This window comes from Humulus lupulus, chromosome 3 (assembly GCF_963169125.1).
Source record: "Humulus lupulus chromosome 3, drHumLupu1.1, whole genome shotgun sequence".
NCBI classification, from domain to species: Eukaryota; Viridiplantae; Streptophyta; class Magnoliopsida; order Rosales; family Cannabaceae; genus Humulus; species Humulus lupulus.
In genome coordinates, this window is record NC_084795.1 from 283,568,123 (window position 1) to 283,640,211 (window position 72,089).

Sequence of the window (72,089 nt, forward strand, 5' to 3'; positions counted from 1 at the left end):
TTGCATCATTCAAGTACCAACTACTAGATTCAACCTTTCCAATATTAAATCTAGCTTAATAACCTGCCATTAATTTCCAAACAACAACAGTAAATAAACATGAAGCTCACTTGAATGAACAATGACAATTTAGCTTAAGTAATGCATTCAAATTTAAAATACATGACAAAAGGGGTTTTTAACCATTCAAGTCTCAAAAGTTTAGCTCATAATTAAAGTAGCAAACATAAACCAAAACAGAAAATTAATATCCATGAGTGCTAGAATAGCTATGCAAAATAAGAAAATACAAAATAGAGAACAAAGGAAGAAATGAGAACAAAGCCTAGATTGATGGTGTTGTAGGTTGGATCTTCTTGTCCTTATCTTCCTCATTCAATTCCTTGTGTTTCCTTCTTTTTCTTCTTCTTCTTCATGCTCTTTTTTTTCTGCAACTTTTCTCCCATGTTAATGGCAGCTCCTCTTTTTTTTTTTAATCAATGTGATGATGGCTGGTACTTAGTTGCCTCCTCTCTAGGGTACAATTTTCATTTTACCCTAATTAAAAAGCCCATTTTCTTCTCTTTGATCCACTAGTCCAATCCACATCAGCCAACTGACCTAACTTTTAAGTGACTGTCACATAAGCGCTGAGTTAGATGAAGAAAAGCATGCTGGTATTTTGTCCACGTCATTTCCCAGTACCCAGAAATGCTATAGCATTTCTCCAGCAATTCAGCAACATTTCCAGCTTAGTGTTCTCTTTAGCCTCGGATTCCTTTCTTTCCCTTAGCGATTCAAAAATTCCTTTCCTAAACAACAAAACAAACAGAATTAATTAATTAATTACATTTAATACTAACAACTTAAAAGACTCCTAAATTAGTACACTAACTAGAAAAGAAAGATAAAAACTAATCAAACTTACAAACAACATCACATTCATTACTCTTTTCACTAAAAATCAAGTTCAAAGTTAATAAAAATAACTCTATACCATAGAGTTATCACTACTATCGCCAAATTTTCGAGGTCATTGAGAAGAAAAGAAGGATTCTCCGAGAAGCTCTTTATCCAAAGACTGACTCTGGGCCTAGACCGATCCCCCTCGACCCTAAACTCAGAGTGACAGTTGCCTTCAAGCCAGGTGACCTGCAATTTTCACTAATGGGGGAGCCCTCTACTTCAAAGCCAAGGAGGGAGTTTTTTAAGGCTGAGCACTATTGGAGTTCGGTTACCTCGCTAGGTCAGATAAACGATATCCTGGCCTTCCACGGTATAAGATTATCAGGCTCGCTTAGGTGTCGAGCCCCTACCTCCCACGAGCGAAGCTGCCATGCTCCAGGAGATGGGAATCCTAACAACAAGCTGAGATATGCGACTTGGAGCCAGGAGCACATGAAGGCAGGAGCAATACTGCCTCTGAAGTCTTTCTTCAAGGACTTTACAGACCTCGTTGAGCTGGCTCTGTTCCAGCTCAACACTAATTCCTACAGGGTTCTGTCTGCCCTGAAGTTGCTGTACCATGAATTGAAGTGGGAAGGACCGTCGCCAGAGGAGATCCTGTATCTTTTCTGCTTAAAAAGCAATCCCTCCCAAGTTCGAGGAGGAGACGACTTCTACTACCTTTCGAGCTACCCCAAGGAGAAAAAGATGTTCGAGGATCTCCCCAACCATCCTCCTGACTTTAAGAAGGTCTTCTTCTGGACAGATGGCCCGGCTCCATCTCAACACTACTCGTTCAGACGGATTCGTAAGTACCCAACCCCTCTTTATCTCTGTGCTCGAACTTTTGTCTATAGGCTCGTACTTAGTTGAAATGTGTTTTATTTTCCAGCCAACTATCATCGTCCCACCCCTTCTGACGAGATGAAGGAGCATAGGGAGGCTCTGCTCCAACTCCCCTATGGCAGAAGGTCCCTCTCATACCTTTTGCATGAAGGTAAGCTTCGAGCTTGCGGGCTCTTGGGAGATGGCCAATCCACCTCAGATTGGTCCAACAAAAAATATGATCGCTGGGAGCTCGTGCCTTTGCCAACAGGCATCCTCCCCCCTAGGAGAAAGGTGAGGCCCCCGCCTCCAGTTCACCGAAGGAGCCCGCGGTCTAGGAACGAGGCCAATGATGAAGCCTCGAGCTCGGACTCGGATGATCAAGGTACATTTATCCTAAGCTCGAAAATGTGGTCCCCCACCCTATTAAAGCACAAAACCGATAGGCTAGTTCTGTGCGAAGACGATAGAAACCACTTCTATGTGTGGACTTGGGTAGATGAACGGGTTCATAGGTTCAATAGCTGGCTCGGGCAATACGATACTATATATAGCCTGAACGAAGTATGGAACGGAATAGCCGTCCAATACGGGGCCAATGACTATAGGGACCTTTTGAGGTTGACGTCCACATATAGGGAAGGTACTCCCCCTACCTCTTCTGAAGATGGGGGAATTTCATGGTCTCCGAGCTCAAGCTCGAAGGAGAGTCCCAGTTAGGTTTCTCTCCACTCGCCCTTTCATCACTTTGCATACTTGTGTGATGTTGAGTTACTTTATATATATATGTCTTTCTTTTTTGGTAACTCATACTGTGGTGTGACTGTGTAGGTGAGATAGACTTCGATCTCGACAGTATTCTCGAGAGTGGCGGGGCCAAGAGGAGCAAGCACCCCAGGGGGTCGCGAAAAATAGACCGCCCTGCCAAGGTCCTTAAGAGGACCGAAAAGACACCACCTCCCCCACCAGCTCCACCTGCCACGAGCTCCGTTGTGGATCCGACTCCGCAGGCCGGGGCATCTACTATGGTCGAGACCCAACCTCCCGTCCTTGTTCACTCAACGCTCAATCCACCTCCCAAAAAACCCTCTGCTTCCCGAACCCACAAGTTGTCAGTTTCTACTCATGTTGAGGAGTATGTAGTTGACAACGCTGCTGGGTCCCATGGGGCTACACTGGGCTCGGATGTTTTGTTCCGAGTGGGCCAGAGCTTTAGCGGTTTTGATGCTTCTCACTGGAAATTTATGACCGAGGCCCGAGACTGCAACACACTCTACAAGAAGAGTGTCGAGCTTATCGCCGCGGTAACTTTTCTTTTCTCACTACTGGCTTTATTTATAGATGGTCTGTATGCTAATGTTGATTTCTTTGTATGTCAGGCTCTTGCTGTCTCTGCTCAGCTCAACTATAAGTTGAATAACGAGGTCCATTCGAGCAGATCCTACGCTCAGGAGGCCAAGGATCATCAGCTCAAACTGAGTGATGAACTGAAGGCGACAAAGGCAAAAGTTGAGGCAAGAGTTGAGGAGCTTAAGGCCAAGACATCTGAGCTTGAGAAGCAGAACGCTAAGCTCGCGGAGCTTGAGAAGGAGAACGCTCGACTCAAGGAGGCTGATAAAAAGCTCGAAGAAGACAAGGCCGCCACTTTTGATATAATCGAGAGTGAAAAGGCTCGCCTCCTTGCCGAGTACAAAGAGAAGAAGGACCAGGCGGTTGATTTGGCCATGTACAGAATGTGGGCCAATAATGAAGACCTCGATACCGGCTTTTTAGGTCCTCTTGAGGCGAAGCTCCTTGATAAGTGGAATGCTCGGCTTGAGGCGGAGGAGGCTGCTCGGGAGGCCGCTAAGGTGGCTGCTCAGAAGGATAGCCATGTTATATATCCTGGGGAGTCTAGCGTTGCTGGTGCCGAGAAGGCTAAGGAGATTGCACCTTCTTGAATCCCACCTCGGGGCTGTGTCCCCTTATTTTTGTAATTGTTTTAATTTATGCCCGTAGGGCTAATACAATTTCTTTCTCTTTTCTTTTAATATACATGCGTTACATTTCTTGATTTGAAATATTTTGCACACTTTATATTAAAGAATCGCATATGCTTGTTTATTCGCACAATCACAGTTTGGATTTAGGCTCGAAGTTCAATGCATTCATGCACAGTTTGCTCGAATTATCCACTTCCGATCTCATTATTTGTCAAGGTCGGATATTACATTAACCATGAACTCGAAAGTACTTATATGGTGTGTAATGCAAACGGTTTAGTTATATCTTATTTGTTTTAGTTACTTTTTCTCGTTCTCGGTTATTTCTCCAAGATTATGAGTTTGAAACTACCGTTTTATAAGATATTCCAGCCTCAATCTCGACTCAACTCAAAGTAGATTTGTGTTCCAACTTATCGCCGATTAATTTTAGCTGGTTTGTTCCAAACCTGTTAAGGTCGTGTTAGGTTTGTATTCCACACCCTTATATTTTTAGTATAATTCACATATTTGGGTATATCCAAACATTTTAATATTTTGATAATTTGGTTACATCCAAACTATCTAAGCTTGCGTATCTTGTTATATCCAAACACTTTTACGTTTTTGATAATCGGTTATATCCAAATTATCTTGTCTGGCGCATTTGGTTATCTCCAAACACGTATATGTAACTTTATTTTTCAAGCTGATGGTATTTATATATACCACTGATGCCCCCTTAATATCCTATGAATGTGACCATAGGTTATTAGATTAAGAGAGATTGCAAAAATAAAGCATATTAGACGAAATAAATCTTTATTTGATCAAATTCAAAAGTAGGCAAAACCGTACAAAATAGACTAGCATGGTTACAAGCAACATCCTTCCTATACTATTGATAGTAAGGTCTAAGGTGTTCGTCATTCCATGCTCGCGGTATTAGACTCCCATCCAATCTAGCTAGCTTGTAGACACTGGGTCGGATGACTGACTCTATCTGGTATGGTCCTTCCCAATTTGGCCCGAGCACACCAACTGTTGGAACTCGCGTTGCCAAAAATACACGCCTCAGCACCAGATCTCCCACACCGAACTTTCGATCTCAAACCCTCCTATTGAAGTACCTAGTAGCTCGCTGCTGGTAGGCAACGTTCCTCAACTGAGCTTCGTTTCTTCTTTCTTCGATCAGGTCTAGGGTTTCTTCGAGCTGAGCGTGGTTCGAGTTTTGGTCATAAGCGTGAGTTCGAATTGTAGGAATCTCGACCTCGATAGGCAACATAGCCTCGCAACCGTATGCCAAAGAAAATGGGGTGTGTCCTGTTGATGTTCGAGCTGTAGTCCTATATCCCCATAGGACTTGGGGTAATTCTTCGGGCCATCGTCCTTTTGCTTCTTCCAACTTTTTCTGTAGCGAACTTTTGAGAGTTTTGTTTACAGCCTCGACCTGACCATTTGCCTGGGGATGAGCTACTGACAAAAAACTCTTTATTATTCCATTCTTCTCGCAAAAGTTGGTGAACAAATCGCTATCGAACTGAGTTCCGTTGTTGAATACAATTTTCCTCGGCATCCCATATCGGCATACGATGTTCTTTACCACGAAGTCAAGGACTTGCTTGGAAGTTGTTGTTGCTAACGGTTCAGCCTCTGTCCACTTTGTGAAGTAATCTACGGCAACTACAACATACTTCACTCTGCCCTTGCCAGTTGGGAGAGAGCCTATGAGGTCGATTCCCCATACCACAAATGGCCATGGGGAAGTCATCATGGTCAGCTCGGATGGTGGAGCTCGAGGAATCGTGGCGAACCGCTGGCACTTATCGCATTTCTTTACGTACTCGAAAGAGTCCGATTTGATGGTAGGCCAGAAATGGCCTTGGCGTATGATTTTCTTGGACAGGCTATGCCCCCCCAGTACGGTGTCCACATAACCCTTCATGAATTTCTTCAATGATCTTCTTGGCTTCGGGTGGAGTTACATACTGAAGTAATGGCATGGAATATCCCCTTCTATACATCTTTCCATCCAAAATGGTGTAACGGGGAAGTTGATACATTAACTTTCGAGCCTGGTTCTGATCTGTTGGAAGGACGCCGGTCTCGAGATATTCGACTATTGGGGTCATCTAGGTAGGCTCGGAATCAATCATACACACGTCTCCTGCTCCGGCTCATTAATGCTAGGCGCCGAGAGATGTTCTATTGGCACAACACTTAGCTCGTCATTCTCGGTGGAAGTAGCGAGTCGATCTAAGGCATCTGCATTTCAGTTTTGCTCTCGGGGAACTTGTTTGATCGCATAAAACTCGAAATGTTCCAATGCGGACTTGGCCTTTTCGAAGTAAGCTGCCATTTTCGTGCCACAAGCCTGGTATTCTCCCAAAATTTGGTTCACCACAAGCTGGGAGTCGCTGTAGCAATGTATGGCCTTAGTTTTGAGCTCTTTGGCTATACGGAGTTCCGCCAGTAGAGCCTCATATTATGTAATATTCGTTTTCCCGGAAGGGCAATTTCGTAATTTTCCCGCTGTGTGCATCCTTGTCATTTTTTTTTCTTTTCTTTTCCTTTGATGGATTATTGGATATGTATGACTTCCAATGGAAATAAAATTCATGGTTTCTCATGTTTGAGTTTTTGTGGAATCACAACATGAGAATAATGTCAAGTGAATAAATAATGGCTCGGATTAAGTTATTTATTTATTTAAAAATTATTATTATTATTATGAGCATAATAGTAATAATAATATGCTTGAAATTATTTTATCATATTATGTGTAATTTTTGGGTTGCCATAATATTAAATTTTTTAATTTTGCGAAAAGACCATAATACCCTCAAGTTTGAGATTGGTTCAAGGGGCATTTTAGAGACTTTATATCTTCTATTTTAACATGATTAAATATTCATAAAATTGGTTATATTTTTCAAAATTTAACTGATAATATCAGTTGTGGAACTTAGTCGTTTTATTTTATTTTTTTTAAAAAAAATAAGGAATTCCTTGAAAAGAGGATTTTACCACTTCAAACGCTAACTTATTTTCTAAACCTATTCTAAAACATGTTACCATGATAATCTGAAGGAGAAATCGTGGAAATATTGAGGGATATTTCCGTCGCCGTCGCCGGAGAAGAAGACAAAACCGGCGATATTTCCGGCGAACCCGATTTGGGTGTTTACTGAGGTGTTTTTTTTTGTTTTTTAATCTTAAAGATTATTACATTAATTTTAGAGCATTTTCCAACTGGTTTCATATTTTTCTGATTTTTCTTTGAATTATTATGATTTATTGAAGTTTAAATAACGATTAATTATGAAAAATATTTTTATTGTTCAGAAAAATATGATTTTATGTTTCAATGATATCTGTATGTTTTAGAATGGCTTTGTATGTTTAGATTTAAGTTTTGATCGTATTTGATAATTTTCTTCAATTATTTACTTTTGAATGTGTGATTTAAGAAAATAAATGTGGAAAATTATTTAAAGTATTCTAAAACTTCTGATAATTTTTTATATGTTTAAAATGAGATTCTAAGGCTCTCTGTAATTTTATTTCAAATTTGTATCATTTATGTAATTTTCATGATTTATTTGGCTTATTTTATATTTTAAATATAAAAAAATATTAATGCTACAGTTCTGAACCCTAGGTAATTTTTACGTGTTACTGTAGGGTGTAGAAACTTATCTGTATAGTTAGATTCTATTTTTAATCAGTTATAGATTTTTCTTCAATTAATTAGTTTTTCTATAAAATTAATTAAGAAAAATAGTTATTTTCCCATAAAATTATAAAATAATTTTTATAAGTTTATTTTGGATTTTGAAACAGTTCTGTATGTTAGTTTGATTTTTTGGGCTTGGTTGTGTATTTATTTATATTATTTGGGTTTTATTTGAGAAATTGAGGACAAATAATTTATAAATGTTAAAAATTATTTTTCTGGTCTTATATGAGAATTTGCTGATTAGTAGGGTTTTGGAAAAGTTATTTATTAAATTTTGTTGTCATATGATAATTTTTATAAAATTATTGAGTCTTTAATGTAATTATGATATTAAAGGGTATTTTGGTAATTTTCACATAAAAAGTAGTTATATGAATTCATGCGATATGTTAGAAACATCATTGTTTGTGTATGTGACATGATGGTTTGAACCTTTTGTGGAAAATTGTTTTAATTTACGTGTCATGCATGTTAAAATGACATAGTTAAATTATTTCGATAATTAAGGTTTCGAAATAAAACCTTAACGCCTATTTTATTTTTCCTAAATTTTTGTTGTGTAATTGGACGTCTAGGAGCTAGCGGTCATCGAGGTGTCGCAGTGAGTGGTTCGAGACACATCAGCGGAAAACGCACTTTTAAGGTAAGAAGAGTGGACATCTGCGCACGTACGTTATGCGTGCAACCTTGTTTTCTTATTTGTTAGTTATGTAATTATATTTGTGACCTGAATTGTTGCATTAGGTTGACTAGCATGAGGATAGTGCTAGGGATTTTAGTTAGTAGACATGCTTAGATGATAGAGTAGGCGTGCTACTAGAGTTTAGCTGCTTGTGTGAGTATAGCACTTGCAGGAATTATCTTGGGTGTGTATAACTCAGGATAATAGGATGCCACCACGGAACTGCCGAGTGTGAGTACAGCGCAGGCAGGGCAACGATGTCTCGAGGGAACGGCCGAGTGTGAGTACAGCGCAGGCTAGACTAGGTGCCACCGTGGAAATGCCGAGAGTGAGTACAGCGCAGGCAAGGCAGATTACATTTCATGTCCGATCAACATGACTTGTTAGTATTTATGTGTGTGAGTGTAACTCACATTATGTTAGTGCGATATGGTGTTTATATATCACACGATGATTATTGTGCTTATGATGTTTATTTATGTTTAGTTGAAAGTTTATGTTTTCTGGTTTGGGGAGTTATGTCCTACATAGCTCTTCTTACTGGGCGTTAGCTCACGGGTACTCTATGTGCAGGTAAAGGCAAAGCAAAGTAGTGAGTAGTGCGGGCTCGAGGCATGGACCGAACATGTTAGAGGCTGGGCTCCAGTTATTTTATGTTTTTAGAAATAAATGTTATGTTTTTAAATTTCAGACTTGAATGGTTATTTTCCTTATGTTTTTGTTATTAAACCTAGCATCCAACATTTTTATTTTTAAATAATGAGATCTCATTGTCTGTTTAAATTTTAAATAAATATTTTCTCTTAGTGTCTTAAAGTATTTATTGTTTATTATTTTTAAATGGACTCCCTAAGTAACGTTTCGGGAAATCGGGGTGTTACATATTAGGCCTCGTTATTCGATGCGTTGAAGTCGAATCTTAATGCATAATGAAATCTACTTCCTGCGCAACTTCTAAGTTAAACCTCGTAAGGTAACTTTTTAATGCCTTGCCTGGCTGCTACCGAACATTAGTCAGAGTTGATGCCTCAGTTCTGACCCCATCATGGCTCTGAACTGCTTCTTGAAGTCCCTAGACAGCTGATCCCAAGAAGTGATTGAGTGCCTTCTATATTTTTTGAACCAGCTCTTGGCTGGTCCCGTTAGCGATGCCGGAAATAACATACATCTGAGCTCGTAACCCACGTTACTTGCTCTCATTATGGTATTGAATGTACTCAGATGGCTGTACGGGTCGGACTTTCCCTCAAACGTTGGGACGTGAGGGATCCGAAATCCTTGAGGAAATGGGGTATTGGAAATATGGGGAGCGAACGGTTCGAGCTCCTCATCAAAGTCGTCATGTCGACCTTGGCCTTGCTCATTTTGCAAAAGTCTGAAGGCATTCTCCAACTAGTCAATTCTTTACTGGACCGGGTCCGTGAGGGGTCTTGCCTGAAATTGGCTGTCATTAATCACAATTCCAAGCTCGCGCCTCTGCAGGGGATCTTTTCGCCCATTTAGGTGATCCCTCAGGTCCGGGTTTGTCGGGATAACATTACCCCGATTCTGATTCAAGTGTTCCCGCAGGTCGGAGCGATTCCTGCGGCTTCTAATATTCTTTCAACCTCGGTCATACATATTGATCGATCTAGTATCTCCCGAGTCGTCACTGGAAATACTCGTCACATGATTATTTCGAGAGGGGTCTCTTTCATGCTGCCTGGTTTCTGTAGTGCGAGACCGACACATTTGACTTCTTGTAGACTGAGCGCCTCTTTGCTCCCTGAAGGCTTCTCTGTTCCCCTGCCTCCTTCCTGCACGTCTTTCCTCGTCATCTCGATCTGGTTGAGCATTCTTGCGAGGTGGAGAAGGATATCTTATAGGTGATGGCGGGAAGCGTACGGGTGAAGGTGGTGGCCGCCCATTTCGAGGCCTAGATGGCCCGGAGTTTGCCCAAGACGGGTTGGTTGCCTTCTGCGTGTTGCCAGGGATTTGAGTCCGAGCCTCTGCAGGGGTTCGGTTATTCCCAGCTCCCACTGGTACCTCCGCAGTTGAAGTAACCGAAGCCCTAGCTCGGGTGCTCTTCTGGGGTCTCGAGGGAGCGGATGGCTCCGCTGGTGCCCGAGGCTGCTCTGGCCTTCTCGTGGCAGCATTCTTTCGTGGACGCCCACGAGGCTTGCGGGGAGGAACATGCACGTCCCTCGGAGGAGAGGCTTGGTTTTCCCGCAGAGGTGGGGGCTGAGCCGCCTGAGCCTCTGCGGCTATCCTAGCCAACTCCTCATTCTGCTTGTTGGCTTCGGCCAATTGCTGTTTCAGCTGCCGGTTTTCAAGTTCCACAATGGGAATGTACTACTCAGGGTTGTAGTACATATCCTCATCCCTTGGAGGTGCTGGTGGTCCCCGAGAATCGGAGGACTCGCTTCTCTCTTCATTATCCGGGTTTGCCATTGGCTACTTCCCAGGGCGCCTCAGATAGTTTTCTTCAAGGATGTATTGATCGTTTGCGGCCATAACTTGTTCATGGACAAATGCTTAAGGCTCTCAATGAAAGCACCAAATTGTTGATGCCGTTTTTCGTCAACAGTAAACGTAGAGCACGTAAACAACAAATAGTTATGGCCAGAAAAATGCAATAACATAAATAGGATTTTTTACGTGGTTCAGCAGTTAATTCTGCCTAGTCCACGAGTCTTTGTTATTTAGAACTTAAGATGATTTCTGGAAATTCTTCAAGAATGAATCCTCCAGAGTTTCTTCCAAGATCACAAAATTCCGGTCCCTTACACAGGTATATGACTTCTCTATTTATAGAGGAAGTCTCAGAATACTGACCCACACGTTTCTGGGAAGTTATTCCATACATTAATAAATTTAATGGCTTTAAAGCTTGTAACTCCTATATACAAGGAAACATCCCCTGAAGACCAGGGGGCGCATAATTGACAAAGGAATATCCCTTTATTGTAGGGAAGTTACAACAATAAATGTAGACTACGTCTCTTTAAGAGGCTCATTAAGCTGTTTGAAATCAGCAATCAGTGTCATGCCAGTCTAAGTTTCTGAGTGGCTCACGAGTTATATTATTTCCTCCAAGACCACATTGTTTCGAGCTCACATTCGTGTCAGGCTCGGGCCTCTTGGTCCGAGGTCATCTAAAAATGGACGCCTTCCGATGTCTATCTTTCGAGCTCATAAAGACTTCGAGGTCACCCATCTTCGAGGTTGCCACCAACTATACAGATTCGGCGCCTGGGTTGCGAACACGAACTCTAAATATTGCGAGCCCACACCTAACGACTCCAGCTTTCGAGATCACAATTCTCAAGGCTCGAAATCTGGGTGTAACAGAGACCTATCTATAACTAGTTACCTTCATGATCAATTTAGTTTATTATTTACATATCAGTTTTTTTTTCTTCCAAATCTTACTAAGTAACTAGTTATAATTTAGTTGATATTTTGATAATGATACATTACTAAAAAAATCAAAATTATTTTTATAGCTATAACTAGTTACTACAACACCACTTAAAAATAAAACTGATTTTTTTTTAGATCTAGCTATAATAGGTTACAATAACGATTAATTTAGATTTGTTTGTTTAGATATGATTGTGTTTTCACACCTGACTAAGTAACCAGGTACCATGGCGATTGGTTTTTTTTTTTTTAATATGATTATGTAACCAGTTACAATTATGACAAGTTTAACTTTTTTTGTTTGTGATCCTATTTGTTTCCAGGTCTGGCTAAGTAACCGATTACCATCGCAACTTATTTTTTTTTCATATCTATTTTGTTTTTCGAGACCAATTTGTAACCAGCTACCTTCACGATCAATTTAGTTTATTTTTTACATTTTAGTTTTTTTTTCCAAATCTTACTAAGTAACTAGTTACAATTCAGCTGATATTTTGATAACAGTACATTACTAAAAAATCAAAATTATTTTTATAGTTGTAACTAGTTACTACAACACCACTTAAAAATAAAACTGATTTTTATCGTTATAACCAGCTACCACACATTACTAAAAAAATTGATAGTGGCATAGGATTACTATCACAAAAAAAATCAAAATTGTTTTGGTAGTGGTAACCAGTTACAGCAGATAAAAATGTTGATTGAGGAAGATAAAAAATGGAAGAAAAGAAGAAGAAATGGGAATAAAATATATGGTGATTAAGGTCTCAGATTTTTTTTCTTCAAAGAATTATGTAAAAAAATAATACAAATAGATTAAAATTATAAAAATAATCTCAAAACATATCAAAACTAACTACAAAAAATGTATAAAATATAAAATATGGTATCAAAATAAAATTTTATAAATATATGGGAAAAAACTCCAATAATAATGTAAACAAAAAAAAATATGCCATAAAAAACTTAAGGAAAAAAAATTGCCATATTTTTCAAAGTTTAAGAATAAATCTCATATATGGAGTAATTTCCTCATTTCATATTTGATCTTGTTGAGTTTTTTGTTTTTTAATTTGTTAAATAATATTTTCATATGTTTTTTAAACCCCCTTCCCCTTCAATGACTGTAACACAATCCTAATCTCATAAGCCCTGATTCTCCAAGATGAATCCTCAAGCTAAGCTTCAAAATTCAAGCCAAGAAGAAGGAGAAGAGATGACCGAGAGAGATAGGAAAAGAGCCCTGTTTTTGCTGTCTAATTACTTCTACAGCCATCCACTTAAATCATTCCTATGGTCAAAAGACTAAAATGCCCCTAAGCCCAATTAAAACCTATACAGCCACCCAAGGTCAAAACAATCATTTCTCACTTAACCAGCTAATCATGATTAACGTCCTTCAATAACCGTTATTCTCAATATTCTCAAATAATAATTAAATCATTATCCACTACCCATTCATTCTTAGTAATATACTAAGCATCAAATTACCCCCAGACTTACTCTGAGCCTGAAAATTAATCTAGCTGTAACCAGTTACAATAACGATTAATCTAGATTTGTTTGTTTAGATCTGATTTTGTTTTCACACGTGACTAGGTAACCAGGTACCATAGCGATTGCTTCTTTTTTTTTAATCGAAATCTGTAACCAATTACGATTATGACAAGTTTAACTTTTTTGTTTGTGATCTTATTTGTTTCCAGGTTTGGCTAAGTAACAAATTACCATCGCAACTGGTTCTTTTTTTTTCATATCTATTTTGTTTTTCGAGACCTATCTGTAACCAGTTACCTTCATGATCAATTTAGTTTATTTTTTACATATCAGTTTTTTTTCTTCCAAATCTTACTAAGTAACTACTTACAATTCAATTGATATTTTGATAACGGTATATTACTAAAAAAATCAAAATTATTTTTATAGCTGTAACTAGTTACTACAACACCACTTTAAAATAAAATTGATTTTTATTGTTATACCCAGTTACCACACATTACTAAAAAAATTGATAGTGGCATAGGATTACTATCACAAAAAAAAATCAAAATAGTTTTGATAGTGGTAACCAGTTACAGTAGATAAAAATGTTGATTGAGGAAGATAAAAAATGGAAGAAAATAAGAAGAAATGGGAATCAAATATATGGTGATTAAGGTCTCATATTTTTTTTCTTCAAAGAATTATGTAAAAAAAATGTTTTATAAAATATGAATGATAAAAAATAATACAAATAGATTAAAATTATAAAAATAATCTCAAAACATATCAAAACTAACTACTAAAAATGTATAAAAGATAAAATATGGTATTCAAATAAAATTTTATAAATATATGGGGGAAAACTCCAATAATAATGTAAATAAAAAAAATATGCCATAAAAAACTGAAGGAAAAAAAATTGCCATATTTTTCAAAGTTTAAGAATAAATCTCATATATGGAGTAATTTCCTCATTTCATATTTGAACTTGTTGAGTTTTTTGTTTTTAAATTTGTGATAACTCTACAAAATATAGTTATTTGACCACTTTTTATGTGCTAATTGTTGCTTAATTCTTGAGTTTTTAATTGATTTATTAAGTTTTTAAGTAATTTTGAATTTAGTAATCCTATCATGATTTTATATAATTTTGTGTGTTTTTATAAGTATTTTGTTGTAAAATGTTGTAGTTAATTATTTGAATTATTATTGTTAAGTTAGTGGTAAAAAAATATTGTTTTATTGAAACTAAATGTTAAATATAAAATAAATTATAATTAATATTGTCACAAAAATAAAATTGATTTATTTTATAGTTGAAAATATTTTATTATAATTTAGTTTATGTTTATTTTATAGGGAAGTTAATGCAATTTTTAGCTTTGAAAAGTAAGGAAAAGAATGAAGAAAAGTGGTATTTTTGAAATAAAAACAGCTACCAGCTCCAAGGCCCAAACCGCCTGCTACAGTACCCTTCGGCCCAACAATGAAGACTCCCAGCAACTCCTGCCTCCCACGCCTCTTCCCAGCTTGCTGCTCCTCAGCCAACGCCAGCTGTCGCCTCCAGCCTGCTCTCACCAATTTTCCTTCAGCACCTCACGCCTGAATCCCACGCCTGCCTCCTAAAGCTTCAGCAGCCATTTGGATATATTGCTCCAAGCCCATCGTGGGCCTGCACCAACCGCACGGCCCAACCCGAGCCAGCATATAATAGGGCAGTTTACACATTTATACTTATAAGAATAAATAATAACAATTTTGTTAGAGATAAAATAATATAACCAAAATATATTAATTATTGTTGTATATAACTGATTTCATTTTGATTTAACAAAATATTGCATTTCCTTAATTTACTCACAAACTTAACAACTTTCCTAAAATAGCTTAATTAATCAATTTGTTGACTTATTACTAATTTATTTTATATAAGATTTGACTACTAAAAAATCATTATTATTATTTGAACAATGAATGTGAAGCTACAACCAACTTGAAGATCATACCAATATTAAGGTGGCATGGATTATTGAGAAAATTAAGTATTTTGGGTACCGATTGGTAGTTATTTATTATTAATTTTATTTTTCTTCTTATGTTTCATTCAAATCTAATACAAAATTTAAACTTTTACCCAACTTCTGTATTGGATGCATCTGATTTTAATAAAAGTTTATTATAGCACACTTGTGATTTATATATTTTATGTCCATTTTATATATGTTCTCTTTCATACTTTGACGTTTATTATGGCTAATTTCTTTTAGGACATTTATATTTATTATAGGATATGACATACAATTTATTTCGTTTTAATTTTTATACTGCTTCCATATTCAGTTTATATGTAAGAAAACTAAATGTGGTTTTTATTTTATTTAATATTACCAAAAATTATATAATTATATAAAAAATACCATTAATTATATAATTAAATAAATGATGATTTTTTATGTATAACATAATAATTAGTGGTAGTTTTTTTTTTTTTTTAAACTTTGATGTTGATAATGTTATTTTCATTGGATACTAAAAAGTATATTTTTTTCAATTATTTATATCATCAAGGTTATGCTTTTATTGTATGTAGGATACCAAAAGGTATTAAAAATAAGAAAAGAAAAAAGTATTTATAAAAAAAAAATATTGATGGATACGAATTAGTATTTTTCTAGTTGTTAAATTGATCATTTTTATACTATATATGTTTGCAAGTATGTTAACAATGTATATTTTTTTATGTAATATACTCATAAGTATGTATTTATATATAATGTTTGGAAAGAGTATTCAAATTAATAAACAAATACATTTAGCTACCCATAAGTACCACTGTTGTTAGATTGAAATTGCTATAGTGTTTTCTTTGTTGTTCTTGGCTGCATTTCACTTGATTGCAGTGGAATCTTGTTGTTGAAATCTAACAAATATCATAATTACATTTGAGATGGGATGAATTCCAATTAATTGGGATTGATATATGAGAGTATCAATAAACTGCCCGTAAGTAAAAATTGCCAAATATTGATACGGGAACTTTCAAGAGCAACATGTTACATTTAGTTACCATCATATAAAAGTATCAAAATCAAGGAAAATATTTAACTAATTATGGTTATGACAAAATGGGTCTTTCAAAAACAAAAATATATGTAACAGTTACATAATAATTTGATACAAATAAGTATTTAAAATTTGTCATAGATTTAGATACTATTGAGTATTTAGCTATGATTTTGATAAATATAAGTACCCAAAGTAGCATTTACCTACTAATTTTATAATGGTAGACATTAAATTACTATGTTAGTAAATACAAGTGTTTAAAATAACTACAAAATTCAAAACAAAAACTAGTTAATAACGCAAAAGGCGTTATAAATTATTTTGTACATATAAACAAAAATCACAAGAAATTTCATAATAGACATATAAACTAAAAAAAGAGTAAAATTTTAAACTAATACAAAAGTTATATTGAATTCATAAGTCATTATTATGTAGACCACAAAATATATACCCATAGATATAGGTAAAGGTAAAGCAAATATTGTAACAATGCATTTTTTTTTAAGAAATAAAGTGATTCAGTAATAAAAGGGCCAAGAAAACAAGGAAATAAAATGATGTATCAAAATGGTAAGTAACAAACACCTTATTAAATTAAAAAAATAAGAGGTACAATAAAATGGTAAATAAATTTGGAATATATGCTATTTAGGTTAATTAATATTATAATGTAGGTATATTAAAATATGCATAACAAATTAGTAATTAATTACAATATAATGTATGTGAGTGTAAATCTTCCTCTCCAAGACCCCTTCAGCCAAATGCCTCCCATCAGCTTCAATAGCCCAAACGGCCCAAGTCAACCCAGCTGCCAACACAGCCACCAAAAGCCAAAAAGTCACATTTTTCTTCTCAATATTTTCTTCTTTTCACTCAAATATCAATTCACTTTTCCCTATTTTTCTTACCTAAATAAACATTCCTAATTTATTTTTTTTTACCCTAGCTTTTCACTAATCTTTTACCCAACCAAACATTTCATCTTTCCAATACCCTTACACTTACTCTATTTATCCTACCACTTCCCAACACAATTAAATTAATCAATTTATTTATTTTAATTTGATTAATAAATAGAGCCTTGTAAGACCATTTGGGGGGCTCTTCTTCATATTTTCAACATCTTCTACACATATTTTTCTCTCTTCTTTTCACTATTTTCTCTCTACCATTTTCATCTTTTGAAGAGCATGTCAAGTATGTTATTTTGTAATTTTTATCTAGTTATGAGCTTCTAATCTTTTTCAAAGATTATTAAGATAATGATGAAACAAAATGTAACTAGATAGTATTTTTTGTTGTATGTTGATTTCCCATTTGTACAACATTGTTTATGGATTTTTCTATCAAAGATATGCATTTTTCATCTAGTGTTGATTGTTAAAGCATATTACACTTAGTTCTTCATTATGCAAAAATATGATATTCTTTGATTAAATGTTTTTCATTAAATTGTTCACATCTAATTCTTAGAGTATAAGTATCATATTTTGCCTAAATATAATCTCTTTGATTTTTTGTAGTTTCATTAGGTTGTAACACAACTAATGCTTAGAAATTATATCTTATATAAGTGAAGAAAAATCTTACATTTTTTAAAGTAACTTGTGCTTAAATAGAAAATGTATTTTGAAAAAAAATATAGTGTGATTTATTTCAACTATATCTAAACTTGGGAATCAATATACTTATAAATACTATTGAACTTGCATTTTGTGGATTCTAATATCTTAATAATTGTTGCGAATTTTTACTACTGCGCAAGTATACGCAATCGAATAAACAAGTAATAGTAGTGGAAATATATTATCGTTCCGTCAGGGAATTGATCTAATAATTACCAATAGCAAACTTTTATTTCTATTTGACTAATGAAATTTTAATGACAATTAACAATGAACAATAAACTAAGAAACACAATTTAATTAACAAAATTTAATTTAAGCGAAAGATTAGAGTATTCTAATTTCATCAACCTTCAATTCTATTCAATCAATAATACAACTAATATGTTTCTTTGATCTATGGTTATAGCAAGTTTACTAATGACAATTCTATTCTTTCTCAAGATATAAAATATTCAGTTTACCTGTGAATTTTCTACATGTCTGTGATAAATTCTACACATAAACCGCATTAAGAACAAAAACCTAATTGCTACACAAACCAATTTGATACTTTCGTTCTAAATTAAAATCTATGTCTATTGTCTAAAGCTATTCCAATTCTCACTTTTCAGATATTGAATTAAAACCAATAATCATGCAACAGATGGCCAATCAATTACAAGCATTAAACATAAGAACAATAGATAACCATAAATTCAAAGATTCATAGAAATTGCATTAAAGACGAATAGAATATCCAGTGACTACATTAAAATACTCTAAATAAGAATTTAGTTCATAATATTAAACTTCATCATCCAATCTAAAATTCAAAAACATAAAAATAAACACAAACGAAATAAATGTGGATTCTTCTCTGTTTCTTTTCCTTTGCCGTCAGAATGCTTCCCCTCTCTGTCCCTCTCTATCTTCTTTTTATTCTTCTTACCAAAATCCCCAAAAACCTACGAATTTCCATAATACTTTCCAAAAATACCCTCGTGCCGATATATCGCATATATGAGGCGATATATCGCCTGGTGAATTTTCTCGATAAAAACGCGAGTTTCTGATGTCGTTTCTGCAAAGCCAAAATTTGGAATTCCTTCTTATGCCGATATATCGCCCAAGACAGGCGATATATCGCCCATACCATATTTCCAAAGATTAGCCAATTTTCGGCTACTAAAACAAACAGTTAACCAAATTCTCGAACAAATCAGAATTATAACAACAAACTGCACAAGTTCACCAAACAGGTTAAATAGAAACTTTCTCTTGAGAAAAACAACCAAATCAATCTGAAAATGTTATAAATAAACGTACATTTTGTACGCTTATCAATAATCTTATTTTACTTATCTCATTTGAAAACTATTTTTCTATCTAATCTTAAACCTTTTTATTACTTGTCTTTTATTTTTCTAAAACAAAATCTCATCAAATATTTGGAACTAGGTTAGAATCTTCTTACTTTGTTTGAAATAGTTTATATTGATGTTAGTCAACTCCCATGAGTTCGACCTCGTACTTACATGAGCATTATATTCCGAAACGATTCGTGCACTTGCGAGTATAAATATTAAAACACCATCTTTTGGATTCAACAATTTGTTAAATAATATTTTCATATATTAGTATTTTTTTATTAGTAATAATACTTTCACATGTATATTTAGTATTTGAAATGAGTATAAAAATCAATTTGAGTTTCAACAGGTACAATTAGACATGGAACATGTATAATATATGCTAACTCAATTTAATTAAAAGAAATTTTTGAAAATGACCTCTCTTTTTTAAGTGATTTTGTACTTTGACCTACATTTGACAATTTTTTGCAAAATGATATATATCTAAAATTCGACTAGTTGTCTAAATTTTTTGACCAACTATCTAAATTTTCAACCAACTATCTAAATTTTTTACTAGCTGTCTAAATTATAAGATGTCATTTTGCAAAATATTATTAAAACTAGGCTAGAGTACAAATGACTTAAAAAAAATATGATATGAGCTTTATGAAAGGCATTCACATCAGCAGCAAAATAAGTCCACCAAACATATATGTTACACATATATTGTACAATTTTCAAGTTTTAATTTAAAGATAGATATATTATATTATTGTATGGTAGGGGCTTCAAAAAGATCCCACCGCTGGGGATCTTTTATATTTCCGACTTGTGAATAATTTTCAGCGCGATTTTTTTTATGATCGTGTCTATTGTAGTTATTTAGAGCAACCTGCAAATTTTTAGAAAATTCTGAATAATTTACAGTGTCGAAAACTAGGTTCAAACATGTTATTTTCCACGCACATAAAAAATTAGTCACGCGTGCAACAACTTGTTTTTAAACTAGTTTTCAGTACTGTAAATTATTCCGAATTTTCTGAAAATTTGTGTTCTAAATAACTACAATATACACGGTCATAAAAAAAAATTGCACCGAAAATGTTGAGAACACAAAACAGCCCACAAATATGGCTCTTTTTGAATCCCCTACCACATAAATTTCCTATACTCTTTTTTATAATTTTTAATTTTGTTTATCTGAAAAATATCAAAGGCATCCCATCCACTTGTATCCTATCTTCACAGCTAAGTGTCAGCTTGAAACAGGAAGATCTTACATTGGAAAAACATGATAAAAATCCATTTATTTATCCCAAGTTGTGTGGATAAATAACTAAGCCAATATCTCAATCAATTGCCCCAATTCTAAACATGAAGATCTTACATTGGATTTTACTTGTCGGCCATAAAATATAAAATAATAATCCTACATTTGAAAAACATGATAAAAATCCATTTATTTATCCCAAGTTGTGTGGATAAATAACTAAGCCAATATCTCAATCAATTGCCTCAATTCTAAACACACCCAAAAGAAACAATGACTGATTGGCAATGGAAAATAGTTACTTTAGTGCTCTTTCTAGTTGGTTTTGGTTATGCTCTAAGGAAGAAAACCAAGGAGAAGAAGAATCTTCCTCCTGGCCCAAAAGGGTATCCATTTCTTGGAAGCTTGAACCTATTAGGCAAACACCCTCATCGAGATTTGCAAAAATTGTCCCAAAAATATGGTCCAATCATGCATATCAAACTTGGTCTAATTCCCACCATTGTTGTCTCCTCTCCTAAGGCTGCTGAGCTTTTTCTCAAAACCCATGATCTTGTTTTCGCCTCTAGACCACCTCATGAGGCCTCCAAGCACATTTCTTGGGAGCAAAGGAACTTGGTATTTGCTCCATATGGCTCTTATTGGCGCAACATGAGAAAAATGTGCACACTTGAGCTTCTGAGTAGTCTCAAGATCAACTCTTTTAGAGATATGAGGAGAAAAGAGATCGACCTTTTTATTGAGTTTGCAAAAAATGCTGCTTCTAATCGTGCTGCGGTCGACCTTAGCGCCAAGATCACAACAACCAATGCCAACATGAGTTGTGAGATGGTGTTGGGGAAGAAGTACTCTGATGATGAGTTTGATCAAAGAGGTTTCAAGGCAGTTGTCCAAGAGTTTATGCACTTGACAGCCACTCCTAACTTGGGAGATTACATTCCTTTCCTTGCTCCACTTGATTTGCAGGGCTTGACAAAGCGCATGAAGGCTGTTAGAAAGGTGTTTGATGAATTCTTGGATAGGATCATTGATGAGCATATTCAATCCAAAGATAAAGATGATCATGAAGCCAAGGATTTTGTTGATGTCATGTTGAAAATTATGGGGTCAGAAGAGTCTGAATACAACATTGAACGACCGAATATTAAAGCTATAATCCTGGTACTACTTACTTTCTCATTAAATATGCTTCATATGTTGATAAAAGATTATATGAAATTGTGCAATAATGATTTAAAACCAAGGAATTTTTTTGACTATTTTTAAGATACCAAACACATGTTGAATATATGAACATACATTAAAAATATATTTATACATTATATATACCAAAAACTATATATATAATCTATATTTTTTTAACAAAATCATTAAAAAAAAAATCATAATAAAAAAATGAACTAGGTAAATATCTCTAACTTCAATATCAACTAACTTGGGTTGTGCAAGTCTCTGTATGCTTTTATTTTCTTTCAAATTGTTAATTCAAAGAAATGCAATCTCTCTACTTGATAACAAATATACATTGAATATATATCTATATTAACAACATACTGAATATATATATATATATATATCAAATACAAACTCTGCATATAACAAAAATGGTATATATATAAAAACAATACTCAACCAAGTTAAATTTGGTTATGCAGGACATGCTTCTAGCCTCTTTGGATACATCATCAACAGTAATAGAATGGGTAATGTCAGAACTCATCAAGCACCCAACACCAATGAAAAAGCTCCAAGAAGAGCTCAAAACCATGGTGGGCATGGAAAGAATGGTGGAAGAATCAGACTTAGAAAAGTTGCCCTACTTAGACATGGTGATAAAGGAAAGCATGAGGCTTCATCCAGTGGCACCATTGTTGATTCCCCATGCAGCCATTGAAGATTGCACAGTAGATGGTTTCCACATACCCCAGAACTCACGTGTGATCATAGACATTTGGACAATTGGGAGAGATCCCAAGTGTTGGAATGAGCCAGAAAAGTTTTTCCCGGAAAGGTTTTTGGGGAGTGACATAGATTTGAAAGGTAGAGACTTTGAGCTCATTCCATTTGGATCTGGAAGAAGAGGTTGCCCTGGAATACAGCTTGGGTTGACTGTGGTGAGGTCAATGGTGGCTCAGCTTGTTCACTGCTTTAATTGGGAACTCCCTGATGGCATGGTGGCTTCTGAGTTGGATATGAGTGAAGAGTTTGGTTTGACTACTCCTAGGGCTAAACATCTTGTGGCTATTCCTAGTTACCGGCTTAAGATGTAGAAAATGTAAGCTTTTTTTTAGCTCTGAAGTAAGATGTAGAACATGGATTTTCTCTTGGGAAAGATGAGAATGTTATCTAGTAAACTCTTGGTGGTATTGAAAAGTTTCTAGTTTGATATATTATATATAATGACTCTTGTGTTGAGTGCATGATGATTATGAAGAAAAAAATCAATGTTTTTTCTAGTTTTCATATGAAGTTGATTGGTCTGTAAAATTTGATCCATATATGCTCACAAATTGTACAATCTTCATCTACTATGGTCTTGGTTGGCTGAGACTTTGAAAGCTGCTTTTGGGCATCTGAAGCTCGAAAAACATCTCTACTACTGATTGGGTAATCATTGAGTTTCAACTTTTACCTTTAAAAAATTCTTTCAACAAAAGACAGCTTTAGCAGCTTTCTTAAGAAGAACTTCCTAAAAAGCTAAAAGCACAAGCAGAAGCTCAGCCAAACAAGACATATGCTATGATGGGAGAAATCTTTGAAGTTACTATAATTTTAATATCAATTTACAAAAAAAAAATGTATTAGATATAGAATTGCGAGACATTATTAAGATACACTAGGAATTAATCAACCTAACCCCAACCCAAAACTATTTTAATTCCCATGTATGGAACACAAAGATTTCTCCATACCCGAGATTGGAAAAACTTTGAATTATAAGAAAAATGGTTTAAAATGTCCCCTTTCAAAAATAAAAAAGCTCAAGTTCGTTGATTATAAAGCAAAATTATTGAAACCAATCAAAAAAATTACTACTTCTTTCCATAGCCAAATACTCACAAGTTAGCTAGATTAATAGGGGTTCTTCACTTTGGCAAAAAGAAGAAGATTTAGATTTTTTTTTAAGTTTTAATTATTTATTACTTATTAAATATTATATAAGAATTACTTTTTTGTTTATATTTTATTAGACTCTGTATTTTATCTTATTAATTATTTAGACTATATGTTTAGATAAATTATATTTTGGACCTAGGTTTAGTAAAATACTTCAATAAATTATGATTGTTTAAGTCATATTTTTTTTAAATATATATATAATGATCAAAATCAAATTTATGATTCTATTTTTTATTTTCTTAAACGTAGAGTCCTATTTGAAATTATAGTGAGAATTTATACAATTTTCATCTATTATGTTATGCTATAGGAGGAATTTTTTTTATTTTAGCTTTTGATGTAGAAATGAGAGATATTATAGAAGATCCATTATTAGTTTCAATATAATCCTTATCTTTGTTTAGATATTTTAGATAAATGTAATCGTGTAGGTAGTGGTCTTTGTCTTAAAGTTTCTCTTTTTTTATTTTTGTCTCAGAGTTTCTCTTTCAAAAATTAAATTTGGCTCATTTAATAAAATTCGTCTTTTTCTGAATTTTTTCTTATTTTACAGAATAGTTATCTTCTAGTTGGTAATTTGGCTCATTTTTTCTTATTTTCTTTTTTTTTTTTGTAAGAAAAATCTTTGTTGGTAATTACGAAAATGGATTGATTAGTAAACTTATATTATTCTTTAAAAAGAATACAGAACTAAAATTAGATCCTTAAGTTGATATTTTTTATTTTATGTGATGAACATGATTTAAAAAAATATTTATGGTATGTTTTACTATAAAAAGTTTTAGTAATCTGGTCAATTTAATGACAACTGTGTCAAGACATGTATTGAGGCTTTCTAGAGGCGATTTCTTACAATTGATTAGATGGGCACCAGCAATCTGTCAAGAACAAAGAGAAAGAGGCGAGAGTTCAATTGGGAGCACCGGTGGGGTGTCAGCCAAAGAGATTCTGATGATAAAATTAATCGGGTTGTAATGAGAGCTAATTGAAAACAATAAAATTATGATGTAAATCACAAAATAGTGATAGATAGATGAGTAGTGGAATAGTCAGAATGACGGTGGCGATGATGGAGGGGTTGAGCGACTGGGTCAAGTCTAATCAAATCAAACTGACTTGTCTTGCTTGACTAGATCGCTCAGAAAAAGAGTTGCTTTCGTTTCAATTAGAGTGTAAAGAGAGTCAAGTGATTATCCGATCCCCCATTCTCAACCCCTGAGGGTCTTATTTGTTGTCCCTCTTTTCGTTCCGTTCTCCTCCGTCTTCCTGATTCATCTGACTCGCTCCAAGTGGTTTCTTTCCGAAATTCTCGGCGAATGTGGTGTGAGTCTTGACTGTTTCAAGGTCCCTGGCTGACTGAGCGTATCCGGATTCGGGTCCGGGTCCAGGTATGGTTTTGGGCGTTTGGATGGTACATTGTATATGCGAGCCTATTTACATGAGTTTTGGCCTTATTGGCTAATTAGGCTAGCTTATTAGGCTGACTGACTGCTTGTTGGACTTTTTTTTTTTATCAAGTAGACAGATTTTGTCCACTACAGGCTTACCCTAATGAGCATTTCTTATTTTAACTTGTTGAATTTTTTATTTTTAAATTTGTTAAATAATATTTTCATATATTAGAATTTTTTTTTACTAGTAATAATATTATTTTCACATGTATATTTAGTATTTGAAATGAGTATAAAAATCAATTTGAGTTTCAACAAGTACAATTAGACATGGAACATGTATAATATATGCTAACTCAATTTAATTAAGAGAAATTGTTAAAATTTGCCTATTTTTTTTAAGTGATTTTGCACTTTGGCGTACTTTTGATAATTTTTTGCAAAATAAAATTTGTCTAAAATTCGATCAGCTGTCTAAATTTTTGAATTTTTCGACCACCTGTCTAAACTTTCGACTAGCTGTCTAAATTATGAAAGGTCATTTTGTAAAAAATTATTAAAACTAGGCTAGAGTACAAAATAACTTACAAAAATAAATATGATATGAGCTCTATGAAAGGCATTCACACAAAATAAGTCCACCAAACATATATTGTACAATTTTCAAGTTTTAATTTAAAAATAGATATATTGTATTATTGAATGGTAGAGGCTTCAAAAAAAGCCCCATCGATGGGGCTCTTTTGCATTTCCGATCCGTGAATAATTTTTGATGCGATTTTTTTTATGATCGTGTATATTGTAGTTATTTAGAGCATCCTACAAATTTTCAGAAAATTTCAAATAATTTAGAGAGCCAAAAACTAGGTTCAAACATGTTATTTTCAACGCGCATAAAAAAATTAATCACACGTGCAACAACTTTTTTTAAACTAGTTTTTGGTACTGTGAATTATTCAGAATTTTCTGAAAATTTGCAAATGCTCTAAATAACTACAATATACACGGTAAAAAAAATCGCGTCGAAAATTATTCATGGATTGAAAACACAAAAAAACCATGATAGAGCTCATTTTGAAGTCCCTATCATAAAAATTTCATATATTCTATTTATAATTTATAATTTTGTTTATCTGAAAAATATCAAAGGCATCCCATCCACTTGTATCCTATCTTTTCATCGACTTATTCACAGCTAAGTGCCAGCTTGAAATAGGACTTATTGTTATCAGTCCCATAAAATATCAAATAAAAATCTTACATTTGAAAAAAATGATAAAAATCCATCGATAGATCTCAACTTAAAACTTTTATCTTTAGTGTCCCAAGTTGTGCGGATAAATATCTAAGCCAATATCTCAACCAATTGCCTCAACTCTAAACACACCCAAAAGAAAAAATGACCGATTGGCCATGGAAAGTACTCTCTTTGTTAGTGCTCTTTGTAGTTGGTTATGGTTATGTTCTAAGGAAGAAAACCAAAGAGAAGAAGAAGAAGAAGAATCTTCCTCCTGGCCCAAAAGGGTATCCTTTATTTGGAAGCTTGAACCTATTAGGCCAACACCCTCATCGAGATTTGCAAAAATTGTCCCAAAAATATGGTCCAATCATGCATATCAAACTTGGTATAATTCCCACCATTGTTGTCTCCTCTCCTAAGGCTGCTGAGCTTTTTCTCAAGACTCATGATCTTGTTTTCGCCTCTAGACCACCTCAAGAGGCCTTCAAGCACATTTCTTGGGAGCAAAGGAACTTGGTATTTGCTCCATATGGCTCTTATTGGCGCGACATGAGAAAAATGTGCACACTCGAGCTTCTGAGTACTCTCAAGATCAACTCTTTTAGAGATATGAGGAGAAAAGAGATCGGCCTTTTAATTGAGTTCGTAAAAAATGCTGCTTCTGATCGTACTGCAGTCGATCTTAGCGCCAAGATCACAACCACCAATGCCAACATGAGTTGTGAGATGGTGTTGGGGAAGAAGTACTCTGATGATGAGTTAGATCCAAGAGGTTTCAAGGCAATTGTCCAAGAGGGTATGCACTTGGCAGCCACTCCTAACTTGGGAGATTACATTCCTTTCCTTGCTCCACTTGATTTGCAGGGCTTGACAAAGCGCATGAAGGCTGTTAGAAAGGTGTTTGATGCCTTCTTGGATAGGATCATTGATGAGCATATTCAATCCAAAGATAAAGATGATCATGAAGCCAAGGATTTTGTTGATGTCATGTTGAAAATTATGGGGTCAGAACAGTCTGAATACAACATTGAACGACCAAATATTAAAGCTATAATTCTGGTACTACTTTCTCATTTCATATGCTGCTAAAAGATTATATGAATTTATGCAATAATAAAAAGTGAATTCTATATAAATATCTCTAAATTCAATATCAATTAACTTTGGCTGTGCAAGTCTCTAGATGTTTTTCTTTTCTTTCAAATTGTTAATTCAAAGAAATGCAATCTCTCTATTTGATACCAAATATACATTGAATATATATCTATATTAACAACATACTGAATATATATTTATATGAAATACAAACTCTGCATATAACAAAAATGGTATATATATAAAAACAATACTCAACCAAGTTAAATTTGGTTATGCAGGACATGCTTGTAGCCTCTCTGGATACATCATCAACAGCAATAGAATGGGTAATGTCAGAACTCATCAAGCACCCAACAACAATGAAAAAACTTCAAGAAGAGCTCAAAATCATGGTGGGCATGGAAAGAATGGTGGAAGAGTCAGACTTAGAAAAGTTGCCCTACTTAGACATGGTGATAAAGGAAAGCATGAGGCTTCATCCAGTGGCACCATTGTTGATTCCCCATGCAGCCATGGAAGATTGCACAGTAGATGGTTCCCACATACCCCAGAACTCACGTGTGATCATAGACATTTGGACAATTGGGAGAGATCCCAAGTGTTGGAATGAGCCAGAAAAGTTTATCCCGGAAAGGTTTTTGGGGAGTGACATAGATTTCAAAGGTAGAGACTTTAAGTTCTTTCCATTTGGGTCTGGAAGAAGAGGTTGCCCTGGAATGCAGCTTGGGCTGACTGTGGTGAGGTCAATGGTGGCTCAGCTTGTTCACTGCTTTAATTGGGAACTCCCTGATGGTATGGTGGCTTCTGAGTTGGATATGAGTGAAGAGTTTGGTTTGACTACTCCTAGGGCTAAACATCTTGTGGCTATTCCTAGTTACCGGCTTAAGATGTAGAAAATGTAAGCTTTTTTTTAGCTCTGAAGTAAGATGTAGAACATGGATTTTCATTTGGGAAAGATGAGAATGTTACCTCAAACTTGAATTAAACCCCCTTCAATGACTGTAACACAATCCTAATCTCACAAGCCCTGATTCTCCAAGATGAATCCTCAAGCTAAGCTTCAAAATTCAAGCCAAGAAGAAGGAGAAGAGATGACCGAGAGAGATAGGAAAAGAGCCCTGTTTTTGCTGTCTAATTCCTTCTACAGCCATCCTCTTAAATCATTCCTATGGTCAAAAGACTAAAATGCCCCTAAACCCAATTAAAACCTATACAGCCACCCAAAGTCAAAACAATCATTTCTCACTTAACCAGCTAATCATGATTAATGTCCTTTAATTACCATTATTCTCAATATTCTCAAATAATATTTAAATGATGACCCATGACCCATGACCCATTACCCATTCATTCTTAGTAATATACTAAGCATCAAATTACCCACAGACTTACTCTGAGCCTGGAAATTAATCTAGCTGTAACCAGTTACAATAACAATTAATTTAGATTTGTTTGTTTAGATCTGATTTTGTTTTCACACCTGACTAAGTAACCAGGTACTATGGCGATTGGTTCTTTTTTTTTAATCTGAATCTGTAACCAATTACGATTATGACAAGTTTAACTTTTTTTGTTTGTGATCTTATTTGTTTCCAGGTTTGGCTAAGTAACAAATTACAATCGCAACTGGTTCTTTTTTTTTTCATATCTATTTTGTTTTTCGAGACCTAGCTGTAACCAGTTACTTTCATGATCAATTTAGTTTATTTTTTACATATCAGTTTTTTTTCTTCCAAATCTTACTAAGTAACTACTTACAATTCAGTTGATATTTTGATAACGGTACATTACTAAAAAAATCAAAATTATTTTTATAGCTGTAACTAGTTACTACAACACCACTTTAAAATAAAACTGATTTTTATCGTTATAACCAGTTACCACACATTATTAAAAAAATTGACAGTGGCATAGGATTACTATCACAAAAAAAATCAAAATAGTTTTGATAGTGGTAACCAGTTACAGCAGATAAAAATGTTGATTGAGGAAGATAAAAAAATGGAAGAAAATAAGAAGAAATGGGAATAAAATATATGGTGATTAAGGTCTCAGATTTTTTTTCTTCAAAGAATTATGTAAAAAAAATATATTTTATAAAATATGAATGATAAAAAATAATACAAATAGATTAAAATTATAAAAATAATCTCAAAACATATCAAAACTAACTACTAAAAATGTATAAAAGATTAAATATGGTATTCAAATAAAATTTTATAAATATATAGGGAAAAACTCCAATAATAATGTAAATAAAAAAAATATGCCATAAAAAACTGAAGGAAAAAAAAATTGCCATATTTTTCAAAGTTTAAGAATAAATCTCATATATGGAGTAATTTCCTCATTTCATATTTGAACTTGTTGAGTATTTTGTTTTTTAATTTGTTAAATAATATTTTCATATATTAGTATTTTTTTTATTAGTAATAATACTTTCACATGTATATTTAGTATTTAAAATGAGTATAAAAATCAATTTGAGTTTCAACAAGTACAATTAGACATGGAACATGTATAATTTTTTTTTTATTATTATTATTTATTATTTCAAAAAAATAAAGAAATTTTTGAAAATGACCTCTCTTTTTTAAGTGATTTTGTATTTTGGCCTACATTTGACAATTTTTTGCAAAATGACATATATCTAAAATTTGACTAGTCGTCTAAATTTTTTGACCAACTGTCTAAATTTTCAACCACCTATTTAAATTTTCGACTAGCTGTCTAAATTATGAGATGTCATTTTGCAAAAAATTATTAAAACTAGGATAGAATACAAATGACTTAAAAAAAATATGATATAAGCTTTATGAAAGGCATTCACATCAGTCAGCAAAATAAGTCCACCAAACATATATGTTACACATATATTGTACAATTTTCAAGTTTTAATTTAAAGATAGATATATTATATTATTGTATGGTAGGGGCTTCAAAAAGATCCCATCAGTGGGAATCTTTTGTATTTCCAACCTATGAATAATTTTCGGCGCGATTTTTTTTATGAACGTGTCTATTGTAGTTATTTAGAGCAACCTGCAAATTTTTAGAAAATTCCGAATAATTTACAGTGTCGAAAACTAGGTTCAAACATGTTATTTTCCACGCACATAAAAAAAATTAGTCACGCGTGCAACAACCAGTTTTTAAACTAGTTTTCAGTACTATAAATTATTCAGAATTTTCTGAAAATTTGTGCTCTAAATAACTACAATATACACGGTCATAAAAAAAATTACACCGAAAAGATTGAGAACACAAAAGAACCCACAAGTATGGCTCTTTTTGAATCCCCTACCACATAAATTTCCTATACTCTTTTTTATAATTTTTAATTTTGTTTATCTGAAAAATATCAAAGGCATCCTATCCACTTGTATCCTATCTTCACAGCTAAGTGTCAGCTTGAAAATCCATTTATTTATCCCAAGTTGTGTGGATAAATAACTAAGCCAATATCTCAATCAATTGCCTCAATTCTAAACACACCCAAAAGAAACAATGACTGATTGGCTATGGAAAGTAGTAACTTTAGTGCTCTTTCTAGTTGGTTTTGGTTATGTTCTAAGGAAGAAAACCAAAGAGAAGAAGAAGAATCATCTTCCTCCTGGCCCAAAAGGGTATCCATTTCTTGGAAGCTTGAACCTATTAGGCAAACTCCCTCATCGAGATTTGCAAAAATTGTCCCAAAAATATGGTCCAATCATGCATATCAAACTTGGTCTAATTCCCACCATTGTTGTCTCCTCTCCTAAGGCTGCTGAGCTTTTTCTCAAGATTCATGATCTTGTTTTCGCCTCTAGACCACCTCATGAGGCCTTCAAGCACATTTCTTGGGAGCAAAGGAACCTGTTATTTGCTCCATATGGCTCTTATTGGCGCGACATGAGAAAAATGTGCACACTTGAGCTTCTGAGTCCTCTCAAGATCAACTCTTTTAGAGACATGAGGAGAAAAGAGATCGGCCTTTTTATTGAGTTTGCAAAAAATGCTGCTTCTGATTGCGTTGCGGTCGATCTTAGCGCCAAGATCGCAACAACCAATGCCAACATGAGTTGTCAGATGGTGTTGGGGAAGAAGTACTCTGATGATGAGCTTGATCCAAGAGGTTTCAAGGCAATTGTCCAAGAGGCTATGCACTTGGGAGCCACTCCTAACTTGGGAGATTACATTCCTTTCCTTGCTCCACTTGATTTGCAGGGCTTGACAAAGCGCATGAAGGCTGTTAGAAAGGTGTTTGATGAGTTCTTTGATAGGATCATTGATGAGCATCTTCAATCCAAAGATAAAGATCATGACCATGAAGCCAAGGATTTCGTCGATGTCATGTTGAGATTCATGGACTCTGAACAATCTGAATACTGCATTGACCGATCGAATATCAAAGCTATAGTTCTGGTATTTACTTTTGGTTATCTAAGTCTCAAAAGATTTCATTTTTTAAAAAAATATTTCAAAAATACGATCTATAAATCTAAATACCAATTAAACAAAAATATAGTTGTAAAAAATATAATTTTTTATGAATAAAAAATCATACTTAATTATGCAGGACATGCTTGTAGGATCAATGGATACATCAGCAACAGCAATAGAATGGGCAATGTCAGAACTCATCAAGCACCCAACAACAATGAAAAAACTCCAAGAAGAGCTCAAAATCATGGTGGGCATGGAAAGAATGGTGGAAGAATCAGACTTAGAAAAGTTGCCCTACTTAGACATGGTGATAAAGGAAAGCATGAGGCTTCATCCAGTGGGACCATTGTTAGCTCCCCATGCAGCCATGGAAGATTGCACAGTAGATGGCTTCCACATACCCAAAAACTCACGTGTGATCATAAACGCTTGGACAATTGGGAGAGATCCCAAGTGTTGGAATGAGCCAGAAAAGTTTTTCCCAGAAAGGTTTGTGGGGAGTGACATAGATTTGAAAGGTAGAGACTTTGAGCTCATTCCATTTGGATCTGGAAGAAGAGGTTGCCCTGGAATGCAGCTTGCGCTGACTGTGGTGAGGTTGATGGTGGCTCAGCTTGTTCACTGCTTTAATTGGGAACTCCCTGATGGAATGGTGGCTTCTGAGTTGGATATGAGTGAGGAGTTTGGTTTGTCTATTCCTAGGACTAAACATCTTGTGGCTATTCCTAGTTACCGGCTTAAGATGTAGAAAATGTAAGCTTTTTTTTTAACTCTGAAGTAAGATGTAGAACATGGATTTTCATTAAGGAGTTTCTAGTTTGATATATATTATAATGTCTCTTGTGTTGAGTGCATGATCTATCACAATAAATAAGTAACACATTATATCTAAGCAGTAAGCAGAAGCAACTTAAAATTGTATATAAATGAATTATATTGAAAATCTTACCAAGTGCGGGATGAGTATTTTCAAGTAAAGAGTACCTAAAAAAAGTATTATTCAATATAAGAAATATATTGTAGGTGAACCAATATAATAAACCTTACACAGACCAATTAGTAGAGCTCAACATACCAAGTTATTAACACTTTGATGAAAAACAGCATACCAAGTTATCTGATCATCATGGCCGAAGAGAAAATTAACAAAACAAATTTGTATTCAAGCACTTGAACTTGATCTGGCAGCTATATAATAACGGGAGAAAGAAACTTGGTGGTGGAAAGTCTTGGCAAGTCATTTCCAAAAATCACAAGAATAAAGAAGTAATTGAGTTCTCTAAGATCTACATGTGAATGGGTTTGTCATAGGTAGCCATGGCAGCCTCCTTCAATGCCTCGCTCATCGTTGGATGTGCATGGCACACCCGAGCAATGTCTTCACTAGATGCATCGTACTGCAATGCTATTGCCGCTTCATGAATGAGCTCTCCAGCATTTGGGGCCATAATGTGAACTCCCAAAATCTTGTCAGTTTCCTTCTCGGCCAAAACCTTGACAAGTCCTTCAGCATCATCAATTGCTTTGGCTCTGCTATTAGCTAGGAAAGGGAATTTTCCAACACGGTATTCAACACCAAGTGCCTTCACCTGCTCCTCGGTCTTTCCCACCGATGCAACCTCAGGGTGAGTGTAAACGACACCAGGGACCTTGTCGTAGTCCACATGACCAACCTTGCCAGCAATGAACTCTACACAAGCAACTCCATCCTCCTCTGCCTTGTGGGCTAACATTGGCCCGGGAATGACATCCCCAATAGCAAAAACACCAGGCACATTTGTTGCAAATCTCTCATTGACTAGAATTCTCCCTCCCTTGTCAGTTTCAACTCCAATCTTGTCCAGACCAAGTCCAGATGTGAATGGGGATCTGCCGGCGGATACAAGAACAACATCGGCATCAAGAGTGGTCTGGTCACCCCCAGCTGCTGGTTCGAGTGTCAGCTTCACACCACTACTAGAAGTGTCAACTCCAACAACCTTAGTGTTAAGCTTAAATTTCATCCCTTGCTTCTCAAGCGAACGCTGAAATTGTTTGCGAATTTCTCCATCCATGGAGGGGATAATCTCTGAGGCAAACTCAACAACAGTTATCTCAGAGCCAAGACGGCCCCATACAGAACCCATCTCCAGGCCAATGTATCCAGCTCCAATGACAACGAGTTTTTTGGGGATTTCTTTCAAAGCCAAAGCTCTCATCAGATCCCGAAGAGGCAAAACCCCTGGAGAAAGAGGTAAGAGAAAGCGAGTACCTGAGAGCTTCAGAGGTCTGGTTGGAAAAGGTTCTAGAAAGAAGGTAACCCTTTCTTCTGGCCAAGCTTGCCAAAGCCATTTGATTTCAAGACCACACCACCAGTCTGCGGCTATATATAAGATAGCGAGTTGTATATCAACATCAAGCAAGAAAGCAAATTCTTTTTTGGCGTTCAACTCGATTTTAGTATATATATGTAATATAGTTCTGAATCAGTATACATACATAAATCAGTATTCCAAGTCTCAGACAGCAAACAGAGCATTACCATTAGGCAGCTAGTCCTAGTACACAATCTGAACATATACTAACTTAAAAGAATATACAGAACAATACAATCATGTGGGATAATTGAACTTAACATAACCAAATTAACAACTAAAACACAACAAACTAATAAGCAAGAGCACAATCAAATGCAACATTAAAAAATTGAGAATTGAACAATGCATAAAACAATAAACAACCCCAATGATTATACTGGTTCAAGACCAATAGATCGAAGTGATCTATGGCTCTAATCCAGTTCTGGAACACCACCAACTTCCTTTTTATTGATAAGAACAATTTCTTGGTACAATACAGTCAAGTAGATTCAACTCTCTTGGATCCTCTCAAAGTGCTTATCTTCCTCACAAAACACTCAGACCCGAGCTTGCATATTCATCAACATATTCTTAGCTGCTGAGCTGTGATATATTGAAGGGCTTAGTTGCAATTAATTAGCTGTTTTTCCTTCTTAACTGTTGTAACTGTAATTAGTTAAGAATCGGCTAGCTTAGTACTGGGTTAGTGATATAAATTTCATTCTTGTATTGCTGTATTCCTTTAATGAAAAACAGAGCTTTTCATTCATGTTCTTCTTCTCTTTTTCTCCTGGTTCTCTTTGGTAATATGGTATCATAGCCACGAAGTGCTTCCTCTTCTTCGACAGTTTTTTTTTCCTGACTTCTTTTTCAACTTCTTCGGATCCATGGTGACCACTCGCAGTGGTATTGGCCCGCGAGACTCTCATGAAGATCCTCTAAATCTCCATGATACGAACCCTCCTGTCATTCCAGCTGATTCAGTATCGATGGATCGCCCTGCTTTCCCTAACCCAAGTTCTCGCTCATCCAGAGATGAAAGTCGGGATCCCTATCATTTAGGTCATGGCGATCATCCTAGTGCAAATTTAGTTCCCAAAATTCTTACCGGTGGGGAGAATTACACTTCCTGGAGGCGTTCAATGATGGTGGCCCTCCTTGCTCGAAACAAAGTTCATTTCATCACAGGTAAACTTCCTCAACCAGCTCCAACTCATGAAGATTATGATTCTTGGTGCCGATGTAATAGCACTGTTATCTCCTGGATTTTACATGCCGTGTCTAGTGAGATTGCTGATAGTGTGATGTATCTTGATGATGCATCTCTGATTTGGTCTGACCTCTATGAGCGTTTTCATCAAAATAATGGTCCGCGAGTTTTCGAGGTAAAGCGATCTCTGCAGGTTCTTCATCAAGGGAGTCACAGCATTCAGACGTATTTTACTCGCCTCAAAGCTCTTTGGGACTTGGTTAATGAGTACCGTCCACAACCTCTTTGTACATGTGGTGCAATGAAGACCTAGTACACAATCTGAACATATACTAACTTAAAAGAATATACAGAACAATACAATCATGTGGGATAATTGAACTTAACAGAACCAAATTAACAACTAAAACACAACAAACTAATAAGCAAGAGCACAATCAAATGCAAGATTAAAAAATTGAGAATTGAACAATGCATAAAACAATAAACAACACCAACGATTATACTGGTTGAAGACCAATCCAGTTTTGGAGACTATAGGTTGGCCCATTAAACCATAGTGTACCATATCTAATAATATAAGCCCAATAGGCCCAATATATCCCCTAGGGTAAGAAGGCATACGATACATCTTTGTGTAGATCGTGAGAGATTCAAAGATGAACAATGGAGACTCAATGTCAGGTATGTTTTATCTCTATATGTTCAATTCAATACACTAAATAAAGTTTGATCTTGCAGATTACATGAGCATGGTTTATTGTTATTGATTTCAGAATTGATAATGTTATAATGCTCATATGTTAAAAATATTAATAATTGGCATCAGAGCCAGGTTCACTTGATTTTAGGGTTTGAAATTTTGATATATACCCAATCTTTTCAAAATCTGATTTTTTTCACAAGAAATTTCGAAATCATGCTATGTTAATGGGAAATCGGGTTTGATAATGAGTATTGGGTTTTAGCTATTTTTTTTGGGCAAAAATTTCATGCTTTTTTGTTGTGAAAACTGAGCTTTTCATAGAGCTCAACAATGGTGGAAACCCATTTTTGGTTTTCATGTTGTTTTGACCTTTTTTGTTGGGAAATAAGGAGAATGGATATGCTAAGGTGGTTGACGACATTGAGAGGAAGAAAACCCATGTTACAGTGGCCAAAATGGTGGCCGGAGAAGGTAGTTGCAGTCGGGTCGGACCCGCGGGCCGAACCGGGTCGAACGCAACCCAGATGCCCAATTTTCAGAGGTCAGGGACGACTAAAAACGACACATCGTTTTGCCTCTGTCAGGAAAAAACGACATGTCGTTTAAGGGGGGAAAATATGGGTCATTTTTGCTATAAAACGACATGTCGTTTTTTAAAAAAAAACTACATGTTGTTTTTCCAAAAACCTACATGTCGTTTTTTCCAAAAACTACATGTCGTTTTTCCAAAAAAACTACATGTCGTTTTTACAAAAAACTACATGTCATTTTCCCAAAAACTACATGTCGTTTTTCCAAAAACTAAATGTCGTATGGGCTTATTTTTAAAAAAAAAACAAATAACAAAAGCTTTTTTGGGCGCATGAGGTGTCATTTTTTGGCCAAATTTTTACCATTTCACTCCTATTCTCATATCCTACTATTTGTATATGTTTATGCACAAGATTAATTCATGAATTTGGTTTCATAAATGTATTTATATTTAATCTTTTGTGGCATAAATCTTATTATATATTGTCAACAATTATTGTTTATTTTCTTGCATGTCGTAAGAATAAGCATGTATATTGTTTAGTAAAGAGGAACATTTAAATAATTATTTATTTAAATTTTATGTTTTTCCTCCAAAATTACATTAAGATCTATATAAGTAATTAATTATCCTATCGATAATAATTGCTTGGTAAGGATGATTAATATGGTGAAGAGAATTTATTAAACATTATGAATCACAATTTATCTATCCTTTCGATAGTAAATTAATGTATTTGATTATAATGTTTAATAAATTGTTCTTACCTGTATATGAGTTCTATTTTGTGTGTTTGTCTAAGAACTCTAGCATACATAATGATCATTTGTTATTTTGCGATCATATATTGATGAGAAAAGAGCACAAATGACATGGTTTATCATAACATGTATTTAATAGTTATTGCTCTTGTTTCTCATTCAGCTGTAAGCATTCCGAGAACCTCTGCCATGTTGACATTGAATGGAACCAACCACAAGTAGTGGGTTGAATCTCTCATGATGAACTTAACTCTTATGAGAGTGGACTTGGCCTTGAGAATGGATGAACCACCTAAACCCGCTGACGATGCCACTGAAAAGGACAAGAAATCCTATGAGGATTGGGAACACTCCAATCGTTGTTGCTTGATGCTCATGAGATATCACATGGATGAATCCATTCGTGATAGTATTCCTAAGTCCGAAAATGCAAAGGATTTTCTTTCTTCCATTAAGGAAAAGTACCAAAAATTCTCAAAGAATGAGAAGAATGAACACTTGAACATGCTCCATCACACCATTTATGATGGTTCAAGTGACATCAGGGCTCATATTGACAAGCTCATGAGCTATTATCACAAACTTAAGGCCATGGGTATGGACCTTTGTGAGGATTACATGGTGTGGTTGGTGATGGAGACCATTCCATCTTAGTTTGATGCGATCAGATCAAGCTATAATGCTCAGAAAGAGCAATAGACTGTTGGGGAAATGTCTGCTATTCTTGCCAAGGAAGAGGAGGACATGAGAAAAGGTAGGGCAAGAAGCATCTCTATGGTGACAAATCCTAGCAATCCGAACAATCCCCACAAGAGAAAGTTCACTTCCAATAACTCTGGTAACCAAAAATCTCTCAAGAAAAGGACTCTTAGTCCTAAGGTGAATGGACATTCAGGCTCATTCTCTAATGATCATAAGAATGAGTTTTTCAAAGGGAAGTGAAACTTTTGCCAGAATTTTGGGCACAAGAAAGCTGATTGTCGAAAGATCAAAGCTCACCTAGAGAAGAAAGGCAGTGACAAGTCGAAGAAGACCGAGTAGTCTAGAGAAGAATGTATACATGGGAGACGATACAAAAGTCCAAGTTGAATTTTTGGGGACAGTTAGATTACAGTTGAATACAGGACATTTTTTGGAGTTACAGGATGTTGCTTACATACCCTCTTTTAGGAGGAATTTGATTTCTGTATCTATTTTGGATAGGCTAGGTTATAGTCTTCTTTTTGGGACTGGAAAACTCACTTTGTATCGTGACTCTCGTTTGGTTGGAAATGGAACTTTATGTGAAAATTTATATAAACTTGATTTGCATGATGTTGCTTCTGTTTCTTCTACTTCTTGTCTTAATACTGTTGTTGGCTCTAAACGTGCATGATTAGATTTGAAATCTTCTATATTGTGGCACAAACATTTAGGTCATATCTCTAGAGACAGAATGGAAAGGTTGATCAAAGATGGGGTACTTCAAGGTCTGGATTTTTCAGACTTCACTACTTGCGTTGATTGCATTAAAGGAAAATTAACTGCCAAGGTTAGAAAGAGTAAAATAGACAGGTGCACAGGACTGTTGGAGTTGATTCACACTGATATATGTGGACCTTTTGTTCCACCTGCCATAGGTGGTTATAAATACTTCATCACCTTTATTGATGATTTTTCCCGTTATGGCCATGTAGAGCTCATTCGTGAAAAATCTGAATCTTTAGATGCGTTTAAGATTTTAAGACGAAAGTTGAGCTTCAAAAGGGGAAGAAGATCAAGGCAGTTAATTCTGATAGAGGTGGAGAGTATTATGGACGTTATGATGAAAGTGGAAGGAACCCCGGGCTTTTCGCTAGGTGCTTACAGGAATGTGGCATTGATGCAAGATATACAATGCCAGGAACACCCCAACAGAATGGAATTGCTATTAAATACATGTTATGAAAGGATAAATCGCACTCTTCTTGACATGGTGCGATGTATGTTGATTCATTCTAGTTTGCCAGAGTTTTTATGGGGTGAGGCATTAAAGACTGCAGCTTATATCTTGAATCAAGTGCCCAGCAAGTCTGTCCCAAAGACGCCTTATGAGCTATGGTCAAGTAAGAAACCAAGCTTGCGTTATTTTCATGTTTGGGGTTGCAAAGCAGAAGTGAGACCCTACAATCCACAGTCTAAGAAACTTGATCCGAAGACCATTAGTGGCTATTTTGTAGGCTACACCATTGGATCAAGGGGTTCTAGATTTTATTGCCCATCTCACACCACCAGAGTTATAGAATCAGATAGGGCTGTCTATTTTGAGGATGAATTTGGTTCAAGCCAAGGGTCAAGAGAAATTGTTTTCAGGGAAGAACGCATTTTTGTCCCTGTACCTGTCGCTTCCATTCCTATTGATGACCCTGTGATTGAACAAATTCCGGTAGAAACTCATGATGAACCTCAAAATCAAGAACAAGGTGAAAATCTTGATATTGGGGATGATGAAGCTGTTGGGGTTTTATGCCCTAATTAAAACCCAAATTCTTTGTAATCTCATTTTATTATCAATAAAAGAATAGAAATCATTTTTTGACTTGGTCAATCACTTTGCTCACATGTTTTATTTTCATGATTATTTGTTTAATATAAACTTCTATTAAATCCCGAGCATATAGCTAATCTTATTTATAGTGACGTAATCACAGTGGAATATAAATATGATTATATGTTCAAAATAAGTTAGTCCTAAGATTAGTCAGTGCACCGGATTTACACTGACTTGCCAATCTACGATATGATCTACTTACACATTACAGTGTTATGTTCTTTCTAGAACATTAGCAAAGTAGATAAGATCGGATGTATTTGTTACATCGGACAGGACCGATATTGACAGTTGATAAGATAAGTAAACCGTTATTATTTATTGTAGTCATATCATATAGTTGACCATAGGTCAATTCAATCTCAATTCTGAGTGGTTAGTATACTAACTGATTGTATTATTTGAGTTCCTTGACTTGTTCGTTACCAGCTTACCCTACGGACTAGCCCATACTTACATCTTGGGAACTCGGTAGTATAATTGAGTGGGAGTGTTAATCATAGATATGAACATCTATAGCTTCTGATGAAGAAGTGAAATGATGGTTTCCTTTTAGTTTGGTTCAAGGTGATAAATGATAGAGATCTCATTTCAGTAATTAAATTAGTTTACTGAAATATCATTTACAAGGAACTAAGTGTTTTAAGGATAAAATACAATGAGGGGTAAAACGGTATTTTAGTCCTATCTCATTGTAGACCGTCTATAGAGGATTGAGTGACAATTATGGTTGTAACAATGGATAATTTATAGCGTATCTATATTTGTTATAGAGCGTTCTATGAATTCAAGAGTGCAATTCCAAGTCTATAGTGGAGTCACGAGGAATTAATAAGTTAGTAAATTTATTTGTTAGATTTATGATAACTTATTGGAGCTTGATTTCATAGGCCCATTGTACCTTGGATAAAATCATCTAGATAGTCTCAATTAATTGATTTAATCATCAATTAGAATTATGAAAGTTGACCAGGTCAATTTTGGATAGTTTCACAGAGTTGTGTAATTTTGAGAAGAAAAGAGAAATTATGGCAGATTTATTAATTAAGATAAATTGGTATCTAAATTAATAAATAAATTTAAATCAAGGTTCAAATTATAAATAATTAATTTGATAAAGGATTTAAATAATTATTTAATTAATTAAATCAATAGAAAATAATACAGGCCTTGATTTTAAGTCCAATGAGCTTATAATCAAATAGGAAATTTCACGGGCCTATAGCCCATGATAATTTCGACCTAGGGCTTCAAAATGGCTATTATTTTATTGATTTTTAAATTAAATTAAATGGCCTAATTGAGTCTATAAAAGGAGTGCTTAGAGAGAAGTCAAAAGAAGAAGTTTGATAAGTCACAAGTCAGATTTTCTGATAGTTTTAGATTCTCTCTAAACACAAGTCCTTTTCTAAGCCTCTTTGTTATTTTCTCTTCTTCTCTCTATATCTATCTCATGTGTTGAGAATTGCCCACACTAGTCTAGGTGGTTCTAAGGATACATTGGAAGATCATGAAGAAAATAGAAGATCGGTTCAGTTTCTTGATAATACTCTGCGACAGAGAGGATACAAGAGTTAGAGAAACTGAAGGAAGGACTCTTAATTCCACTGCATATACTGTAAGTATTATATTATTTGTTTCTCTTTGAATTCAATTTTAGAAACATGTGTTTAGGCTATCTTGTATTAATTTTTTTAATATTAGATATACATGAAAATAAATAAAGATCGTGTATAATCTTTTTCCAACAGAAGCTATGGTGAGAAGATCACAGAGAACCCGCAGGTCTGTTATTCCTAATGACTACCTTGTCTATTTACAGGAACATGAGTTTGATGTGGGAGACACTTTTGAGCCAGTTACCTATCAAGAAGCTATGAATAGTCATCAATCTGTATTGTGGGTGGATGCAATGAAAGATGAGTTGAATTCTATGTCACAAAATGAAGTTTGGGAGTTGGTTGAATTACCCAAAGGTTGCAGACCCATTGGATGCAAATGGGTGTATAAGATCAAACGTGACTCGAATGGGCAAGTGGAAAGGTATAAGGCTAGGCTTGTGGCTAAAGGCTATAGCCAGAGAGAAGGTATTGATTTCAAAGAAACATTTTCACATGTTTCCACCAAAGATTCGTTGCGAATCATTATGGTTATAGTTGCTCATTTTGATCTAGAACTCAATCAAATGGATGTGAGGACTGCCTTCTTGAATGGAGATTTATTTGAAGATGTTTACATGACTCAACCTATTGGTTTTGAGAAGTCTGGCAAAGAACACATGGTTTGCAAGCTCAAATAGTCTATCTATGGGCTTAAACAAGCATCAAGGCAGTGGTATCTCAAGTTCGATATGATTGTCACTGCAAATGGCTTCAAAGAGAATGTAGTAGATCAATGTATATACATGAAGGTCAGTGGGAGCAGCTTTATTTTTCTAGTATTGTATGTTGACGACATCCTGCTTGCATCTAATAATTCTGATCTGTTGTCTGAGACAAAACAACTGTTGTTTAGCCATTTTGATATGAAGGATCTTGGTGAGGCTTCCTATGTGCTTGGGATTCAGATTATTCGAGATAGGGCTAATGGTATTCTTCGTTTGTCTCAGAAGACTTACATTGATCGGATCTTGAAAAGATCCAATATGCATGCATGTTCTCCTGGGAAGGCACCAATAGTGAAGGGTGACAAGTTCTCAAAGGCTCAATGTCCACAAAATAATAAAGAAAGAGATGAAATGAAAGTCGTTCCTTATGCGTCACTGGTTGGTAGCTTGATGTATGCTCAAGTATGCACACACCCTGATATTGCTTTTGTTGTCGGCGTGTTGGGTAGATACTTGAGTGATCCTGGTCTTAGCCATTGGAAAGCGGCTAAGAAAGTCATGAGGTATCTTCAGGGTACAAAGGATCATATGTTGACTTATCGGCGAGCTGACACTCTTGATATAGTTGGGTTCAGTGACGCCGATTATGCAGGATGCGTGGATGATAAAAGGTCCACTTCAAGCTATATTTATATGATGGCTGGAGGAGCTGTTTCATGGAAAAGTGTCAAGCAGACACTCACAGCTTCTTCTACGATGGAGGCAGAGTATATGGCGTGTTATGAGGCTACTTGTCAAGCAACATGGCTGCGAAATTTCATTTCAGCATTGAGTGTTGTAGACTCTATTTCGAGGCCGCTAAAATTGTATTGTGACAACTCTGCAGCAGTAGCTTTCTCTAAGAACACTAGGAGTACTTCTCGCTCAAAGCATATTGATATAAAGTACTATTTTGTTAAAGAGAAAGTCAATGAGTCCCTCATTTCTATTGAGTACACGCCTACCACTAGCATGTTAGCAGACCCACTAACGAAAGGCTTACCTGTATGTGTGTTTTTAGAACACGTTGCCCGAATGGGATTGTCAAGAGCCTAGCTTGTTGAGTTCAGTGGGAGTTTTGTTATTTATGTATTGAACATGCTAGTATTTTGTATGGATTGCTTATAGCTTGTGTTTTGTTCTGAACATGCATAATGATAATTGAAGCCACTTCTTCTTGTTGCTATTACGTATATATGTTTATATATGTATATACTATTGTTCATCGAAGTGACAGGTACAAAAGGAGATGAATGCGCATAGTCTCAATCTATCGTACCTCATGCATGTTTGGTTTGATAGTTAATGGTTGTTATGATATTTAAATGTCTACAGGGCCAAGTCATATGTAATATTTGTATCCTATCGGTATAATATTATGTATGATTTATTTGATTGCCATATATGTGTTAGACAATATTATGGTGGTTTGATTATATTGTCCAAGTGGGAGAATGTTAGAATTTTATATGGACTAATATAATTACAAACATAATTCCATTATCACAATCATTTTCTAGAGTGCCTACGAATAGTTAAAGATCATAATGGGATGGTTAATATTAATCTAATTGCATTTGAGGCACATGGTAGCACCCTAAAGACTATAGGTTGGCCCATTAAACCATAGTGCACCATATCTAATAATATAAGCCCAATAGGCCCAATATACCCCTTAGGGTAAGAAGGCATACGAGACATATATATATAGAACATATATGTTGTTGGGTGTAGATAAGCATGTGGTTTTGGTAAGGGTTGCTCTCCATAAGTTCTCTCTTGTATTGCTATTTTCTAATCATCTTTATGTAGATTGTGAGAGATTCAAAGATGAACATTAGAGACTCAATGTCAGGTATGTTTTATCTCTATATGTTCAATTCAATACCCTAAATAAAGTTTGATCTTGCAAATTACATGAGCATGGTTTATTGTTATTGATTTCAGAATTGATAATGTTATAATGCTCATATGTTAGAAATATTAACATAGACTTAATTGGCCCAAATAATTTTTAATTGCCGCCAAATTTTTTACTTAAACATTTAAGTGCAACAAATCTAACTATATATATAGGACAATTCTTCTATAGAGGCTTCACTTTAAGTCTTATCGGTGGAGCTCTAAATGTTTCTCGACCCGTGAACAGTTTTCGGCGCGATTTTTTTTATGACCGTGTATATTGTAGCTATTTAGAGCATCCTGCAAATTTTCAGAAAATTCCGAATAGTTTACAGTATCGAAAACTAAGTTCAAACATGTTGTTTTCCACGCGCATAAAAAAAATTAGTCATGCGTGCAACAGCATATTTGAACTTAGTTTTCGGTACTGTAAACTATTCGGAATTTTCTGAAAATTTGGAGGATGATCTAAATAGCTACAATATACACGGTCATAAAAAAAAAATTGCGTCGAAAACTGTTCGCAGGTCGAGAACACTGAGAGCCCCACCGATAAAACTTAAAGTGAAGCCTCTATAAGAAAATTCTCATATATATATATATATATATATAAATATACATATACCGACTGGACTAAACTTATTGGTCTAAGAAATATATTGTATGTGAACCATTATAATAAAACTTTTTTTTTCTAAAGTCACAAAACTTATAATTGTACCTGAAGTCATTTATGTTACAAATTGTACATACAGCTGTAAAACAAAATAATATAGTTGTACATGAATCAATTGCATGTGGGTAATTGTACACCAAATATGTCATGTTATTTGGTAAAAGAAAAGTTATTTTATCATTAAGTATGAATAAAGAAATTTAAGTGAGCCATTTTTATTTAATAAAATGTTAATTAAGAAACTTTGAGCTCTAATAGCATGGCATTCACATCAGCACCAAATTAAGTCCAAACATGTTGCACATATTGTACAATTTTTAAGTAAAAATTTAAAGAAATACATATATATATATTTGTATGTATCTGTCTATCTCATCTCATCTTCTCATTTTATTTTCTTTTTGTAAATTATTAATTTTTTTTATCTGAAAAATATCAAAAGCATCGTAGAAGATCTACCAAGAAAAAAACAAAAAATAAAACTGGATACCTAAATAATGTCTTATTATTCTCATTTATTACAATGAAAAATATAATAAAAAACTTAGATACATAGTCATCATTGATCTCAACTAAACACTTTTGTCTTTAATGTCCCAATTTGTGGATAAATTTCTCATCCAATATCTCTACATTGAATAATGTAGAGTCCTAGAATGTTTACTTAGTTAGCTAGTTAGTATGTAGTTGTAATATTTTATTTCGTGAATTTTAGTTAAAACCGGGACTTAGTTGGAAACTCATAGCAACATTTATGAATTTTATAAGTTTAACCTATAGTTTAAGAATATAAATTATAAGAATAAATAACATTTTTGCCTCCCGAACTATGATCATTGTATGATCGTGCCCCTTGAATAATTCGCAATATTAAAAATTCCCCCCGAACTATGCACGTTACTAAAATATGGGACATCTGTTAGATTTCGTCCTATGTGGCTAACAAATTGATGACGTAGCATATTGTCTATTGATGTGACAGTGTCATGTGTAGAATAATTATCAATTTTGTCCCCCGAACTTTGACCATTACCAAATTATACCCCTTTTATAAAATATATATATGTTTTTTCTTAAAAATAATAATTAAATCCTTAATAAATAAAAAATTTTAATTATCAACAAATAACTCTTTTTTACTTTTTCTTAAACAATATCAATTAAAACTATTTTAGAATGAACATTTAAAATAAATACTAAAACAAAGAAAAAACTTTTAATTAAAGAGGTGGACAAAAGACTTAAATAAATAAATACAAATTTTAATTTAAGAGGAGGACAAAGGGGAGAAAACTTTGTTTTAGGATTTATTTTTTAATTTTTATATCAACATATATATTGTAAAAGAAAAGAAAAAGTAAAAAAATATTATTTGATATTAATTATATTTTTATTTTTTGAGTATTTGAATTTTATTTAATTAATTTGAAACTTTTAGTATTGATTATTTTCTTAATCTTTTAAAATGATTTTTTTTTAATTTTTAAGGATTTAATTATCAATTTTTTTTAAGAAAAAATAAATTAGTCTTAATAAAAAGGGCACAATTTGGTAGTGGTCAAAGTTCGGGGGGCAAAATTTCTAATTATTCTACACATGGCACTGCCACATCAAAAAACAAAATGCTACATCATCAATCCGTTAGCCACCTATGACGAAATCTAACAGAAGTCCCATATTTCAGTAACGTGCATAGTTTGGGGGGAGTTTTTAACATCGCAAATCATTCGAGGGGCACGATCATACAGTGGTCATAGTTCGGGGGGCAAAAATACTATTTATTCTAATTATAACATAAGGTTTGATTAATACTGCTGGTCCTAAATTTGATATTTATTATAACCTAAGGTTTAGATAGAGCCAATAAAGAATATGACACTTGTCATAAGCATGATTATTAAGGAATTGAGTATTTTAATGATAAAATAAAGAAATAGAAGCTTTAGTACCTACCAGAAACGGTTAGGGTCGTAGTATGACTCAGTCAAAGTAGTTATCCAACTTAAATTATGCTGAAAAAATGCAATTACATGTTTAAAATATTCACGTATGCCGATGTATCGCAGCATGGAGCCGATATATCGCCTGATGGAGGATACGGAAAATACGTTGACATTGCTACGAATGGAGGCTCGGGACTAGGGCAGAGCCGATATATCGCCATAAAGGGGTGATATATCGCCCTTGGTGGGTTAATTTTTAATTTCTTTGTTTTTTTTAATTTAAAAATAAACATTAACTACTTAGACCTACCTCTGAATGCTTTGACTGAGTTTTAAGCCTCTGATTGACGAATATTCAAATATTTTCAATTATATTCATTATTTTTATTCAAATAAAAAATGGGTTAGTTTCACTCCTTACCTTTATAAATAGGACCTAGTACCCAGCCCTTCCTCTCATTCTTCAAGCTGTGATCAGAGACTCTAAGGTGATGGTGCTACCATAGAGTGATAAACACTTGGGTTGGGAAAAAGCTTTGTCATTCTTAAGCTTTATAAAATACTTGGGAAGTGAGGTTTAGTGTATTTCGGTATTGAAGTTAGACCAATCCATAAGGTCAACTAAGGTATTCCTATTCTCTAAGTCCAGTTCTTTAAAATTCTTTAGTTTTCCTTAGTTCCTTTTATTCAGATCCTAACTTTTGATATTGGTTTTTTATTAGGTTCTTGAAACTTAAAGATCTTTCTTGGTAAGTTTCTTTTTCAAGGTTTAGTTTCCACATTTATTCTTAACTCTTTAGAAATACTCACCATTCTTATTGTTGGTTTTAGGAGTGTTCCAAGTCCTGCATTTGTTCTCAAATATCCCAGTTTTGGTAAGGAAAATAGGATAGTTATTATATGCTTATATGTTATGATTATGCTATGTTATTATATGTTATGATATATATGTTTTTGGGGCTTATAGTTGCTTAAACAGCAAACCTCAATACTTTTATGTTTCTTGGGGCTTATAGTTGCTTAGCTAGCAAACTTCAATGTATTTTGAGGCTTATAGTTGCTTAGCTAGTAAACCCCAATGTTTACCATGTACATGGGTTAGAATTGTGATATATCTTTAATAGTATATGTTTTTGTTAGTCTTATGTTTACGTTTTATGTTATATATATATATATATATATATGTTAGTAGATTTTTCTTGCTGGGCATTAGGCTTACTCTTTTTTCTTTTAGTGTGATGCAGGAAACTAGATACAGAAGTGGGAGGATTCTTGGTGGCTTGACTTGTATATTGAGGATGAATGAAATGAATGGGCTGCGAGTCGATCGAGGATGACGTTATTTTTAGTTTTTTTAAATTATGCTTCTATGTATTTTCCACATTTAGTTTTGTAAACAATTTTATTTAGTTTAAAATTATGTTTTATGTTTTAAACAATGGGTACCCATACCAAAATTCTATTTTACTTTGTAATTTCCACAATATTATGTTGAAGTTTAATAAAGTTATTATTATTATTTCTTATGTATATGTTCTTCAAAGTAATAGCTATGTTTAGTAGTTCTAATGGTCTAAGGTCTTAGAATAGTTGGGTCATTACAGTTGGTATCAGAGCCAGGTTCCATTTACATGAAGTTCTCCTTGATACATACGCTCAAGCTCCGAATCTAACCACCAATGTAAGTATTTATGTTTTAGTTATTATGTTTCTGTGTTTAGCTAACGTTTTAGTCTTATGTTTTCAGTTAAGATATGGATGGAGTTTTAACATATAACGATATCCAAGCCATTAAGGCCTTAAAAAGGATTAAAGAACTAAGAAATACAGTGGGAATATTGGAAAGAATCACTCAAAGATTACTTTTATTCCATAATCAAATAGTTCATCTCCAAACGACTAAGCAAATAATGATGAGAGCTATGGAATAATATATTTTAGTAATTAGGCTTTTTAAAGATTTTCCTTTTATAATTGCTGCTTTGGAAGAAATATGGGAGACAATAGATGTTGAAGATGAAATACCAGTGGTGATGAGATATTATTTTCTCATAATTAGGTTTACCTCTAAGATGGAATTCCAATTCACAAGAGAACAAAAGAATAGAATCTTTACGAATCTTCCCCGAGGAATTTTTTAGGCTCACGAAAATGATGATTATGAAGAGATAGATGATGACACGTTAGATGAAGGATCTGATGTAGAACATCCTGATTTTTAGAATAGATTAGTTTCTTTATTTATTTTAATTATTATTTTGCCTTTATGATTGTACTTAGTGAAAACTGTTTTTCGAAATTAATATTATTGTTATTTTGATGACATGTATGAGTTTGATTTTATTTTGCAATCATAATAAATAATGACTAAGTTCGGTGAGGGTGGATACAAATCAATGAACCAAGGTTCTATATTGAGAGTTAGGGGGCCATAGTAGTGGGAATGATTTTACTGATCCCAGCCCTCCCTCGGTATGGTTAACTTTGGAACAACGATGAGTTTCGAGCCTGAGAATTAAGTCATATAGGATAATTAGAAAATAATAAAGATGGCTTATTTTTCTAAGTTTAGAAATACACCCTAATTACAAAGAAGGCTTATACAATTCTTTTCATAAGAAGTCATAATTAATAGGTCCGAGTTATGTTTGCTTAGATTAAGTTTTTTAGAGCTTATTAAGGTAAGTTCTAACATATTTGTCTCGACTGTTAGAACTCTGCTGAAGATGTCGCTCAGAAGATCTGCTCGCAACAATGTCAATGTCTCCAACGTCGCTCTTGAGAGCAATGAAGCCCCTCCAGTTCGCAGAAGAGGAGTGTGTGTGTGCTAATGCCAACCAAAATGCACCGCCGCCGCCGCCAATTGACAACGTTGCAGAAATTGCCATATTACGGCAGCAAGTTGAGGAATTACTGCAACAACATCGACAACAGGCTCAACCTCAAACTCAGCCTCAGCCGCAACCACAATCTCAGCAAATGGCTCAAGCACCCCATCAAGTAGGTCCTTATGGGGATGGCCAATGGCGAACTATGCGCCATATCCAGCTCAGCACATGGAGCCAATCTACGAGCGGTTTCGTAAGCAACACGCTCCAAACTTTGAAGGAACAACAGACCCCTTTGAAGAGGAAGAATGGCTTAGAAATGTAGAGCCGATCCTATCCCATATGAACCTCGGCAACGCAGACCGCATATCCTGCGTTTCATCTCTCCTTAAGAAGGATGCTAGAATATGGTGGGACCTAGTACAGCAGACTCACGGTGTCGCCACCATGACTTGGACCATATTTGTGGAGCTTTTCCACAAAAAGTACTACAACTCAACTGTCATCGATACAAGGGTCGAGGAGTTCGCTGGTCTAAAGCAAGGAAGTTTATCAGTAGCAGAATATGCTCGGCAGTTCGACCGATTAGCCAAGTTTGCACCAGAGATGGTTCCAACTGATTTTCTGAGGGTGACCAAGTTCGTTAGAGGACTTCGACCAAAGTTTGAGCTAGGGGTTAAGCTAGCAAACCCGGGAAATACTACTTATGACGATGTTATAGAAACGACAATAGAAATGGAAAGGCTTCAAGCGAATGTTAGTAAAGAGGAGGCCAGTAAGCCTGAGCCTAAACAATAGAATCAACCTCAAAATAGTCGGAACAACCACAACAACAACAACTAGCAGTCCAGCAAAAATAATGGTCAGAAGAGACGGCATCTTGACAATAAGCAGTCAGACAACGATAAAAGGGCACTGTAACGCCCTGGATAACTAAGACCGCTACACTGTGTGTTTGAAATAGTGTGAGACTTGCTAATCAAGTCATTTAAATAAAAATGTGAACCTAACGACACAAACAGGTTAGGTTTAAAAGATTATGGTTATACAAGAATAATTTTCATTAAAATAAATGCTTGGTACATGGGATCCCAAATCAGGGTTTAAATAACGTAATTACTAAATTTCCAAATCAAATAAATAATCAAGCCACTCTAATGGAAAAATTCACATTTTAGGTTTCCGTCCCTGTACAATCCCTCGACCGTGGCGGCCGAGCAGCTGGCAATGTACACCTCGCCCCCAGAGCTCTCCAACTCATGGTCAACTCATCTTACCCTTGCCTTTACCTGCACCACGTAGCACCGAGGCCCAGCAAGAAAACATAGTATCATAGCATAATCGGTATCAACTTCTAAATGGTTTACAGAGTATAAACAAATGATCTATAAGACATTAATCAATTACCCAGCAAGACATAGCATTCATTCAATCCAAGACATCAGTCAATAATCAATGATCTAATTCCAGATATTCAACATATCATACACAACATTTAACAATGGAATACAAGTTAAGCAACCACTAAGGTTAACGCCCGTAGGCTGTACCCTCTATTTAATACACTGTCTATGGCTCGCTTAGGCCAAGCCCAGTGTTATACCCACTTACTCCGGCCAGCTTAACCGAGCTTAGTGATTATTAAGTTGTCCTCAGCTACTAGTGGCCGAGTCACACCCTGTGCGCAAGTATTGATTTCGGCACCCTTAGGCCGATCATCACATGTCCCCATGGCATAATACCACCTCGTGACATTCATATAATTATAGGGAGCCATTAGTCCCAACATATTCACATGGTTTATCACAGTCATATAACAACGCATACAAATATAGGGAACACTTATGTAACGACCCAAATTCGCTAATAGGGCTTAAGGGCCTTGATTAGTGTGCCGGGAGGGCATAAATAGGATTAGAGTGGATATTGTTGACTTAAATGTGTGAATATGTGATTAATGTTGATTATATGATAGTTGATATTATGTGATAATATGAAATAAATATGTGATATATGTAAGAACTGTAACACCCTCACTTATTTTAGTTAAAAACCATATTTGAGGTGTTACGTTTTAAAACTATATCATAATTTATTTCTGCGGAAGTCTGGACATTTTTTTTTTTTTTTAAACTTGAAAACTTATTTCACCTTATTTACATTAAACATAAAGTGTGTCTCAAACATATTATACATAAGTATTAAATAACCCAATTTATTTTCAAAACATAACTTCACACTTTATTACAAACATCTCACTGATAACTGAAATAACCCACAAAAAGGTCGATGTGTTCATATGTACAAATCAGGGTCAGGACCATGCTTCAGTTCTCCTCATATCATTCACATACTTCTTTCTCTACCTGCAACACAAGACAACTGTGAGCCTAAAGCTCAGTAAGCAAAGTAATGCATGCAATGCTAATGATTACCCAATATCAATGGACATATACAACTTCTTTTTAAATTTTGGGCCCCTTAATATTGTGCACACTGTTTGAATTGGTCAATGCCTGCAGGGCTTGTTACACATATAATACAAAATCCCATGGGTTCTCCTCCGGCTAGCCTTCACCACAGTAGGGCACATTAAAAACCTTATTCCATCGTTGCCCCGTCAGGCTCAAGAGTTAAGGCGGCCACACACTGTGGTGTCAATACATATAACAATAACTCATATGGAGGAGAATAAAAACGGAAATATGGCAAACAATATAATTGGTTCACTAAACCTAGCCCAAATTATTGGGCAGCCACTATAAGCCTACTATAGGCATCCGTTTACACTTATTAACACTTTCATTTGCCTTTTCAAAACAGTGGCACTGAACTTAAACTTCTTATTACAACTTTCTTTTATGTTGCACAAAACTTGCAAAGGCATTATATAATTAATCATCATAATATCATGCATGGTCTTATATCATATAATAATTTACCATATCACTATTATGCCATGCATACAAATTTATGATGAAGTGTCACTGTATGTTAATACCACTTACTCACAAAATATTCATATAATGCATACTTTCACATAACACATAATTCTTGTGTTGCAGTTGAGTACTTTACTTACCTTTTGTCCACAATATATTTCACCGTGTAACAAGTGATGTCTTAGGTATTGATGTGCTTATCCTGACAATAGCATGGATTTCTCATCATAATGATGGCAGTAATACATTGAACTCTCATTTAAAAAATACCCATAAGACTTCATATCAAATTTCATACCCAAAACATGCCTAAAATGCCTTAAACCACCTAGATTGAGCATTAGATTTATCTTAGACATTTGGGGAAATTTTGACAGAGTTTCCCCTTAATTTTAGCTATCCTCAAATATCAAAATACACCAATAATCAACATCAATTAACCTGCCATAACCATATATCCCAAATACCAACATGATTCATCATAAAGTTATCATATACCGATTTTGATAAAATTCTTATCTCCTAGATCATCACCCAAATTAAATGAGTCTCCACATATATTCAAACATTTATAAACATATATACTCTCTTATAAACTCAATCAAATAACCAAAAATCATCTTGTACTCCAAGAACCCCAAAAACCTCATAAAACACAAAATTTCACTTACCGAGCAACTTTTCGGCGAAAACAATCTCTTCAAGCTTTTCTAAACCTCAAACCACTTGGAAACCCCAAGAAATATCTTAAAAATGATAAAACACCATATATAAGTTCTCAGAAAAATTAAAAAACATAGTTTAACTTCCAAGTACAAGAACTTACCATAAAAAGGCTAGAACTAAGCTTAATCTACTTCTTTGGCTTTGCTTTCACTTGGATCTCCTTAGAATTTCTTCAAACCAGCCAAGAAATGGTTTTTGGTTTTCTTTTCTCTCTGTTTTTCAGAATAATGGTCGTGCAAAGTGATAAGGTTTGATGAAAATTCCTTATTTTCAATGATTTAGCCTTATTGTCAAAAGTTGACACCTTTCATCTCATCATTTCACCTTTTGACTTATGAAAACCTTATCACTTCAATAATTTCGACTTAATCATCTGCTAGGCCTATTATCCTTATGTGTAAAACACTCACACCAAACCTTAGGTCCATATGACTTCATACCCAATAGTTATGCTTACCCGATCGAGCGTAGCGCACTTATGCTAAGCTCGTTTTGACTTTGCATCCATACCACTGATTATGTATACCTCCCATCAAGAATTGATCTAATGGTTCTAAAACCATTTTTACATCATCAATGAGACCTTAATCCTACCTCGATTACATTTGGTAAATCCATAAATACTCAATTTTACACCGAAATACTAGTAATCGACATTGTACTATTTTCCACTACTTAACCTATTTTGCCTTCTATATCTCACTTTCAACACTTAATTCCATGCCTTGTCCATATTTTTCATACTTTCTTATATCTTGAGCACATCAAACACCCATAAAAGACAACTCAAATGCCACAAGGTTAATAATATTGAGCATACATATAGACATCACATACACAACTTTTATACTTATACATGAAAACACTTATAAGAATATGCATATGCTCAAATTATACATATTGTATGATATGTAATGCAATGCAATCATGTGATTATTGGCTATATATATCAAAATAATGTGGGTGCTACAATCCTCTACACCTTATAAAAATTTCGTCCTCGAAATTTCTCTTACCCAAATATCTCTGGGTATTTAGATCTCATTTCATCTTCCCGTTCCCATGTCATTTCCTCAATGTTTGAACTTCTCCACAAGACCTTAACCAGTGAAATCTTCTTATTTCTCAACTCTTTCTCTTTTCTGTCAAGAATTTTCACTGGTTTTTCTTCATATGTTAGGTCTTGTTCAACTTCTATTGGCTCGTAGTTTAGCACATGTGAAGGATCTGGCACGTATTTTCTCAATAATGAGACATGAAAAACATCGTGGACATTTGACAGTGATGGCGGTAATGCCAGTCTATAGGCTACCTTTCCCACCTTTTCCAATACTTCAAAAGGTCCAATAAATCTTGGGCTTAATTTCCCTTTCTTTCCAAACCTCATTGCTCCTTTCATAGGGGCAATTTTCAGAAATACCTTGTCCCCAATGTTGAACTCCACATCTCTTCGCTTTCGATCAGCGTAACTCTTTTGCCTACTCTGAGCAGTTAACATTCTTTTTCTTATCTTCTCCACTGCTTCAGTTGTCCTTCTGACCAGATCTGGACCAAGATACTTTCTTTCTCCCATTTCATCCCAATGAATTGGTGATCTGCATTTTCTGCCATATAACATTTCATACGGTGCTACACCAAGCGTTGCATGAAAGCTATTGTTATAAGAAAACTCTATCAGACACAAATACTTCTCCCATGATCCTTGAAAATCTAGGACACAAGCTCGAAGCATATCTTCAAGAGTTTGAATGGTCCTTTCAGATTGTCCATCAGATTGGGGGTGATATGCCGTAGTAAACTTCAATTTTGTGCCCAATGCGCTCTGCAAACTTTCCCAAAACAATGAAGTAAATCGAGCATCCCGGTCTGAAATTATAGATACTGGCACTCCATGAAGTCTAACAATCTCTTGAACATATAATTCAGCCCACTGATCCATAGTATAAGTCATGCGTACTGGAAGAAAGTGTGCTGATTTGGTATATCGGTCTACTATAACCCAGATAGCATCATGTTGTTTAGAAGTCTTTGGCAATCCAACTACAAAATCCATAGTAATCTCTTCCCATTTCCACTCTGGTATCCGTATTGGTTGTAGTAAACCAGCAGGTTTCTGATGTTCAGCTTTCACTTGTTGACAGGTTAAACACTTGGCTACAAACTCGACCACATCCTTTCTCATGTTGGGCCACCAGTAGTGTCTTTTCAAGTCATTAAACATCTTGGTCGTCCCCGGATGTACTGAATACAAGGTATTGTGAGCTTCGGTAAGGATTTCTCTCTTCAACTCCTCATTATTAGGGACACAAACTCTTTCCTTGAACTTTAGCATCCCATTACATGACACACTAAACTCATTGACCTTCCCACTTTCCAATTCACCTTTTTGTTCCACCAAGTAAGGATCCTCACATTGACCTTGTTTGATTCTCTCTAACAAGGTAGACTGAATAGTCATCACTGATAATCTTCCTGTGATCACCTCAATCTCCGCTCTGCACATGTCCTCCTGAAGTGGTCTTGTCAGTTTCCTCAAAAATGACACATTACCATGAGACTTTCTACTCAGTGCGTCTGCAACTACATTTGCTTTTCCAGGATGATAAAGTATTTGACAGTCATAATCCTTCACTAGCTCCAACCATCTCCTTTGTCTCATATTTAATTCCTTCTGAGTGAAGAAATACTTGAGACTTTTATGATCGGTATATATTTCGCACTTCTCACCATACAGATAATGTCTCCAAATCTTTAGTGCAAAAACAACTGCTGCCAACTCCAGATCATGTGTTGGATACTTCTGTTCATAGTCCTTCAATTGTCTAGAAGCATAAGCTATGACTTTGCCATTCTGCATCAACACACACCCTAAACCTTGCTTTGAAGCGTCACTATAAATCACAAGTCCTCCTGATTCAGATGGAATAGTAAGTACTGGAGCAGAAACCAATCTTTGCTTCAAATCTTGAAAACTTTTCTCACAAGCTTCAGTCCATTCAAACTTATGATTCTTCCTCGTGAGTTGTGTCAATGGCATTGCTATCTTGGAAAATCCTTCAACAAATCTTCGGTAATAGCCTGCTAATCCCAGAAAACTCCTTACTTCTGAAACATTTGTTGGTCTATTCCACTTACTAACAGCTTCAATCTTTGATGGATCCACCGCAATACCATCTTTTGAGACTATATGGCCCAAAAATGCCACCTTCTCTAGCCAAAATTCACATTTCTTAAATTTGGCATAGAGTTGTTTTTCTTTTAATTTCTCCAACGTCAACCTCAAATGTTCCTCATGTTCTTCTTGGGATCGAGAATACACCAAGATATCATCAATAAACACTATTACAAACTTATCAAGGTAGTCCTTAAACACCCTGTTCATCAAGTCCATGAATGCAGCTGGAGCATTAGTTAATCCAAATGGCATCACAAGGAACTCATAATGGCCATACCGAGTTCGAAATGCGGTCTTTGGTACATCCTCTTCTCTAATCTTTAATTGATGATACCCAGATCTCAAATCAATCTTTGAAAACACTCCTCTTCCTTGTAATTGATCAAAAAGATCATCAATTCTAGGAAGTGGATACTTATTCTTGATTGTCAACTTGTTCAATTCTCTATAATCAATACACATTCGCATCGTCCCATCCTTTTTCTTCACAAATAGCACCGGAGCTCCCCATGGTGAAAAACTAGGCCTGATAAACTTTTTATCCAGGAGTTCTTGCAACTGTATCTTTAATTCCTTTAGTTCTGCTGGTGCCATTCTATAAGGTGCCTTGGACACAGGGGCTGTACCAGGAAGTAGCTCAATCACAAATTCAATTTCTCTGTCTGGAGGCAATCCCGGTAAATCTTCTGGAAATACTTCTAAGAAATCTCTAACTACCGGTACATCTTCCGGTTTTAACTTTTGCTCCTTATACGTGTCAACCACACTGGCGAGATAACCCACACATCCACTTTCCAACAGTCGCCTGGCCTTCATAGCAGAAATTAATGGAATGCAACCTTTCGATGTCGCTCCAGTAAACATAAACTCATCTTCCTCCGAAGGCTTAAATATCACTGTTTTCCTTCTACAATCAATAGTGGCATTATACTTTGAAAGCCAATCCATACCCAAAATCACCTCATAATCGGCCATCTCTAACATTATTAGATCAGCATATAATTCCCTACCATCAATGCAAATAGGAACCCCCCTCAACCAATGAGTAGAATACAGAATCTCTCCAGATGGTAACATTGTACTAAAAACTTCTGACAATTTTTCACACGATCCACCCAACCTTTTTACATATGTCAATGATGCAAATGAATGCGTGGCACCTGAATCTATTAATGCATGAGTGAGAATACCAGATGCAAAAATATCACCTGACACAACAGAGTTGTTGGTATCAGCATCAGCCTGAGTAATCGTGAACACCCTAGCATTTGTCCTCTGAGGTTCATCCTTCATTTGTTGGTTCTTCATCAATGGACAATCTTTGATAAAATGATCCCCCTTGCCACATTTGAAGCAGCTCTTAGTTAGAAGCCTGCACTCCCCGAAATGATTCTTTCCACAAGTTTGACATCGTGGCATTTGTTGGAATCCAGGTTGCCTGTTTTGCTGACCTCCTTTAAATTTCTTATTCTGTCCTTGTCTAAATTGGAAATTCTGGGCCCCTCTTTTGTTGTCATTGTGAAAGCGGCTTTGTTCTTTGTTGAATGGAGTGTCTCTACGAGGCGTGCTAGTAGCAGCTTTAGCTTTTGTTATTTTTTCTTCTCTATGTTCAGCTCTCAAAGCTTTCTCCACAGCCTGAGCATAAGAAAGAGGCCCTGTACGTCCCATATCTACATCTCTAGCCAATTCTGGTTGTAGACCCTCCAGGAAGCGATTCACTCTACTAGTTTCAGTGTTAACCAAGTCTGGTGCAAACTTGGCTAACCGGTCAAATGTCCTGGCGTACTCAGCCACTGATAGATTCCCCTGTTGCAATCTAGTGAACTCACTTACTTTGGCAGTCAACACAGCTTCATTATAAAACTTCTCATTGAAGACCAGTTCAAATTCTGCCCAAGTCATCTGATTCACTTCTCTAGTCTGCTTAACCACTTCCCACCAGATCTTAGCATCCTTTTTAAGTGTATGTGCAGCACAAGAAACTTTTTCCCTGTCACTTAGTTGCATGAACTCAAAGATGTCTTCTAAAGAACTCTTCCAGTCTTGTGCGTCAAGTGGGTCAGTGCTACCTTCAAATACTGGTGGGCGTTGTTTTCGGAACCGTTCATATAATGGTTCCATGGGGTGCACTGCAGGTGGAGCTTGTGGAGGTGTTGGAGTTTCAATAGGTGGTGTTGGTGCTTGCCTTTGTCGTTGTTCTGCTAACAACTTCTCAATTTGTTCAGCCTGTCTATTCACCACCGCTCGAAGTTGAGCCATTTCTTGTTCATATTTATTGCTGCAAGAGCCTTCAGTAGCCCCCATACCATGTTCATGATCCATCTGTGTTATTATATATCTTTTAAGACAAAATGTCCATAACTTATGTCATTTAGCCAATAAAGCACATGATGCATGCAACCAGCACATAATAAATGCACACATAAAACTTACAGATGAACTGAGCATTATCCTTTCCTCAATGTGTACATATGAACGGTCTACAAGAACATTTTAACCATGGCGCTCTGATACCAACTTGTAACACCCTCACTTATTTTAGTTAAAAACCATATTTGAGGTGTTACGTTTTAAAACTATATCATAATTTATTTCTGCGGAAGTCTGGACATTTTTTTTTTTTTTTAAACTTGAAAACTTATTTCACCTTATTTACATTAAACATAAAGTGTGTCTCAAACATATTATACATAAGTATTAAATAACCCAATTTATTTTCAAAACATAACTTCACACTTTATTACAAACATCTCACTGATAACTGAAATAACCCACAAAAAGGTCGATGTGTTCATATGTACAAATCAGGGTCAGGACCATGCTTCAGTTCTCCTCATATCATTCACATACTTCTTTCTCTACCTGCAACACAAGACAACTGTGAGCCTAAAGCTCAGTAAGCAAAGTAATGCATGCAATGCTAATGATTACCCAATATCAATGGACATATACAACTTCTTTTTAAATTTTGGGCCCCTTAATATTGTGCACACTGTTTGAATTGGTCAATGCCTGCAGGGCTTGTTACACATATAATACAAAATCCCATGGGTTCTCCTCCGGCTAGCCTTCACCACAGTAGGGCACATTAAAAACCTTATTCCATCGTTGCCCCGTCAGGCTCAAGAGTTAAGGCGGCCACACACTGTGGTGTCAATACATATAACAATAACTCATATGGAGGAGAATAAAAACGGAAATATGGCAAACAATATAATTGGTTCACTAAACCTAGCCCAAATTATTGGGCAGCCACTATAAGCCTACTATAGGCATCCGTTTACACTTATTAACACTTTCATTTGCCTTTTCAAAACAGTGGCACTGAACTTAAACTTCTTATTACAACTTTCTTTTATGTTGCACAAAACTTGCAAAGGCATTATATAATTAATCATCATAATATCATGCATGGTCTTATATCATATAATAATTTACCATATCACTATTATGCCATGCATACAAATTTATGATGAAGTGTCACTGTATGTTAATACCACTTACTCACAAAATATTCATATAATGCATACTTTCACATAACACATAATTCTTGTGTTGCAGTTGAGTACTTTACTTACCTTTTGTCCACAATATATTTCACCGTGTAACAAGTGATGTCTTAGGTATTGATGTGCTTATCCTGACAATAGCATGGATTTCTCATCATAATGATGGCAGTAATACATTGAACTCTCATTTAAAAAATACCCATAAGACTTCATATCAAATTTCATACCCAAAACATGCCTAAAATGCCTTAAACCACCTAGATTGAGCATTAGATTTATCTTAGACATTTGGGGAAATTTTGACAGAGTTTCCCCTTAATTTTAGCTATCCTCAAATATCAAAATACACCAATAATCAACATCAATTAACCTGCCATAACCATATATCCCAAATACCAACATGATTCATCATAAAGTTATCATATACCGATTTTGATAAAATTCTTATCTCCTAGATCATCACCCAAATTAAATGAGTCTCCACATATATTCAAACATTTATAAACATATATACTCTCTTATAAACTCAATCAAATAACCAAAAATCATCTTGTACTCCAAGAACCCCAAAAACCTCATAAAACACAAAATTTCACTTACCGAGCAACTTTTCGGCGAAAACAATCTCTTCAAGCTTTTCTAAACCTCAAACCACTTGGAAACCCCAAGAAATATCTTAAAAATGATAAAACACCATATATAAGTTCTCAGAAAAATTAAAAAACATAGTTTAACTTCCAAGTACAAGAACTTACCATAAAAAGGCTAGAACTAAGCTTAATCTACTTCTTTGGCTTTGCTTTCACTTGGATCTCCTTAGAATTTCTTCAAACCAGCCAAGAAATGGTTTTTGGTTTTCTTTTCTCTCTGTTTTTCAGAATAATGGTCGTGCAAAGTGATAAGGTTTGATGAAAATTCCTTATTTTCAATGATTTAGCCTTATTGTCAAAAGTTGACACCTTTCATCTCATCATTTCACCTTTTGACTTATGAAAACCTTATCACTTCAATAATTTCGACTTAATCATCTGCTAGGCCTATTATCCTTATGTGTAAAACACTCACACCAAACCTTAGGTCCATATGACTTCATACCCAATAGTTATGCTTACCCGATCGAGCGTAGCGCACTTATGCTAAGCTCGTTTTGACTTTGCATCCATACCACTGATTATGTATACCTCCCATCAAGAATTGATCTAATGGTTCTAAAACCATTTTTACATCATCAATGAGACCTTAATCCTACCTCGATTACATTTGGTAAATCCATAAATACTCAATTTTACACCGAAATACTAGTAATCGACATTGTACTATTTTCCACTACTTAACCTATTTTGCCTTCTATATCTCACTTTCAACACTTAATTCCATGCCTTGTCCATATTTTTCATACTTTCTTATATCTTGAGCACATCAAACACCCATAAAAGACAACTCAAATGCCACAAGGTTAATAATATTGAGCATACATATAGACATCACATACACAACTTTTATACTTATACATGAAAACACTTATAAGAATATGCATATGCTCAAATTATACATATTGTATGATATGTAATGCAATGCAATCATGTGATTATTGGCTATATATATCAAAATAATGTGGGTGCTACAAGAACCACATTATTATGTGGGCAAGTTCGCAGAGCACGACTCAAGACGATCCTAGGGTCAGATAGCGGGAAAAGTCACAACGGGACTTGAGATATGACTTTGGATAAGTCAGGGGTATTTTGGGTATCAGGTAGCGATTTGGACTATCGGCTCATGAAAATAAATATATGGAGATATATTTGAGGTTAGGATGTCTAGGCGGGAATATTGGGGGATTTTACCGTTTTGGCCTCGGGGACGGTTCCGGCACCCCGAGCCTTGGGATTGACTTAAGGAAACTTTTAGAAGAAAAGATAAACCGACCAAAACTCTCTACCTCAGTTCTCTCTCACTCTCAAGGAAAACAAAGGGAAGGAAAACACTGAAATTCTAAGGGAAAATCAGCTGAAGCTTGGAGGATTGAGGGATTAATCTAGAGGCTTAGCTCAGGAACCAATCAAGACTAAGGTAAGGGTTAATCCATGTGTTTTCCAGAAGTTTAATCTTGTGTACCAACTGGTTATTGAGATGCTGTCCAATTACTGATTAGGGTGGAAATTGAGCTGGGAATTTTGGGAATCAGCTAGACTTTGGATAGAGGGAAGATTCTGTTAACAAGGTAAGCTCTTCTTCATGAATTAGAGGTTTGAATTTGAGTTCTTGACTGGTTGTAACAGGGTGTTTGTGTTCATAGAGTCTCAAGGATTGGAGGTGAATCTTCTATGGTTTATTGAGTTGAATTTCTGTTGAAATTGTGTAGCATGAGTTGGGGATACGTTGGGTGTTGGAGTAGGAAGCTTAGGGGTGGTTTTGGTTGAGGTTTTGGGCTTTAAAATGATGGGTTTTCTGGGCACGAAGGGTAGGGTCGCGGCTCTGTTCTAGAGCGCTGCGGTCCTAGGATGAAAAAGGGCCATGGAGGCTCGGCCATGGGAGGGCGCCGCGGCGCGTGTTTTGTTTGAGATGGCAATGGTTCTGTTTTGAGGCTAGGGCCGCAGCTAAGCTTCAAGGGTCGCAGCCCTTGGTTGCACACATGAACTTTTGAGGGTTTTAGGCACGGGAAAGAGGTCTAGTGTGCTCGGGATTGATTTCACCACCGTGCTTGGTGGAATTTGGAGTCCCGAGAGTTATTTTGGTAATCGGAAACCTATATTCGAGTATTGATGGCACTCTATACTTTGGTTGTGACTAGGTGATAAAGGCTTGGGCTCGGGAACAGATTGTGCTTGAGGGGCGTGGCTCGTAATCAATAACCCTACAGACTAAAGGTAAGAAAACTGCACCTGGTTGAATATATGTGACGGGACTAAGGGCTCCCTATTGTAAACACTTGAAAAGATGGTATCAAGCCATGCAAGCCATTTAGTGAACCAACGGCCTAAGGGTGCCAAGGGTTTCACTAGCGCACAGGGCGCGGCTCGGCCACTGGTAGCCGAGGACAGCTTATTATGCACTGAGCTCGGTTTAAGTGGGCCGGAGTCATTGGGTTCAACAGAGGGTGCGGCCTAAGTCGTCGGTCCTGAATATTTTGTGATATGAGTGTAATATGTGATTGATTGTATCTTGAATCTGAATGTACGTGCTGAATATCTGTTGTGAATTATCTGATGGGAATACATGCTTGATGAATTAACTGTCTGTTATCATTGATTGAGTTGTATAAGATGTTTTCTTGCTGGGCCTTGGCTCACGGGTGCTATGTGGTGCAGGTAAAGGCAAGGGCAAGTTAGACCAACCTTGATTGGAGAGCTCATCGAGCAGAATGTACATAGCCAGTTACCCGGCCGCCACGGTTGAGGTTTAGGCAGGGACGCGATGTAACGTCCCTAAGGTAGGGTACATCTGCCACATACTCGTAATTCTAGGGTTTACGAGTATGTAAGGCACTTGACCAAAAGAATTAAATAAAATGATACGAAGAAATACAGAAAAATTTAAAACTTTTATATAAACTTATTAGAAGAAATTATTACACGTATGAATACTTTAAATTTAAGGCAGCCATATGAAAACTCTAAAACCATTATTGCATTGCTACTGAGTCCGTGCTCCACAAGTTGCTCAACAGCTAAAGCCACACCTGGAAAAATGTTGGAAAATAACATAATGAGCTAACGCTCAGTAAGCAAATCTCATGCATACACATACACATGAATGTCGTGAGTTTGTAGTGCACATATACTAATATGCTGACTTATATACTTATGCATTTCATTTATTGCTCATGCACTTTCAAACTTTACTTTTATGCTCTTTCTTTTAGTTTCACATTTTTATGGGCCCAATATCACTTGTGCACACTGTTTGATTCAGCCAATGCCTGCAGGGCTTGTTACACATATCATATAGAATCCCATGGGTTCTCCTCCGGCTAGCCATCATCTCAGCTAGGCTCATCATAACACTCATTTCATCGTTGCCATAGCTGCCATACTTATTACACATATGGAGGAGAAAGACGGAAACATGGCAAACATATCTGAATGGTCAACTCTGACCTAGCCCACACTAGTGGGCAGCCACTATAAGTCTTATAGACTTCCGTCTTCTTTACTGAACTTACTTGATTGCTTCATCAAAACAGTGGCACCCTTTTTAAACATCTTATTATCACTTTGCTTAAGCCTTGTGTCATTAAAATGTTTAACTTTACATAAGACTTTTCAAGACATTTCATAACTTTTCTCATATTCATATGCATGGTCTTATATCACATAATAATGTATCACATAACTGTACATGCCATGCATACATGCTGATGCTGAAATGCCAATGTTCGTGTTCATGACTCATGTTGATGGTATTCAATCAAGGCATTGTATCACATCTCATATAACTCAAAACATCTTTAGTCATAATACATGAAGCTTTGGGTTGGTGGCGTTGTTATACCTTAACGTAGAGCTATGGCTCAGGTCTAAGGTTTCCAGCCTAAAAACTTAAACGCTTCATATATCATAACATATAACAAATCATGAACATAGAGTAATCCACATATCCATCAACATAAGAACACATACTTGCACATAATTCATATCATTCTTAACCAAGTAAGACATCTTTCACATATCACAGAATTCATCAATTACATATCACACAACACCCTTATGGTGTTCATATAACCATTTTTCACATACTTATCATATGCATCATCATCATACCATACTTAACTCATCAGATGTACACAATCAATGTAGTCATGCATCTTACACTTAAGCACAAAATGTGAGATTTACTTACCTTAGGTCCTTAGCTTATTTTAAAATTCCTCACCAAGAGTCAATCAATCAAATCCATACAAATCCTATTCAAGGCACATCATTTATTAAATTCTATCAAAATCATAAATATACACTATTGATAGTGTATATTAATAATACCAGAAACTATATAAATGATAATAATAAATTATTATCAACGTAATGCAAATAACTCTTCATATAAAACCATGCTTTAAACCTTGCTCATAAGATAATGTACCCTTATGATAATAATAATAATAATCCCAACAAAAATAATAATTATCGTCTATAATTAAACTTATTTCGATATTAATAACAAAATACTTCAATAGCAATACGTATATGGATGTATATATTCAAATAGTCATTTTATAAAAGAAATCATATTTTTAACATAAAGTTGTAATAATCAATATAATGATAATAATATAAATATAAATATTTATATTATTATTAATTAGTCATAATATCAATTCCAGTGATATAATAAATATACTTTCTCCAAACTTCACTGGTCTTACAAATATCAATAACTGTAAGAAACTAATATTTGATATTATTTTAATATTCAAATATTAATATACAATAATAATGGTTAGATAATAGGTTTACTATAAATCATACTTTTCATATATATATATATATATATATGAATCTGTATTCTTGATTTACTTAACAAAATAATAACAATAATAATTAAAATTACTTAATCATAATAATTTCCATATTAATATAAAATCAATTAAATATGTATTTTTATACTTTATTTAATATCTAATATTTTCTAGAAAATTAGACAGCACAACGGCTATAAAGTGGACAATTCCAAAATCAAAACCTGTATAAAAAATATATATAATCCCAGACAGCCAGTAAATTACAGAAAATATTCCACATATCAATAATATATAATTATATACTATAAATACACATAATAACAATTACTCTAATCAATCACAATTAAATCACAATATATAGGTTAAAGAAATTATACCAAAATGATCGGGTTCCACAATAAGTCAAACGATGATTTTCTGAGACTCAAAACGTACTTCGGAACCTCGAACACTAAGTTTCGACCGTCGATCTACGGTGGATCGCGGTGGCTCGTGGTGGGCCCACCACCCAACTATGGTAGATGTAGGAACAAGTTATTGGGTTTTGAAGCCCACAACACGAGGAGCACGATGGTGGTGACGGATCGGCAAACGGATGCCCGAGGTGGCCGAATCGCAACTTTGAAGTCGCGGGGTGGCCGAACTTAAATCGAGTGGTTGAGGCGTTTAATCGGCGAGTGAGCTCTAGATTCCCGCGTTGGTCGATAGTTCGGAGGCCTCTGAATCCAACGGTCCGGCGCGTGGCTAAAAATGGTGGCCGGAAAGTACTCCTGCGTCGTCGGCAACAGTAATACGCAGAGGAGAGAGAGAGAGAGAGAGAGAGAGAGAGTTTCTGAGGAGAGAGAGAGAGAGGGTTTCTGAGGAGAGAGAGAGAGGGGCTCGGGTAAAATGAAAGGCTGAAGCCTTTTATTTTATTTTATTTATTTATTTTTTTTTTATTTATTTTTAAAAATTACACTTGGACCCAAAATACTAAAATTCTTTTCAAATAAGCCCTTTAGCCAAACTTTCTTAATTTTATAAAAATCCCCAATTAAAATTATTTGACATTTGGGTCCAATACTTGACTACTCAAGTTTCTCTTTCTTTAATCTCATTAAAAACATAAAATCATATTTTAAACACTATTTTTCCATTACTATTTCTTAAATTTGTAAAGTTGTACATTTTATGTATTAAAACTTTGATTTATAATAAATAAATGTATTATGAAAATGTTGGATATTACAATCCTTCCCCCGTTAAAATAATTTCGTCCTCGAAATTTCAAACTAAAATTTGATAATCGGAGACAATAACTACCATTACAAATAAACAGAACAACATTTCACAGCATAAGATTTTATACACAACACTTACTTTCACCCCGAAAACAAAACTTATTCCTGACTTCTTGTAATCCTTATCATATATAAAAAGGCGAGGATGTGTAAACACCTCACATGAGGACTACAATATAGATAGAAAGGAAATAAGCTATAACAATAGTATAAATTACAATGAATGTATACGAAAATACAAACGAATCCTCATCATCCATACTTTTGAACACAAACCACATAACGTAAGAAGAGAAAATGACCATCATCATGAAAACATCCTTGATCTTCATGTCTTACAGTCAATTTTTTTTTTTTTTTTTTTTTTTTTTTAAGCAGATGCAATTGACTGGTTATACCTTGATAATAGATGCTAAATTGAGCAACAAGTTTGTTCAATAGAAAGTTTTTCGACATAAAAAAATTGGATAACTAGAAAACAATTATATAGCCGATGAAGATTATTCTTTAAAACCAAGTCTCTGTGAAACCCTTTCGTTGTCAAAACCGACTTCTTGCCCTGAATGAGAAATAGTGAGATAGGCCATTCATTAGGTACCAGTTCAGAAAAGCCTGACTCTCATTCTTTCTCTAAGAAAACATTTAAAAATCAAAATTGTTTCCAAATGTATAAAATAATAAAGGGCATATTGATACTATGCTAGAATGCAAATAACCGTGGCCACTCGGAAATTCACACACTTAGCTTAGTATCCCTTCATTGAATAAAACATGGGATAAGTCTTGACTGACCAATCCACCACTTCATCTACGAAAACGAATAATTCTCACATGTCTAATAAGTTAGACATGTCTCATTTCAACACCTATACCAATAATACTCAGTCATCACTTCACACAAGTAATACATTATCTTACTTTCGGGATAAAACAGCTAATATACTATAATTTAATCGCCGAAAGTAATTCACACTACATAGTAATTCAGTAAATAACATTTATCACCTCGATTCATTCAACAATTTACAAATTGTTTCCATGTTCAAATCAGGATCGCAAAATCAATAGAAGTGATTTCCATGTCGACAACATCTAATAAGTTTGACTTTCATCATCAGAGAGGATAGCGTAACACATTGAACAAGATAAAATCTGTGATATCTATCTTGAAAACAAACAAATTCAAGGATCCAATGACCCAACAGTTCAACACATTTTTCTATAAATAAAATTCATCACATACACACTAAAACACAATCAATCTCAAGCTTTTGAAAACCAAATCATTATTACTTCCGTCCATTACTCAAGCTAAGCAACCTATGGCATCCTCATCATCTCAGCTGAACTTAGACCTAACTTTAGCTTTACCTGAGCCAAATCTTCCCACTATCGAATCTTCACCACAAATTTCTGCACCCCTACCACAGCTAATGGTGTATCCTACGGTACACATCCCAGAACGAAATACTCAATTTCCCAGAGTTTGGCTTCCCAAATTTTATTCTGATACTGGCCTTGTCACGGTGGAGGATTCAGCTATGCTCGATAAAAAGGTGGCCATTAGTATAGGTCAAAGCATACTCACCCCTAAAGACCAAATAATTTTATCCCATAGGTCAGACCTACAAGCTGTAAAAGATTCCTTAGTTCTTACCACTCAGGCGGCAGCATCGGTCTCAAACCTAGGCCAACGGGTTCTTGCAAGAGAACAAGAGGTTGACCACTTGAAAAGGTATATAGAAACACAAAAACAAGAGATGATAACCATTAGAAATGCCAACAAGGCATTGACTCGAGAGAAGGAGAAGTTGGCTAAGGAGAATGGAACTTTAACTACACTTCTTGCTAACTACTCAGTCGATATGAAGGAAAAATTTCAGACACTGCAAACTACTGGGGAGACCCTTAGAGTTGAACAACAAAAGTTGATTGACGAGGTAGAACGTGTCCAAAACCCCAATCCTTAATGTATTATGTATTTTTTTTTTTTTTTTTCTATATATTACTACTGTTTCACTAAAGTCTCTTATTGTGTGTGCTCTCAGCAACAACCTAAAACTCTGCTCTCCAAAACACTAACCTGACATATTAACCCTTAACACACTAACTGAACTGATAGATCACTTTCAAAGCTTGAAAATATCAATTAACAATCCAAACATCGACATCGATAAATCATCAATTATTTATCACATCAATAATAAAGGCATGCATTCAGATAAATAACAAACTTCAATTTCTCTACCGTGCATGAGAATATTCATTTAATCCAAACTCATACTTATATCATGGAAACTCAAACACACAATGAGTTTCTAATACAATTATACAACATCATTAACATACATTAACTAAAATATGGATAAATTATACTAACCATTAACGTGTGGCTTGTCTTGTGGCGGAACTCAGTAGCATTTCAGATCCCAAAATCTAATAACATAACGAGTATACGACATCTACAAACTCAAAGCTCTGATACCATTTGTAACGTCCCTAAGGTAGGGTACATCTGCCACATACTCGTAATTCTAGGGTTTACGAGTATGTAAGGCACTTGACCAAAAGAATTAAATAAAATGATACGAAGAAATACAGAAAAATTTAAAACTTTTATATAAACTTATTAGAAGAAATTATTACACGTATGAATACTTTAAATTTAAGGCAGCCATATGAAAACTCTAAAACCATTATTGCATTGCTACTGAGTCCGTGCTCCACAAGTTGCTCAACAGCTAAAGCCACACCTGGAAAAATGTTGGAAAATAACATAATGAGCTAACGCTCAGTAAGCAAATCTCATGCATACACATACACATGAATGTCGTGAGTTTGTAGTGCACATATACTAATATGCTGACTTATATACTTATGCATTTCATTTATTGCTCATGCACTTTCAAACTTTACTTTTATGCTCTTTCTTTTAGTTTCACATTTTTATGGGCCCAATATCACTTGTGCACACTGTTTGATTCAGCCAATGCCTGCAGGGCTTGTTACACATATCATATAGAATCCCATGGGTTCTCCTCCGGCTAGCCATCATCTCAGCTAGGCTCATCATAACACTCATTTCATCGTTGCCATAGCTGCCATACTTATTACACATATGGAGGAGAAAGACGGAAACATGGCAAACATATCTGAATGGTCAACTCTGACCTAGCCCACACTAGTGGGCAGCCACTATAAGTCTTATAGACTTCCGTCTTCTTTACTGAACTTACTTGATTGCTTCATCAAAACAGTGGCACCCTTTTTAAACATCTTATTATCACTTTGCTTAAGCCTTGTGTCATTAAAATGTTTAACTTTACATAAGACTTTTCAAGACATTTCATAACTTTTCTCATATTCATATGCATGGTCTTATATCACATAATAATGTATCACATAACTGTACATGCCATGCATACATGCTGATGCTGAAATGCCAATGTTCGTGTTCATGACTCATGTTGATGGTATTCAATCAAGGCATTGTATCACATCTCATATAACTCAAAACATCTTTAGTCATAATACATGAAGCTTTGGGTTGGTGGCGTTGTTATACCTTAACGTAGAGCTATGGCTCAGGTCTAAGGTTTCCAGCCTAAAAACTTAAACGCTTCATATATCATAACATATAACAAATCATGAACATAGAGTAATCCACATATCCATCAACATAAGAACACATACTTGCACATAATTCATATCATTCTTAACCAAGTAAGACATCTTTCACATATCACAGAATTCATCAATTACATATCACACAACACCCTTATGGTGTTCATATAACCATTTTTCACATACTTATCATATGCATCATCATCATACCATACTTAACTCATCAGATGTACACAATCAATGTAGTCATGCATCTTACACTTAAGCACAAAATGTGAGATTTACTTACCTTAGGTCCTTAGCTTATTTTAAAATTCCTCACCAAGAGTCAATCAATCAAATCCATACAAATCCTATTCAAGGCACATCATTTATTAAATTCTATCAAAATCATAAATATACACTATTGATAGTGTATATTAATAATACCAGAAACTATATAAATGATAATAATAAATTATTATCAACGTAATGCAAATAACTCTTCATATAAAACCATGCTTTAAACCTTGCTCATAAGATAATGTACCCTTATGATAATAATAATAATAATCCCAACAAAAATAATAATTATCGTCTATAATTAAACTTATTTCGATATTAATAACAAAATACTTCAATAGCAATACGTATATGGATGTATATATTCAAATAGTCATTTTATAAAAGAAATCATATTTTTAACATAAAGTTGTAATAATCAATATAATGATAATAATATAAATATAAATATTTATATTATTATTAATTAGTCATAATATCAATTCCAGTGATATAATAAATATACTTTCTCCAAACTTCACTGGTCTTACAAATATCAATAACTGTAAGAAACTAATATTTGATATTATTTTAATATTCAAATATTAATATACAATAATAATGGTTAGATAATAGGTTTACTATAAATCATACTTTTCATATATATATATATATATATGAATCTGTATTCTTGATTTACTTAACAAAATAATAACAATAATAATTAAAATTACTTAATCATAATAATTTCCATATTAATATAAAATCAATTAAATATGTATTTTTATACTTTATTTAATATCTAATATTTTCTAGAAAATTAGACAGCACAACGGCTATAAAGTGGACAATTCCAAAATCAAAACCTGTATAAAAAATATATATAATCCCAGACAGCCAGTAAATTACAGAAAATATTCCACATATCAATAATATATAATTATATACTATAAATACACATAATAACAATTACTCTAATCAATCACAATTAAATCACAATATATAGGTTAAAGAAATTATACCAAAATGATCGGGTTCCACAATAAGTCAAACGATGATTTTCTGAGACTCAAAACGTACTTCGGAACCTCGAACACTAAGTTTCGACCGTCGATCTACGGTGGATCGCGGTGGCTCGTGGTGGGCCCACCACCCAACTATGGTAGATGTAGGAACAAGTTATTGGGTTTTGAAGCCCACAACACGAGGAGCACGATGGTGGTGACGGATCGGCAAACGGATGCCCGAGGTGGCCGAATCGCAACTTTGAAGTCGCGGGGTGGCCGAACTTAAATCGAGTGGTTGAGGCGTTTAATCGGCGAGTGAGCTCTAGATTCCCGCGTTGGTCGATAGTTCGGAGGCCTCTGAATCCAACGGTCCGGCGCGTGGCTAAAAATGGTGGCCGGAAAGTACTCCTGCGTCGTCGGCAACAGTAATACGCAGAGGAGAGAGAGAGAGAGAGAGAGAGAGAGAGTTTCTGAGGAGAGAGAGAGAGAGGGTTTCTGAGGAGAGAGAGAGAGGGGCTCGGGTAAAATGAAAGGCTGAAGCCTTTTATTTTATTTTATTTATTTATTTTTTTTTTATTTATTTTTAAAAATTACACTTGGACCCAAAATACTAAAATTCTTTTCAAATAAGCCCTTTAGCCAAACTTTCTTAATTTTATAAAAATCCCCAATTAAAA

At 34.9% G+C, this 72,089-nt stretch overlaps 5 protein-coding genes and 2 long non-coding RNA genes across 7 annotated transcripts in view; 4 read left to right on the plus strand and 3 right to left on the minus strand.

The window, feature by feature from the left end:
- The first annotated feature begins 20,527 nt into the window (after positions 1-20,527).
- LOC133824798 (cytochrome P450 71AU50-like) lies at positions 20,528-22,740 on the plus strand. The gene is made up of 2 exons (XM_062257773.1): positions 20,528-21,483; positions 21,978-22,740. The coding sequence occupies exons 1-2, from the start codon at positions 20,596-20,598 to the stop codon at positions 22,590-22,592; spliced, it is 1,503 nt and encodes a 500-aa protein (XP_062113757.1). The 5' UTR covers positions 20,528-20,595; the 3' UTR covers positions 22,593-22,740.
- Positions 22,741-26,130: 3,390 nt separating this feature from the next.
- LOC133824807 (cytochrome P450 71AU50-like) lies at positions 26,131-28,157 on the plus strand. The gene is made up of 2 exons (XM_062257779.1): positions 26,131-27,132; positions 27,450-28,157. Exons 1-2 carry the CDS (start codon positions 26,233-26,235, stop codon positions 28,062-28,064), a joined length of 1,515 nt encoding a protein of 504 aa, XP_062113763.1. The 5' UTR covers positions 26,131-26,232; the 3' UTR covers positions 28,065-28,157.
- A 2,458-nt stretch (positions 28,158-30,615) lies between these two features.
- Positions 30,616-32,422, plus strand: LOC133824808 (cytochrome P450 71AU50-like). Its single transcript, XM_062257780.1, has 2 exons — positions 30,616-31,575; positions 31,730-32,422. Exons 1-2 carry the CDS (start codon positions 30,679-30,681, stop codon positions 32,342-32,344), a joined length of 1,512 nt encoding a protein of 503 aa, XP_062113764.1. The 5' UTR covers positions 30,616-30,678; the 3' UTR covers positions 32,345-32,422.
- A 155-nt stretch (positions 32,423-32,577) lies between these two features.
- On the minus strand, positions 32,578-33,959 carry LOC133824810 (dihydrolipoyl dehydrogenase, mitochondrial-like). The gene has a single exon (XM_062257783.1). It carries the CDS (start codon positions 33,792-33,794, stop codon positions 32,883-32,885), a length of 912 nt encoding a protein of 303 aa, XP_062113767.1. The 5' UTR covers positions 33,795-33,959; the 3' UTR covers positions 32,578-32,882.
- Positions 33,960-34,822: 863 nt separating this feature from the next.
- LOC133825854 (uncharacterized) lies at positions 34,823-35,458 on the plus strand. Its single transcript, XM_062258746.1, has one exon. The coding sequence runs from the start codon at positions 34,823-34,825 to the stop codon at positions 35,456-35,458; it is 636 nt and encodes a 211-aa protein (XP_062114730.1).
- A 16,164-nt stretch (positions 35,459-51,622) lies between these two features.
- On the minus strand, positions 51,623-53,378 carry LOC133824799 (uncharacterized). The gene is made up of 3 exons (XR_009888572.1): positions 53,196-53,378; positions 52,510-52,571; positions 51,623-51,793 (listed from the first exon to the last, which is right to left on the minus strand). It is a non-coding gene; the product is annotated as an uncharacterized LOC133824799 (long non-coding RNA).
- Positions 53,379-63,304: 9,926 nt separating this feature from the next.
- LOC133824801 (uncharacterized) overlaps positions 63,305-72,089 on the minus strand; it is an 8,963-nt gene continuing 178 nt past the window's right edge. Inside the window, exons 1-5 of the long non-coding RNA XR_009888573.1 lie at positions 71,428-72,089; positions 70,434-70,497; positions 65,618-69,273; positions 64,622-64,685; positions 63,305-63,461 (exon numbers count right to left, since the gene is read on the minus strand). The exon at positions 71,428-72,089 is cut by the window's right edge and continues 178 nt beyond it. This is a non-coding gene — a long non-coding RNA (uncharacterized LOC133824801). The remainder of the gene's footprint in view (positions 63,462-64,621; positions 64,686-65,617; positions 69,274-70,433; positions 70,498-71,427) is intronic.

Coding starts and splice junctions, on each gene's coding strand:
- LOC133824798 (XM_062257773.1), top strand. CDS start 20,596: ATGACTGATTGGCAATGGAAAATAGTTACTTTAGTGCTCTTTCTAGTT. Junction 21,484..21,977: donor ATATTAAAGCTATAATCCTG/GTACTACTTACT, acceptor TTGGTTATGCAG/GACATGCTTCTAGCCTCTTT.
- LOC133824807 (XM_062257779.1), top strand. CDS start 26,233: ATGACCGATTGGCCATGGAAAGTACTCTCTTTGTTAGTGCTCTTTGTA. Junction 27,133..27,449: donor ATATTAAAGCTATAATTCTG/GTACTACTTTCT, acceptor TTGGTTATGCAG/GACATGCTTGTAGCCTCTCT.
- LOC133824808 (XM_062257780.1), top strand. CDS start 30,679: ATGACTGATTGGCTATGGAAAGTAGTAACTTTAGTGCTCTTTCTAGTT. Junction 31,576..31,729: donor ATATCAAAGCTATAGTTCTG/GTATTTACTTTT, acceptor TTAATTATGCAG/GACATGCTTGTAGGATCAAT.
- LOC133824810 (XM_062257783.1), bottom strand. CDS start 33,794: ATGAGAGCTTTGGCTTTGAAAGAAATCCCCAAAAAACTCGTTGTCATT.
- LOC133825854 (XM_062258746.1), top strand. CDS start 34,823: ATGGTGACCACTCGCAGTGGTATTGGCCCGCGAGACTCTCATGAAGAT.